This window comes from Ceratotherium simum, chromosome 33, assembly GCF_057802395.1.
Source record: "Ceratotherium simum simum isolate JZ-2026a chromosome 33, ASM5780239v1, whole genome shotgun sequence".
Lineage (NCBI taxonomy): Eukaryota > Metazoa > Chordata > Mammalia > Perissodactyla > Rhinocerotidae > Ceratotherium > Ceratotherium simum.
Window position 1 is genome coordinate 8,982,705 of NC_141932.1, and position 64,456 is coordinate 9,047,160.

Here is a 64,456-nt window from a genome sequence, read left to right on the forward strand (position 1 = left end):
CTGGAGTAATGATTGCTCAGAGACTTGAGATGGTCTACTGACCTTATAACCCTGGACAAATTTCCCTTTCTGATAAGGACTATGCCTAAGAACTCACTTTAAACTAATCTTTTCAAATATATTGAATTTTTGTCATTGTTCCTGTACCGTTCTGTAATTATAAACAATGTAAACGTAAGGAGCCATAGAAAAGCACATATACAATGTTTATACAACAACCTAAAATTAATCTAAAAATCTATGAAATTCTTCCTCTGTTAATATATACCTCTATGCTTGTCCCCTGTATCTGATTATTTCCCCCTAATGTGGACAACTGGGCAAATAAATGAGATAAAATCCTGGCACCAAGGGGCATGATGGATCCAGAGCAGGCAGCAATACCCCTAGCACCAAGGGCCAATGTTTTGATCATCAATGATTTCAACTGAAAGATTATAGATCAAAAGGGGGAAAATGATAAATAAATGGTAAGCAATAGGATATATTGGAGTATAAAAGGAAGCCATTTTGTGTAAAACTAATTCAGCCTGACCCTGTTTTTTCCAACAGGGCCTGATGTGGCCACGGAGTATGCATTGTATACCTGCTTTAAGTACTTAATATATCAAAGACAAGAACAAATGCCCTTAAGATAAAGTAACTTCCCCCACATCAGCATTTCCTTAAAGATAAGCATCTCTCCCTAGGCTAGGGATTGATTGTTGACCTGCTGTGATGACCCAGCTGGAGACTACAGACCTGCTACCGGCTGCATTCATCAATTGCTGTGTGAATCACTGTGCCTGCTAGGCAGGCTAGGCCATCTTGTGACTGTTTAAAAGGGACATTCCAATCATATGTGATACAGACTCTTTGATGTTATATATCCACTCTATTCACCCTCACTTCCTTGGTGCCCATCCTTCTCTAGGGAAGGAAGGCCCCAGGGTATATAGTCCTCAAATCTGACTCATAATAAACTCACTCCAATTTTTCTTTATAGATTGATTTTGGATTATTTGCATCAACACAACATTGGATATGAAACAAACCTTTTATCTCTGTTACAAAATTTGTCAGTCAAAAATATCTTAGAATAATAGCTGGTTATGTCTAATGTCTCAAGAGGTTTTTGTAGGCAATCTAAATATAATTATTGGGAAGCAGTGAACTAAGTGGATATGAAAAGCATAATTTTGGGGGGTAAACTTTTTAAGAATAATTACGTGTTATGGTGTGTGTACTTAAAATACCTTCAAATCATTTTGGACTTGAAACCTTAGATTTTGCTAAATTAATTTAAATGGTAATAAGTCATTGAGTATCTAGGTCATTTACACACAAGATAAAGTATTAAAATTAATTACTAGGCATAGATTTATCTGCCTTTGGCTTCTTATTTCAGAGGACCTGGAAGATGCTTGAATTTATTGATGAACATGTTTTCTACCACACTTGGAAATTTTCTGTTAGAAAGTACATGTTTCTAGAAAGTCTGAATACAGGAAAAGTAAGATATATATTTTCAGTAAATAAAGTATAAATAATGGAGATATTTTTGTTTTTGTTTTTCTTTTTGTTAAGAAAGATAAATTTGTCCTACATACTAGGAAAGAAAGAAGGGAAAGAAGGCATGGGACCAATTCTGAGTGTAAAAAGCAAGTGACAAAAGGTTTGTGGAAGCAAAACCCTGAAGAAAGAGTTTTGTGAATGGTCAAGTTGACTAAGATTGAAATGAATTAAATTATGTAAGTAAGTTTTAATATCAAAAGTAAGCTGGTGAAAAATTAGAATTTGGCTTTCTCTGTCTTAAAAGAATAATCTTGAACTTTTGGTCTGCTCTTGATAAAAAGGTTATAAAAGTTTTTTCCTTACCTTTGAGTAAGTCTACCTAAAAGATAGAAAATCAACATTTTGTTAAAATAATTTCCTATGTTCAAAGAGACTGAGGACTCTCTATTAAGGTTTTTTTCTACCTTTTACATCTTCTGTTGTCACCTTGATTGAATGGATAACTAAGCATTGTTTCCTATGTGACCAAGTGTTTTAAAACCTTTTGATATTTCTGACAAACTTCCCCCAAACTCAAGTCTTTCTTTTGACTTAAAAAGAAATTTAAAAATTTCCAATTGGCCCTGGGACTTCTCAAAAAATTTGTTCTCTCTTTCTATAAAGAGGAAAATATTAAACTAATTAGATTCATTTGGTATGTTAAATTACATGGGAGGCATTGTCAAATAAGTGATGACAAACCCTCTTAGGTTATATTGCATAAGTAAATGCTATTAATATAAATGTTTTAAAAATTATATAACATTCCTAAAATCTTGATCTCTCCTAGTTATCTGTCATAGTTCTAGTTATTATCATAAAATGTTATATGTCACAGATATAGCCAAGTTTCTAAGTCAATTGCCATTTTTAACTCTTTTCTCATTTACAAACATTTGTTGTTTTGCACTGTTGCTTTTACAACTTTTTCATCTTCAGAGACATTCATGGAAAGGAGTCTGACACTTACTCTAAAATACAGGCTTCTGATAAACTTTCAAATCATAAATCTAAACTAAGGTTTAAAAATTTCAGAACCTTAGAGAAACTGATGGCTTCATAAAATGCTACCAAAAAACAATTGATGGGAAATTTTTTTTAGAATTGACTAGATATCTCGTCAATTAGGCACAGGAACTAGGTGCCTAATTTTTCACTCATTGTCAACCTTTACATATATATATATATATGTATATGTATATGTATATGTATATGTATATACATATATATATATTACTTAAGTCTAACCAGTCTGGTTTGATTAAATGAACACTAGAAGGAGAAAAAGCCATAAACACCTTAAAGTCCATCTTGGCTCAGGCACCAACTTTAGGTCACCCTAATTTCAACTTGCCATTTTCTCTCTTTGTACAAAAAGATAAAGAAAATGCTTTAGGTTTATTAACTCAAGAACATGATGATCACTATTGACCTGTAAGATATTATACTCAGCAATTAACTTCAGTAGCAAAAGGAGTTCCTCTGTGTAACAGATATTTCAGCAGCAGCTTTCTTGTGCAAAGCTGTTAAAGAAATGATGATGTGGTCTCCTTTAATTATGTTCCTCATTCAGTAAAAGCCTTGTTAAATTCTCATCACATTAAACATTACTCTGCGAGTCGATTAATTTCTTATGAAATTGTCTAGTTTCTTCCAATATAACTTTACTTAGATGTAACAGGTTAAATCTCACCACCTCGCCCTCAGATGATGCCGAATCAATGAAATTTGATCATGACTACATAAAATTAACTGACCAGCTTTTGACCCCTAGGGATGATTTGCGTGAAAGTCCTATAACTAATACTGACCTTAAATTATTCACAGATGTCTCATACTTGTGAGGACACACTGGGAAATATCAAGACGGGTAAGCTGTGGGTTCTCCAGTCTCCATTCTGGAGAGTGTGACCTTGCTAATTCTCGTTCAGCACAACAAGCTGAACTTGTTGCATTGACTAGAGCCTGTCATTTGGCTAAAGGAAACTGTAAATATTTTTGCTGACAATAGCTATACGTTTGGATTTGCCCATGATTTTGTGTCACTCTAAAAACAAGGATTTTTTAACCTATATTGGACAACATATTTAAAAGGGGGGGCTAAGTGGCTGCTTTGTTAAAAGCCATTTTACTCCCTAAGACAATGGCAATAATTAAAGTACAAGGCCACTCCAAGATGGAGACTTTAGAAACTAAAAAAACAAACAACAAATTAAAAAAACAACAAATCAGGCAGCTACGGAAGCTGCCTCAAAAATGCTGATTCCACAAACTTTGATATGTTTCTTGTCCCTCTCTAACTTTACTGAGTCTCTGATTTTCAGAAAATGGCTAGAGAAAAAGAAAAACAATTATAGATCCAAAAGGGCGGGGGGGGGGCGGTGCTTTTGTTTGTCACAGCATTGTGGATTAGACAGAAACCTGTGGATTAGATTTATCAACACCCAATACTTCCTTTAGGAGCTCAACTTCCATTTCTACAGTCTATTTATGCTTTGTCTCCTTTGACCCCAGAGAAAATTATCTCTTGAAAACAATACTTTTGAAAACCATCTTTTACTATAGCACAGAAAATATATTCTAAATGTTTAGTCTGCCCTAAACACAGCACTGGGAGGCCCATGCATAGTTCAAAGGGAGTTTTCCCTTTGCCAGTGAGACCATTTGAAATTTTGTGGATAGGTTTTATCCAAATGCCTCTCTCTCAAGCTTACCAATATGTACCTGTTATGATATACGTGTTCTCTCATTGAGTTGAAACATTTCTATGTTGAAGGGCTATGGCTCAATCAGTAAATAAACTACCAGAAGAATGTGTTATTCCAATATGAGGAGTCCCAGTGGAACTACACAGTGAACTGAGACTCATTTCACCAGACAAATTATGAAGGAAATTTGTAAAATCTGGCCTATTTTACAGCATCTTCACTGCAGTTACTGCCCCCAATCATCAGACCACATGAAATCGCATAATTAAGACCCAATAGGCTAAGCTCAAAGAAGCATTTTCTTTACGATGGTCTAAAGCCCTTACACTGGTATTGTGTAACCTAAGATCAACACACTTTAGCAAACATCAATTGTCTCCATTTGAAATTATTACTGGGAGACATATGAGTCTAGATGAAGGAGTGTATGAACCATCAATACTAAAAGGTAACATATTTAACTGTTGCAAAATCTTAACCAAACTATTAGAGGAACACTTAAAATTCATTGCTGAGTTATATGATGCAAACTTACCCATAGAGGAAAATATACAGACTGATGATTTATAGCTTGGCGACTATGTTTATTAGAAAGTCCACATTTAAAAAAACGCTTTACAGCCTAGGTAGAAAGGACCTTATCCAGTCCCTCTGACTAATTCCTACACAGCTAAATTACAGGGAATGGACTCTTGGATCCATATTTCTCATTTAAAAAGTCTGCCTACTATAGAGTGCTATGCAGAAAGTGTTTCAGATATATGACTAAAACTATGTTGATGAGACCAGGATGAAAAGCAGCTGACAGCTGATATGGACAGCTCTCCCAAGAATCTGGAGCAGGCCAGTAATTAAGGGACAATATACATTATTTTGTTTCTTACCAGACTCACTTACTCTTGTCATAACATTTGTCTTTCCAAGCCACCCCAATTCTTAGATACTAACTATTGGTCTTAGAGAAAGGTTACCACATTGAGTCCAATGAATGGTGAGCCCATAAATGAAATACTCATGTATAACTCTAAAACCCAGGGTCTATGATCTATCTTACACAGACCTGTTGTAAATATTCCTATTAATTCTGACTTCATAGGATACATCTATTATGTAGTACACACCTTGTGTGAAAAACCTCCAAGGAAATTCTGCCAGGGGAAATATTTGGGAAAAAAATTATAAAAAGTGTATTCACAATTGTAATTTTGATTATACTAATTACCATATTATTCTGATGTTATGCTAAGTGTTGAAGGAGACAACAACAGGACAAGGCCCAGATCATGTTAGCTAGGAAGGTAGAAGTGATCCAGAATGCTTTTTAATAAATGACATAAAAGATAGGTAAGGAAATGAGAGGTACCCCACCATGTTGGAGAAAAAACAAAGGAACACCTCGTTGGTCATGAATGCAACTATGGGTTGATAATGACCAGAAAGGGGCGTTGTGGACAGATTTTTGGGACCCCTCTCCCTCGTCTAACAGGCAAATCTAGCAAGCAAACTGCATAGCCTTTAAGTCAGTACAAGGAAATCCACGCTGTACTCTGAAGCAGCTTTACTGTGAAGCAGCCGTGCAGGCCACCTTCAGCCTGTGTCAAATGACTTTGCAACTCCACACCTCATGACTGAAGATGCCAGCTGGATAGATCCACAACTGGAAGAGATAAAGGGGTACCTCACTCTCACATTTCCCAACTGCACTTCTTAGAGATTGAGGGACTAATTAATGATCCTAGTCCTTGCCTCCCTCCACACATAGATAATGTCAGCATCTCTGAACTTGTTTGATGTGTAACCAGGAAATTCTTGTTTGTGTTACCTTCAATGTATAATGTAGAGAAAAGCCCAGATGTACTCTATCCATTTTTTTAACACACATGAACTCTAAAGTGTTTTTTTTCATTTCCTCTTCCCTGCACAAGTACTGTTTTGTGAAAGAGATATAAGCTGCACTTCAACTCTGACACTTTGGAGCAGTTCCATTAGAGCGCTCTGCTGAACTGTTTTCCCGGGGTTCAAACACCTCATGCTGATTATTGAATAAACTCCTTCATTATCAGCTAGATTCTTTATTTCAGTCGAAAAAAGAGAAATTCATATTTTTATCTCACATCAGAAACTTAAATATTTACTATATTAAATCACAAAGAAAGAAGTAACATACATATATATATATATATACACACAAGCACACTTACATTTGTGTGTGTGTACATATATGTGTGTGTGTCTGTGTGTATATATGGATTTGTACATATACTTATAAAGTCAATCACATTGTAATCCCTCAATCATTATGTCGGAAAATTGTTCATTAAGAAAATTTTTAAATAATTCTAATTACAAGAATGACAAACCTTAAAGTGTATATTATCTAATATGTATATTGCCATTCCAAATTGTTTAGTTGTTTAAAATTCCATAAAATATAGTTTGCACTCTTATCCATTAATTCTTGTATTTTGCCTATATCTCATGGAAAAAACATCCAGTGACTTTAGTCAAAAACATTTGGTTTTAAAAGGAACAGTAGTCTATATCTGTTCATCTAATAATTGATGTATTTGACTTTGAATTTATCAAGTTTTTGCATTCTCTCCGATAGACTGGATTTATTTTCTGACTCTATCTATATTAACTTCTTTTCCATTCACTTTTTAAAAGAAGTACACATTTGACCACATTTCACTGGAAGTTGTATACTTAATATTTGTAAGGTTTTAACCTAAAAATTTCATAGAGTCATTTTATTTAATATCTTTAAACTCCACCTTGGCAATGTAAGGAGATTACACAAATTTTACCTTTTTTATTGGTGATATGTATTTAAAAATTTAAATCTACATGTACAGGTCATGAGTGCACAGATCAATGAAGTTGTGCAAACTGAAAACATTTCTGTATGCAGCACCTATATCAGTAAACAGAATATTGTCAGGCCCCTGGAAGCCCCTTGGTGCTCCTTCCCAGTCACCACTCCTCGGAACACCACCAGTGTGACAGGTAACAGCACAGATTCCTTTTGCCTCTTTTGTCTTTTCTATAAAGGGAATAGTAGAGCATTAACTCCTTTGTATTTGACTTATTTCACTTCTTATGTTGTTCTTGAATTTATGGTTGCATATTGTTTTGGACCATTCGTTGGCTTTGCTGTATAAGATTCCATTTTATGAATCTCAAACCATTAATTTAATCATTCCACTGTTACCAAGAGTGGTTCTAGAGAAAAAATTTAAGGATGAGTTTTCTGAATTAGTTCTTGGGTTTCTGCAATTATTTTTCTCAGCTGACTAGATTTAAAGATGGTAATGATTTCATTCCAGTATTAAAGAGAGCACTGATAGTCCATGGTGTGGTCTGGCAATAGAGATCTTCAAAATATCTGCCTTGGACTCTCCTAATCAACCACTTGTAAGAAGTAAGTATCTGGATGACTGTGTATGTGATAGTTTCAAACATTTTTGGAAAACTAATGATTATGGTAACATTGGCTGGTTGCTCCTAATGTTTCTGGACAAAGAGGTGAAAGAAAAGATTGAGATCAAGGCTTCAAATTCCCAGTTCAAACACCATATACATGACCTGAAGGCTTCTGTATGTCCCCTGAAGGAGACCTTTATCTCCTTTAGCCACGCCACAGAGATTGCTGAAAATCAAACGCAGAATCTCATCCTGGGACTGTCTGGATTATAACTGCAAATTGCACTCCCAGCCTCACAGGGTGTCTACTGTTGAAGTGAGGGCATTGACTGAGAAAGAGTGGGATCCAGTTAAGTTGGGATGGGGAGGGTGTGAGAAGACACTGATGAAGCTGGGTACACTGAGCCCCTAAATCTGAAAAGTCTTCTTTGCCAATGGAAGAGATCTCTCCACCCCCCAGTGGAACTGGTCTCCCCACCCCCAGTGCAAGCAGCCTCATAACCACCAGTGGAAGTGGCCACCCTACTCCTGACAGTGGTACATCTCCCCCCCAGTGGTATTGGCCTTCCAACTTTGTCCAAAGGGATTAACCATGCATTGCCTGAGGAAACTTTAATGGCCTCCCCTGAAGCTGTTGCCACACAAGACAATGTTGATTCCCCTCAGGACCCTCTCCCACTACTCCTTCTTGCTTCTAGAACTAGAACTACACCTGAGTCCCAGTAAGGTCCTAAAAGTGAGGTACCAATTGTGACCCATGAGAAGTTGCACTATACTCTAAAAGAACTACTTGAGTTTTCTAATTTACACAAGCAGAAATCCTGGGAACATGTGTGGGAATGGATAGTAGGGTGTGGGATAATGGTGGAAGGAAGATAAAGTTGGATTAGATGAACATACTGATGTGGCCCACTAAAGAGAGATTCTGCTTTTAATGTTGCAGCTCATGGAGTTAGGAAGGGCCATAAGTGATTGATCAGTTAAAACATGGATCAAAAGATGTTTCTACGTGAGCAAATTGTAAATGCCTGACCTCCTTTAAACGTGGAGGAATGGATTCGAAGCCTTAGGGAGATTGGAATGTTAGAGTGGATTTGTCATTTAAGACCTGCTGACCATACTGGGAGGTTCCACAAGACGTGCTTTTCACTAATACTTTGAGAAATATACTTATGAGTGGAGCTTCAGCATTCTTGAAGAGCACCTTAACTGCTCTTCTCTCTGGAACAGAGCTTACTTATAATGGGAACTGCCAGCACTGTGCTGGGAAACCTAAATACAATGGGAGTGATTTGGTTCCTGAGTGGCAGAGGCCAAGTAGTGGCACTCATTTCACTGTTAACGGGCATGTGGGTGGTTTTCAGTTTGCGACTATTTGGAATAATGCTGGTATGTAAGTTCTAGAACATGTTTTGATGACACATGTACAAATTTCTGCTGGCTATATAGAGAGTAGAGGAATTGTTGGGTCATAGGCTTACATGTCTTCAGGTTTAGGAGATAGTTCCCAGTAGGCTTGGGAAATGGTTGCACCAATTTTCCCACCCACCAGCAGCATAGGAGATTCTTGGTTTGTCCACATCCTTGTGAACACTTGTAATTTTGTTTCATTTTCATTTTAGCCTGCTGGATGGTGTGTCATGATACCAACTAATGATTTTATTTCCATTTCTCTGATCACTGAAGAACTTGGGCTTATGTTCCCACGTTTATTAGACTTTGGGCAACCTCTCTTTGAAGCATAAGTTAGTTTCCTTTGTCCATTTTTCCTACTCTGTGATCTGTCTTTTCTTTTTCTTATGGATTTGTAGGAGGTCTCTATATCTGCTGGATGTTATTCTTTTCTTGAATCTCTCTCTCTCCCTCCTTCCGTTCCTCTTTTTTTTTTGGGCGTGTATATTTTTGTAAAAAGAAGTTCTTAATTTTAATTTAACTGATTTGACGTTTCTCTGTTGTAGATAATGATGGTTGTTCTGTTTGAGAAGTACTTTCCAATTCTAAGACCACAGAGAAGTTCTCTTTTGTTTCACTATAAAACATTATTTAACTTTAAAATTTAGATCAGCAAACCTTTCAGAATTTATTTCTCCTAATGGGGGTAGTAAATTATCTATTTCACCATTAAACTAACAAAGTTCAATTTATTCTGAAAATATGATATTATTCCCTCTTTTCATCTGCTTTCACCTCTCATTGATCACCCAGATAAACATTCCCTCTCCCTAAGCTCTGTCTTTTCTGTGAAGTCTGCAGGTAATTCTGTGTCTCTTCCTGCCTTCTACAGCCTTTAACATCCCCACCACACCACACAACCAACATCAGTCTTGGTATCAAAAATTTTCAATAGAGGGGGCCGGCCCCATGGTGTAGCGGTTAAGTGCACACTCTCCACTGCTGGCTGACAGGGATTTGGACCCCGGGTGCGCACCAATGCAGCACTTGTCAAGCCATGCTGTGGCGGCATCCCATATAAGGTGGAGGAAGATGGGCACAGATGTTAGCCCAGGGCCAGTCTTCCTTGGCAAAAAGAGGAGAATTGGCATGGTTGTTAGCTCAGGGCTGATCTTCCTCACAAAAAAAATAAATAAAAATAGGCTTTAAAAAATTTTTTTCAATAGATCTTTTTATATAATAAATTATTCCCATATTTTAAAGGGAAAGGTGCACCCTATATGGAGACAGTTCTCCATGTGCCTCTCGAATACTTTTTTTAACATCTTGTATCAACTCATGTTCTGGACTACCTTTCATGGATTTTTTTTTTTTTGAGGCTTAAAATATTATTTTATTGACTGTCTAGTTGTAACAACATGTTGGAGAAAATAATGGTTAGGTTAAAATTAAAAGTATGTTTGTGTCTGTAGCTCTTACATTGTGAATAACACAGGAAATTGAGAAAATATTCTTAAAAAAACAAAAATGATTATCTAATTCATCAGAAAAATTGCTTACATCATTGACAAATGAGTGACATTCTGACATATGTCTCTGTGGTTTTACTTTTGTCTTAGTCTTTAAAATAAATGAAAATATCAACCAACATTCATGTCAGAACTATACTTGTTCATCAATTGCAACCATTATTGGCTATGGGTATAAAAGTTTGCACAGGTCAATGAAATCATTCTGTGAAAATCAGTTGCCCATGTGGAATTTCAAGTAAAGAGTGTTATATATTTTATTATTATTGTAAATTGTGTGACTCACATCCTTTATTTCAGTAAAGTTTAATAACTTTATGTAAAATATTTGCATACAATATTTTTTGTGCTAGTTGGAGAGCCTGTTCTTAATCATTTATTGGAAAACCACTGCGTAGCTTTGTCACTAACCATTACGTCACATAGCAATGATGACACCTAGAAGCCTCCTTTTAGAAAAGGACCGGGGCAGTGAAAAGCACAAACGTACTTTCCTTCCTTTTTTTAAAAAAATTATTTTATTGAGGACATATTGGCTTATAACATTGTGTAAATTTCAGGTGTAGCTTGTTATATATCAGTTTCTGTAGTGACTATATTGTGTTTACCAATTGTCTAATTTTTATCCCTCACCAAGCATATGTGCCCCTTTACCCCTTTTTCCCTCCCTCAACCCCCTTCTCCTCTGCTAAACACTAATCTGTTCTATTTATCCACGATTTGTTTATCTTCTACATATGAGCGACATCATATGGTGTTTGTCTTTCTCTGTCTGGCTTATTTTGATTAACATAATACCTTCGAGGTCCATCCACGTTTTAGCATATTGCACAATTTTGTCTATTTTATGGCTGAGTTGTCTTCCATTGTATATATACGTCACAACTTCTTTATCCATTCATCTGCAGATAGCCACTTGGGTTGCTTCGACATCTTGGCTATGTGGATAATGCTGCGAAGAACACAGAGATGCATAAATCTTTTTGTCTTGTTAATTTCATGTTCTTTGGATAAATACTCAGTAGTGGGATAGCTGAATCATATGGTATTCGTATTTTTATTTTTTGATAAATCTCCATGCTGTTTTCCATAGGGGCTGCACCTGTTTGCATTTGCAACAGCAGTGTATGAGGGTAGCCATTTCTCAATTATAACCATTCTGACAGGTGTAAAGTGAAATCTCACTGTAGATTTGATTTGCATTTCCCTAATAATTAGTGATGTTAAACATCTTTTCATGTGCCTGTTGGCCATTTTTATATCCTGTTTGGAAAAATGTCTGTTCATATCCTCTGCTCATTTTTTGATCAGGTTGTTTGTTTTTTGTTGTTGTTGAGTCATATGACTTCTTTAGATATTGTGGGAAGTATTTATTCTGTTTCCATGAGGACTGTCATTGAGATTCTGATTTGGATTGCATTGAATCTGTAGGTTGCTTTAGGTAATATGGAAATTTTATCAATGTTTATTCTTGCAATCCATGAGTATGGAATATTTTTCCATTTATTTACATCTTCTTTGATTTCTTTCAATAATGTCTTATAGTTTTAAGTGTATAGGTCTTTCATTTCCTTCATTAAATTTATTCCTAGTTATTTTATTCTTTTTGTTGTAATTGTAAATGGCATTGTATTCCTGACTTCTCTTTCTGCTACTTCATTACTAGCATATAGAAATGCAACTGACAGAGGAGTGAAGATGGCAGTGTAGGCGGACTCTGAACTCACCTCCTCCCACAGACACAGCCGACCTACAACTAATTTTGAACAGTTAAGCATAATAGAGAACTGAAAACTGGATAAGAGGAACCCCTGCAGCAAACGACAATCCTGACTGAGGTGGAAAAGGCAGAAATTCCCTTCTGGAGAAAAAAAACACCACCTTCGCAAGCCAGAGTGCTTCACAGCTGCCTGGGAGCAATCCAAAGGTACGTACCCTTCCCTGGAGGAGTGGGGGACCTGAGCTTGGGAGCGTTGCCAGTATAAGTATTTTTTGGACCCAGCACAACCAAGATGAATGTCATAATATCTGGCTTTGCTGGCTACTAACAAAAACAGGGAATAACCCCAGGAAAGCTGGGGCATAAACAAATTAAAGTCAGCTCTTAGAAGGCCCGTGTGCAAATTCACCCATTTCAGAAAGCTACCTAAAGTCACAAGAAAGAAAGGTGCATAGTCCTTTGCTGAAAAGAGATGCACCTCATTGGTTGTGGGTGCATTTTTGTGAAAGGTGAGACATCTCCAGGGACTGGGACATTGCTGGTCGCCATTGTTGTGACCTGGTGTGGGTGTGCTGACACAAATGCTGGCAGACACCATTGGAGTTCTACCTGTGGACTGCTAGCCCAGGGTCTGCCCTACCCACTAGAGCACTGATTTAATCTAGCTCAGCAAAGGAAAGCATTCCACCATAGGGACTGGTACCAACCAACAAGCCCTTGGGCAACTTGTGGTGCCTGGACTCTCTGCAGCCTGGCGAGTGGGTCCACCTCTGTGGGGCAGGATGTGCATGACAAGCAGGTGGACTGTGTGGGGCCTCTGCCCTGGGGTGAGTGGGTCCACTTCAGTGGGTTGGGATGTGTGCACAGGGTAGGACTGTGTTGACTGTGTGTGTGGCCCTGTGGGCAGTGGGGCTTGTTAGCTGCAGAGGATTTGTGCTTCTTAAACAACCACATAGGGATTGGACCCTCCTTCCAAAGCCTGAAAGAATAGGGTGCTCCTGTGTCTGAGGCCAGCCCAACTCAGCTGCAACACTCAGAGGGCTGCAAATAGCCTTATAGGCCAGTGGTCTACAGCAATTGTAAGCCACTGAGCCTAAAAACCAGCCACACTGAAGACCTACTCACCCAATAGAAAAATAGCAACAGGAAGGTGATATTATACCTTGCAGTCAACTGTGCTGAGGCTTGCCACACCCAGTAAAGATACTGAAGGGTCCACACAAACCACACACAGCTGAGCATTACCACCAGCCAGCCAGGGGGACAGCTCAGACTCCCAGGGCATCTATGCAAGAGCAACCCTGCCACAACAGAAGGGCACATGTAGCCCACACAAGGGTCACTCCTGGAACTTTTGGAACTGGTGACAAGAGGGAAGCACACTGCTGGGTCTCATAAGGCATCACTTACTTAAGGTCACCTCTCCAAGATCAGGAGACATATCAGACCTACCTAATACATAGATACAAGCACAGAGAAAGAGGCAAAATGAGGAGGGAAAAGAATACATTCCAAGTATGGGAACAGGACAAAACCCCAGAAAAGGAACTAAATGAAACAGAAATGGGTGATCTACCTGACAGAGAGTTCAAAAAAAAGAGTCATAAGGATGCTCACTGATATTGAGAGAAGAATGGATGAACTCAGTGAGAACATCAACAAAGAAATGGAAGATATAGAAAAGAACCAGTCAGAAATGAAGAATAAATACTGGAAATGAAAGACTCACTAGAGGCACTAAAAAACAGAGTAGAGGATACAAAAGAACGGATTAATGAGCTGGATGAAAGATTAGAGGAAATCACCCAGGCTGAACAGATAAAAGAAAAAAGAATTAAAAAGAGTGAGGGCAGTCTATGGGACCTCTGGGACAACATCAAGCACACTAACGTCCGTGTTATATGTGTTCCAGAAGGAGAAGAGCGAGACAAAGGGGCAGAGAATCTCCAATATACAAAAATAGGAAATAATAGCTGAAAACTTCCCTAACCTAAGGAAGGAAACAGACATCCAGGTACAGGAAGTACAGAGAGCACCAAAAAATATATAAATCGAAAGCGGCCCACAACAAGACACATCATAATTAAAATGTCCAGAATTAAAGATAAAGAGAGAGTCCTAAAAGCAACAAGAGAAAGTTACATACAAAGGAAACCCCATAAGACTATCAGCTGACTTCTCAGCAGAAACTTTACAGGCTACAAGAGAGTGGCACAATATATTGAAAGTGCTAAATGGAAAAAACCTACAGTCAAGAATACTTTACCCAGCAAGGTTATCATTCATAATGGAAGGAGAGACAAAGAGTTTCCCAGACAAGCAAAAATGAAAGGAGTTTATCACGAAGAAATAGGTCCTAAGAGAAATGCTAAAGGGACTTATTTAAGAGGGAAAGAGAAGACCACAAATAGGATAAAATTATCTGTTTCCATGATAAGAGGGTAACATACAAAAACATACACAAAACAATAGACATGATATGAGAAACATAAAATGTGGGAGGAGGGGAGTAAAAGAGTAGAGCTTATAGAAATAAGTCAAGTTAAAGAGAACATCAACTTAATATAGATTGCTAAAAACGCAGGTTATTATATATGAACCTCATGGTAATCACAAACCAGAAACCTATAATAAATACACAAAATACTAAGAGAGAGGAACCCAAACATAATACTAAAGAAAGCCGTCAAACCGCAAAGAAAGAGAGGAAGAGAAGAAGAAAGGGACAGAAAAGAACTACTACAAACTCAGATAAAAAGTTAAAAAATGGTAGTAAGTGCATACTTATTAAGATCTACTTTAAATGTCAATGGACTAAATGTTCCAATTAAAAGGCATAGGGTGGCTGATTGGATAAGAAAACAAGACCCATATACATGCTGCATACAAGAGACACTCTTCAGACCTAAAGACACTCACAAGCTGAAAGTGAAGGGATGGAAAAAGATACTCTATGCAAATGGCAATGAAAAGAAAGCTGGAGTAGCAATACTCATATTAGGCAGACTTTAAAACAAAAACTGTAACAAAAGACAAAGAAGGGCACTACATAACGATCAAGGGAGCCATCCAACAAGAGGATATAACACTCGTAAATATCTATACAGTCAACATAGGAGCACCTAAATATATAAGGCAATTATTAACAGACATAAAAGGAGAAATAGATAGTAACACCGTAACAGTAGGGGACTTGAACACTCCACTAACACCAATGGACAAGCCATCCCAACAGAAGATCTATATGGAAACATTGGCCTTAAACAACACAATAGGCCAGATGGACTTTGTAGACATATACAGAACATTCCATCCAAAAACTGCAGAATACACATTCTTTTCAAATGCACATGGAACATTCTCCAGGACTGATCACACATTAGGCCACAAAACAAGTCTCCATAAATATAACAAGATTGAAATAATACCAAGCATCTTTTCTGACCATAACAGTATGAAACTAGAAATCAACTAAGTGAAAAAAATCATAAAAGCCACAAATATGTGGAGATTAAACAAAATGCTACTGAACAACAATTGGGTCAATAAAGAAATCAAAGGAGAAATGAAAAATACCTGGACACAAATGAAAATGAAAATACGACATGCCAGAATTTACGAGATAAGCAAAAGCAGTTCTAAGAGGAAGTTTACAGCACTACAGGCCTATTTCAACAAAGAAGAAAAATCTCAAATAAACAATCTAAGAGTGCACCTAAAGGAACTGGAAAAAGAACAAAAAATGCCAAATCAGTAGAAGAAACGAAATAATAAAAATCAGATCAGAAATAAACAAAATAGAGACTAAAAAATAAAAAAAAAATCAGTGAAACCAAGAGCTGGTTCTTTGAAAAGATAAACAAAATTGACAAACCTTTAGCTAGACTCACCAAGGAAAAAGGAGAGAAGGCTCAAATAAGTAAAATCAGAAATAAAAGAGGAGAAATTAAAACGGACTTCTGAGAAATACAAAAGATTAGAAGAGAATACTATGAAAACCATATGCCAACAAACTGGATAATCTAGAAGAAATGGATAAACTCTTAGAGTCATGCTACCTTCCAAAACTGAATCAATAAGAAACAGAGAATATGAATAGACCAATCACCAGTAGGACATGAAACAGTAATCAAGAACCTCCCCAAAAATAAAAGTCCAGGACCAGATGGCCTCCCTGGTGAATTCTACCAAACATTCAAAGACTTAATACCTATCTTTCTCAAACTCTTCCAAAAATTGAAGAGAAGGGGAAGCTTCCTAACTCATTCTATGAAGCCAACATTACCCTGATGCCAAACCAGGCAAGGACAAGACAAAAAAGAAACTTACAGGCCAACATCACTGATGAAAATCAATGCAAAAATCCTCAACAAAATACTAGTAAATCGCATACAACACTAAATTTAAAAGATCATACATCATGATCAAGTGGGAATTATTCCAGGGATGAAAGGATGGTTTAACATTGCCAAATCAATCAACGTGATACACCACATTAACAAAATGAAGAATAAAAATCACATGATCTTCTCCATAGATGCAGACAAATCGTTTGGAAAGATACAGCATCCGTTTATGATAAAAAATCTGAATAAAATGGGTATAGAAGGAAAGTACCTCAAAATAATAAAGGCCGTATATGATCAACACACAGCTAATATCATCCTCAGTGGTGAAACACTGAAAGCTCTCCCCCTAAGAACAGGAACCAGACAAGGACGCCCACTTTCACCACTCCTATTTAACATGGAATTGGAAGACCTAGCCAGAGCAATCAGGCAAGAAAACGAAATAAATGGGATCTAAATTTGAAAGGAAGAAGTGAAACTGTCACTACTTGCAGACGACATGATTTTATATATAGAAAACCCTAAAGAATCCACCAAAACCTTTTAGAAATAATAAATGAATATGGGCTAGTTGTAGGATACAAAATCAACGTACAAAAGTCAATTGCATTTCTATACACTAAGAAGGAAGTAGTAGAAAGAGAAATTAAGAATATAATCCTGTTTACAGTTGCAACAACAAGAATAAAATACCTAGGAATTAACTTAACCAAAGACGTGAAAGACCCATACACTGAAAACTATAAAACATTTTTGAGGGAAATTAAGGAAGACAAAAAGAAATGGAAAGATATCCCATGCACTTGGAGTGGAAGGATTAACATAGTTAAAATATCCATACTTCCTAAAGCAATCTAGAGATTCAACACAATCCCTATCAAAGTTCCAACAACATTTTTCAGAGAAACAGAACAAAGAATCCTAAAATTTATATGGAACAAAAAAAGAGCCCAAATAGACAAGGAATCCTGAAAAAAAACAAAGCTGCAGGTATCACACTTCCTGATTTCCAAATATGCTACAAAGCTATAGTAACAAAAGCAGCATGTTCCTAGCACAAAAACATACACATAGATCATGGAACAGAATCAAGAGCCCAGAAATAAACCCACACATCTATGGACAGCTAATTTACAACAAGGGAGCCAAGAACATACAATGGCGAAAGGAAAGTCTCTTCAACAAAGGGTGTTGAGAAAACTGGACAGCCACTTGCAAAAAAATGAAAGTAGACCATGATCTTACAGCATACACAGATATTAACTCAAAATAAATTAAAGACTTGAATGTAAGACCTGACACTTCTAGAAGAGAACATAGGCAGCAGCATCTTCAACATCAGTCTTAGCAACATAATTTCAAGTACCCTGTCTGACCGGGCAAGGGAAACAATAGGAAAAATAAACAAATGGGACTACATCAAACTAAAAAGCTTCTACACTGCAAAGGAACCACCAACAAAACAAAAAGACAACCTAACTATTGGGAGAAGATATTTGCAAATCATATATCTGATAAGGGTTAATCTCCAAAATATATAAAGAACTCATACATCTCAACAACAAAATAGCTAACAAGTCAAATAAAAAATGAGCAAAAGATTGAACAGAGATTTCTCCAAAGAAGATATACAGATGGCAAACAGACATGTGAAAATATGTTCAACATCATTAACTATCAGGGAAATGCAAATCAAAACTACCATGAGATATCACCTCACTCCCATCTGAATGGCTATAATTAACAAGACAGGAAAAAACAAGTGTTGGAGAGGATATGGAGAGAAGGAAACTCTCATACAAAGCTGATGAGAGTGCAAACTGGTGCAGCCACTGTGGAAAACAGTATGAAGATTCCTCAAAAAATTAAGAATAGAACTATCACATGATCCAGCTATTCCACTGCAGGGTATTTATCCAAAGAATATGAAAACACAAATGCATAAAGATACATGCATCCCTGTGTTCATTGAATCATTATTCACAATAGCCAAGCCTTGGAAGCAACCTAAGTGCCCATCAAGGGACAAATGGATAAAGAAGATGTGGTATATATACACAATGGAATACTATTCAGCCATAAGAAACAATGACATCCATCCATTTGATTCAACATGGATGAACATTGAGGGTATTATGCTAAGCAAAATAAGTGAGAGCTAGAAGGTCAAATACTGTACGATCTCACGCATAAGTAGAAGAAAAAATCAACAATAAACAAACACATAGAGACAGAGATTGGATTGGTGGTTACCAGAGGGGAAGGGGGTAAAGAGGAGGGCGAAAGGGATGATTAGGACCATGTGTATGGTGATGGATTGTAATTAGTCTTTAAGCAGTGAACATGATGGTGAACATGATGTACTCTATGCAGTGAACATGATGGCGGTGAACATGATGCTATCTATGCAGAAACAGAAGTATAAGGATGTAGACCTGAAATTTATATAATGTTGTAAACCAATGTTACCACAATAAAATAAATAAACAAATAAAGAGATATATAGAAACACAAAACAAAACAAAACAGTTCATATAGCTGAAAATAAAGTGGTATCCATTGGAAATACCACAACACTTAAAGGTATTTTCATCTGATCTGTGTTGGAGCATAAAATGTATTTGGGTGGTAACAGTTCTTCAGTAACAATGAAGAGCTTGGGATCGATGCACTGGCCCCTCTTCCAGACGATTGCAACACTAGATACCAGTAAACAGCTTCTCCTGCCTGACCCATCAAGGTCACATCCTATACCCGATATCCTGAGGGAAGAGTGACAATGTTGTGTTGTGTACTAAAAGTTTTACCTTCCCTCCTATGCTGCATGTTCTACTTAAGTGGTTTTGAAGGGTATTTTATATAAGCAAGATTTTTGCTGCCTGAGCTGAAATTAGAAACGAACCGCGACTGTTGTAATTTCTCCATAAATTAAGGAATTAATGAATAGGGAATAAAATAGTGGCCTCCAATCTTCCCACTGGCACCACCATCATTCCCAGCTCCATCCCTCTTCTCCTCCAACCTGTGTCCCCCCTCATCCAGCTACATCCTCCATGCCTCCACCCTGTGAGCTGTAGCCATCTACTAAACCTCCACTCAACACTCACCTCTGCGCAATCCACTTAGATTCTTATATTTCACCCCCAACCTGCCTCATGTCACCATTTAGACGTCCATCGCTACGTGAGCACTATTCCAGAGACTCTAGTCTGACCCTCCTCACCTTCCGTCATCCCTGCAAAACACACCGAGTCCTTCATCTTGCCCTATGTTCACTCCACTTCAAATATCTCAGCCATTCCCCAGTCCTCTATGCCCCAAACCACTGAATACCCCAGGATCAACTCTCAGGCATTCTCAACTCCTCCAGAAACCCAACCCATTCCCTGCACCTATTACACCAAACCCTATGGTCCCTTTCTCCTGGGCTCCTCGGTTCACTCATGCCCACTACCCTCCCCAGATCCATCATATCTGGGGCTATTTTGCCTCCCATCTCATATACATTATCACCTCCAGGTTCCATCTCCTCTTCCCACACTCTACATCTGCCTTGGACCACACTATGTACTTCCCAGATCAGCTACCCCACCCATATTCCCATCCCCCTCTCTCATCGTATTTTTAACCCAAAAACATTTTAATCAAAGACATTGTCTCCTCAGAGTTTTACCAGCCACTGACCACTAATATTATTGCCCCAAACTCCCCATCCCCATTGTCTTCTTTATTTCTATGAAACCCTTACTCTTATTTCCCCAGAGCCCCATATCCCATGACCTTAACACCCTGCACTTTGTCCCCTTGTACCCTCACACTCAGCAATGCCTGTTAAACCTGCTGTGACATTGGAGACTCTTGTTTTTTATCCCTCTGCCTTCTCTCTTCCCCTTGCTCTCCGTTCTCCCATACCCCAGGCTTTCTTCTCCATGGTCTTTTCCATATACCGCTTTCCTTGTGCCCTCTCTTCTCTTACCCTGCACTATCACACACCCAAGCAAAAATAGCCTAGTGAACCTGCATCAAATGTGGATTTGCTTTTAGGGAAAATCAAAGGATCAATTTCAACTCCTAATTTATGTTTCTTAATTACCAAAGCAACAAATGCTCATTACTTAAAATTCAGCAACAAAACGCAACAAAGCAAAAAAAAAAAAAAAAAAAGAAGTGTAGAGTACTGTGGTAACCATTTAATCCTCTTGAATTAAGCACTTGAGCATTGGCTCATCTGAAAGTTACAAGAATGGTAGAATCTGCTTGTTGAGCCATCTGATCTGAGTCCTTTTATTTGTGATAGACTCTTTTGAACCTTCTCTCTTGCTTCTATATATAGTGTTCTGTCTCTAATTCTTATTTATACGGGTCCATAATTGTAAAGTTTATTTTTCTACAAACTTTCCATATTAATTGCTGTTGAATTATGCAAATGAGTCAAAATTAATTAACTTTGATTTGTGCAGGTGATTTATATGGTGAGTAATTGACCTCAAGTTCTTCTTTTGCTTTTATCTCTTTGACAATCCTTCCAGGTATCCTGTGTCATTCCATTTCTCTGCTAATAACTTAAATGATGGTTCAGCTCAGAAGAATGAAGATAAGACAATAACTAGACATTGGGTAGAAGAATTTTTCAGGGAAGTGAAGAATCCAGTGAGACACACAACCTTGCAGCCAGTCCCTCATATGTCAGACCTCAGCAATTCCTGCAGGCTCTATTTGAGACTTTGTCTGCCTTCATGGATATTGGAAAAGAAAGAGTCTCTCAAAAGCACTCCAATAGTCTCCTAATTGGTGCTAACTAAAAACTTGTAATTGTTTTTGGTAATTAACAAGTTGGAGAATAGTTTTCAGTAATGTTCTCAGCTCCTAAGCTTGCACTCCACTGCTGCTACAGATGAAATAATTGCAGTTCCGAGGGGAGGTGAGGTCACAGAATCACAAACTTATATATCAGGGTCTGGCTGCCTCCCTCCCACACATGTTCTGACCATAGTGACCATCAACCTGAACCCATGGTCCTGGTAGCTGGAAGGTGTTGGGTGAGTAATTTCTATTTCAGTCTGGGAGGCAGAGTGTAAGATTAAGATATGTCAAGTGTTTGAGTAAGTGATCTTATCAGAAAAAGGCAATCTTCTGTGTATTAACTTGAGTCTGTGCCAAGGCATGCAGGGAGGTAGAATAATTCTGAGGCATGCATGAGCTCGTACAGAGAGACGAGGGTCTTAAACCCTACACCAATCCCCGATGGCTCCTAATGTAATTTAATGTCATGCTCACTAACAGGGATTGTTGTGGTTTAATCTGAGTGATAACCAAACCTGATTTTTAAGGTTCATAAGGATGTAGTTATAAAATTAATCTGCTGTTCAGTCTACCTTATAGGAATCATAGACTAAATTTTCAGTTTTTTAGGAGAGTACCTATAATACCCCCATGTTTGTAATAAAGAGTAGGATGAATTTACAGGAGTCATGTGATCCTGGGCAGAAAGTATATCCAAATTGTAATTGCTTGAATAGAAGTGATTGCTCTAACCTAGGTGTTTAAGTAATTAATTGAGACATTAATAGTGACTCTACTGAAAACTTCCATAGTCTGTTGATTATGGTGAGGCTATTTACCCTCTTAAAGTGAGGAAGTGAACATCTGAGGAACAGTTAACATAATAATTATGAGTTTCAGACAGCAGCTGTCAGTCTCATGTTGTTTCCACCCACTTAAAAAATGCCCTAATGTCAATCCAAAAATCATATATTTCAATGCATAAAATGCACAAGAATGCATGCCTTGCACATGCCATTTTTCATGTATGTCATGTATGTTAATATCATTTGCAAAACTTAGTTCATTGCCAATAGTTTTACATAACTCAGGTATTAATAAATATATAAGAATATCATCTGAAGTTAATAATCATTTAGTGTCTGGCTTTCACTATTTTATCATGTATTAGTGTTTTATGTCCCAAAGTTTATGAAGTTATGCGTGATTATTTAAAAGTTCCTATGTCTTGTGCCATTATACTTGTCTTCTTGATATAAAAGCCAAATGAGTATTTCTGTGGCTGTTCTAATATCAAGACATTCTTATATTTATTACATGTAACTTGTCATCGGGCAGGGTTCCTGCAGCATTCTGCTGCCATCAGTGCATCAATGGTTACTAAGATATCCAAAACTTCACTCGTAATTAATATTGGCCTATAGAATAAATCTTTACAAATAAATGGAATCTTGTTATAATGAAATTGTAAAATTCCATCAGTCTAAAATCAAATGACAAAGTGTCAAACCAAAACTAAATAGAGATCTGGATTATTTGATGAACACAGCTAACTGGCTTTTTAGCAGAGCATGGTGGTTCGATGCACTATCACTGTTACCAGCCCAACCAGTTTTAAGTGCCACTTTTGCCCTAAGCAGCATATTTTGACAAATACTTAACCTCTTTGTGTTTACCTTCTCCTCATCTTTGTAATTAAAATCACAGAAGTGCCTGCCTCATAGATTTGTGAAGAATGAAGAAGTTACAATGTGTACTGCACTCCCAGGAGTGATTTCACATTACAAGTGCTCTTTAACAGCTATACATTTAACCATTCAAAACCTCTTAGTAGAGGAAGAACATTAAGTCAGAGTTTCATCTTAGTGGAACTAATGTACGTGGAGACTATTGGATTTCAGTCGACATGATCCATGTAGCCATGCCTCATATTCCCATGCAGGAAACTCTAGCTCGGAAGACAAACATCAGCGACCAGGAACTGAAAGGATGGCCAACAGTCATTTGGCAATAGGAATGATCTTCTTAACACAGACTGTGGTAGGAATCCTGGGAAATTTGTCTCTTCTTTGCCATTATATCATCCTTTACTTCACTGAGTACAGGTTAAGGTGCACAGATTTGATTCTTAAGCATCTGATTGTAGCCAACTTCTTAGCCCTCTTCTGTAAAGGAGTCCCTCAGACAATGGCAGCATTTGGGTGGAAACTTTCCCTCGGTAATTTTGGATGCAAACTTGTTTTCTGTCTTCACAGAGTGGGGAGGGGTGTGTCCATTGGTAGCATCTGTATCTTGAGCGTCTTCCTGGTGATCACGATCAGTCACAGGAACTCCAGGTGGGCAGAGCTTAAAGTAAAAGCTCCAGACTACATTGTTCCCTCTATTTTCTCGTGTTGGATCCTACAAGTGCTGGTAAATATCAGTTTTCCTATCTTTATAACTGAAAAATCGAGCAACAAAAACATCACAAGCAAAAAAGATTACCTATACTGTTCTGCGGTTCGTCATGACAAAATCACAGACGTGTTATATGCAGCATTGCTATCAGTCCCTGATGTTTTCTGTTTGGGGCTTATGCTCTGGGCCAGCAGCACCATGGTTTTAACTCTGTATAGGCACAAGCAGAGGGTTCAACACCTTCGTAGGGCCAACATTTCCCCCAGACACTCCCCTGAGTCCAGAGCTACCAAAATCATCCTTCTCCTGATGAGCACCTTTGCTTATTTTTATGCCCTTGCTTCCATCTTTCAAGTTGTTTTGGCTCTTTTAGATAATCCTGACTGGTTCCTGGTGAACATCACTGCAATCATGACTATGTGTTTCCCAATGGTCAGCCCCTTTCTGCTCAAGATTGGTGACTCTAATGTATCCAGACTCTGCTTTGCCTGGATAAGAAATATAAAATCCTCTAATCTTATGAAAAATATATAAATTGTATATATTTCCACAGGGTATAGCTTCCAATTAAATCGTTCCTCCTCAAAGTCTTAAATAAAATGATCAATCACAAGCGAATGGTAAATAGAATATGCTGAGCATCTTCTTGAAAACAATAAATCATAGTAGCATTGCGATGAAATATAATGATCATTTAAGTACTTATGTGATTGAAGTTTTACTAATGCTTGCAGTGGAGAAGTACAGAATTTATACAATAATAAGTACCAGGTCTTGAAACTATCAGGATATTACGGAGAAGGCTTCGAGTGTATAGCTGTCAATCTATCACGATAAATTTCCCAGAAATACACCGAGCATAGAATTTTAGGAAAATGTACATGAAAACGGGTCAGCACGGGGCAGGTCATTACTGAAACTGAAGAAAAGTAATATTCTTAGGGAATAAAGAATAGCCTGGGATAGAGTTGGAGGGTAAAGCCATTCACAGTGATTAGATTTTTTGATGGCCAGTTAAGAGTTTTATAGGTAACATCCTTAGAGAGATAGTAATCATCTATTTGAAATATAATATTTTGAGGGGGGATTAGCATGATGAATTCGTTTTCATGGAGAAATAGTGAGATTAAAGTAGAATGAGGCAAAGGAGAGCACAAAATAAAAATATGCTTCAGCTGATATTTAAAAATGATCAAGTGGGTGTTGACAATTAAAAAGACTGTATTGGGATGTATAGAAGGCTGATTTTCCTATATTATGTTAAGATGACTTGGGCATGTTGGCAAGAAAGGGGTTTGGAGGTGCACGCTAATGTCTCTGCAGTAACGAAAATAGTTTATGGTGGAAAGTTTCATTAAATTTGGAGCACGGTAGGGAGAGCCCTTGAAAGGGAAAAATATGTGTATGTAGAGTCTGTGGCTTTTGGATTTCCAAAGAGCAAAGTATATATTTCCTCAGTATTAGGAATGATTTTAATATAGCTCTCTCTGTATTTACATTACGAAGCTGATGCAAAGTATTAAGAAATCAGCAATGTGAAAATCAAAAGAATTATTTGACTGATTGGACATATATATATTGAATCTTGCACTACAACAAAATGTGGACAGATTTTTGGGACCTCTTTCCCTGGTCTAACAGGCAAATCCAGCAAGCAAACTGCATAGGCTTTAAGTCAGTACAATAAAATCCATGCTTTACTGTGAAGCAGCCATGCAGGCCATCTTCAGCCTGTGTCAAATGACCTTGCAACCTCACATCTCATGACTGAATATTCCAGGTGGACAGATCTACAACAGGAAGAGATAAAGTGGTACCTCACTCTCACATTTCCCAGCTGCATTTCTTAGAGATTTAGGGACAAATTAATGATCCTGGTTCTTGCCTTCCTCCGCACATATATAACATCAGCATCTCTGAACTTGTTTGATGTATAACAAGAAATTCTTGTTTTTCTTACCTTCAATGTATAAGGTAGAGAAAAGCCCAGATTTAATCCATCTTTTTAACATATATGAATTCTAATTGTAAGTTATTTTTTCTCTTCTCTTCTCCCCTCTTGTGCACTGTTGTGTGAAAGAGACATAAGCTGCACTTAAACTCACTCACATCAGAGCAGTTCCATCAGAGTGCTCTCTTGAACTGTTTTCCCAGGGTTCAAGCACCTCATGGTAATTATTGAATAAACTCCTTCATTAATATCACTTAGACTCTTTGTTTCAGTCAACAGATTGGTGAACATGAAGGGACCCAGTGAGACTCCTAAGACTACCTGGAGCATTGAGAGGACCCGGCACTATAGTACCAGCAGGGCCCTTTGTGCCCAACCGGCTCCCCAGAGCTCCAGCTAAGGGTAAGTCTTTCCTGGGTCTTGGATCTTCCAATTAATGGTTGAAGGTCTTTGAGTCTATTCAATAATTGTTTATAATTTCTGGATGGGACAAGTTATCCTCTTCCTTCACGGGGAAGGGAATTCCAAACTTGGTGCTTGGGTTTTCTGGCCTTTCGAGCCAAGGGAAATAAAAAAGAGCATTGTTTGTGGCTAATGTCACAGTTTGCCCCTGTTGGCTCTCTTGACAATCAGAACCTGGGTCAGCTTGCCAAAATCAAACTATTCAAGAATGAAGGCCAGCTTTTTCAGCTGATTCTGAAGAATTTTCCTCACATGAGTGTTAGTTTCAGCTAATTCCAAAGAAAAGGGACACTTGCTCCCTCCGGCTGGCATTGCCAGTGACTCTGAGTGAGCAAAGGCCAAGAAGAGGTGGCTGAGATCAACTCTCAAGACATGTAGTCATCCCACAGGGAACTCCAAATAATGGAATTAAATTATTTAGCATATGCAGGGATGCTCTAAAAGGTTGATCCCCAGTGCTCTGAACCCATATGATTGTGTTAGACAACCAGTAGGAGAAACTGAGGCACATAAAAGAGTGGAACAGACTCATAAGTGACACTTTGAGGAGCTACACCCATAAGTAGCATACTTCTGATCCACCACACTAAATCACTAGTTTGACTTGCTGAACCAGAATGGGAAACAAAACATCAAAACCTGGTGGCTGTGAGACATCTGACTGGCAGCCACTAACTAGTACTCCAGCCAATTTTATGGTCAATACTTATGGAGCACAAACTTGCAAATGGCTCCCCAAATGGGAGGATAATACTAAAGGAGATCTCACTTTATAATGGCCATTCTTGGGAACTTTTGTTTCAGGACAGTCTACCCTAAGGGTCACCCAAGAGAAGAATCAACACTTCTCAGAAACAATGAAATGTATTCTTTGACTGATATGTAGAAACTTTTAAAAGACAAAATGACTTCAAAAAACTGGTCTGAAAAGGATCTCTACAAAAAAAGAATCTTTAGTAAAAATTTTTAGCCATCTGAGCAAATTTGCCAGAAAAACAATTTGGATGCAACTATTCTTTTGAGTTTTGTACCTGAGACGTGGCTAAAATTTTAAAGGTCTCTGTTTGTGTCTGTCTGTAAGTTTATGTATGTAGGTCTCTCTATATATCTCTCTGCCTCCAGATGATATAATTTCTAATGGAGCTCTATTTAATTGGCTTGAAGTAAGAACCTATGTAAATTATTTCTAAATGTAATAGCAATTAACCCAAATGTCTTTCAAGTTAACATGATATAAAATGATCTTTGGTAAATGAAAGCTTGTTTAAGTTGTTGGTTTGATTGAAATAGACATGTTCTCAGAGTTATCAACATTGGATATGAAAGAAACATGTTGTCTCCATTACAAAATTTATCAGTAAAAAATAACTTAGAAGAATAGCTGATTTTGTCTAATGTCTCATGAGGTTTTCATAGCCAACCTAAATATAATTTTTGGGAACCAGTAAACTAAATGGATACGAAAAGCATAAGTTTTGGGGGCAAACTTTTTAACAACAGCTTTGTGTTATGGTAAACGTACTTAAAATACATCCAAAGCATTTTGGTGACTTGAAATCTTAGAGTTTGTTAAGTTAAGTGATAAAAATTTATTGAGTATCTAGGTCATTTTCACATAGGATAAAACGTTAAAATTAATTACTAGCATAGATTTATCTGCCTTGGCTTCTTATTTCAGAGGAACTGGAACATGCTTGGGTTTATTGAGGAACGTGTTTTGTGACACACTGGGAAATTTTCTATTAGAGGCTACATGTTTCTAGAAAGTCTGTATACAAGAAAAGTAAGGTGTTTGTTTTCAGTAAAGAAGGTATAATGAATGGAGATATTTTTGTTTGTTTTGATAAGAAAGATAAATTTGTCCTAAATACTAAGAAAGAAAAAAAGGAAAGATGGCATGGGACAAATTTTGAATGTAAAAAGCAAATGACAGAAGTTTTGTGGAAGCAAAACCCTGAAGAAAGAGTTTTGTGCATGGTCAAGTTGACTAAGATTAAAATGAATTCAATTATGTAAACATTTCAATATCAAAAGTAAGCTGGTACAAAATTAGAATGTGGCTTTCTCTCTCTGAAAAGGATAACCTTTTTGCACTTTCCGTCTGCTCTTGATAAAGAGGTTATAAAAGTTTTTTCTTTACCTTTAAGTAAGTCTACTTAAAAGACAGAAAATCAATATTTTGTTAAAATAATTTCCTATGTTCCGAAAGACTAAGGTCTCCCTATTAAGGTTTTTTCTGCCTATGACATCTTTTGTCACCTTGATTGAATGGAAAACTAAGCATTGTTTGCTATTTTACCAAGTGTTTTAAAACTTTTTGATATTTCTGACAAACTTCCCCCAAACTCAAGTCTTTCTTTTGACTTAAAAAGGAACTTTACAAGTTTACAATGGGCCTTGGGACTTCTCAAAATGTTTGTTCTCTCTATAAAGAGGAAAATATTAAAATAATTAGGTTCATTTGGTATGTTAAATTACATAGGAAGCATCATCAAATAAGTGAAGACAAACCCTCTTAGGTTATATTGCATAAGTAAATGTTATTAATATAAATGTTTTAAACATTATATAACATTCTATAAATCTTGATCTCTTCTAGTTGTCAGTCATAGTTCTAGTTATTATCATAAAATGTTATATGTCACAGAAATAATCAAGTTTCTAAGTCAATTGCCAGTTTTAAGTCTTTTGTCATTTACAGACATTTATTGTTTTACTCTGATGCTTTTACAAATATGTTTTATCTTCAGAGAGATTCATGGAAAGGACTTTGATACTTACTCTAAAATACAGGTTTCTGATAAACTTTCAAATCATAAAACTAAACTAAATAAAAAATTTCAGAACCACAACAGAAAAACTGCTGGCTTCATAAACTGGTAACAAAAAACAATTGAGGGTGTTTTTGTTTTTGTTTTTTGTTTGTTAGAACTGACTAGATACTGCAGGAACTAGACGTCTAATTTTTTGCTCATTGCTCAACCTTATATATATATATGTATATATATTACTTAAGCCTGACTAGTCTGATTGATTAAATGAACACCAGAATGATAAAAAGCCATAAACACCTTAAAGTCCATCTTGGCTCAAGCATCAACTATAGGTCACCCTAATTTCAACTTGCCATTTTCTCTCTTTGAACACAAAGATTAAAAGAAAATGCTTTCAGTATATTAACTCAAGAACATGATGATCACCATCGACCTATAAGATCTTATAGTCAGCAATTAACCTTGGTAGCAAAAGGACTTCCACTGTATAAGAGAGATATTTCAGCAGCAGCTTTGTTGTGCAAGGCTACTGAAGAAATGATGATGGGGTCTCCTTTAACTATTTATGCTCCTCATTCCATTAAAGCCTTGTTCAATTCTCATCATACTCAACATTATTCTGTGAGTCGATTAACTTCTTATGAAATTGTTTTGTTTTTTCCTAATATAACTTTACTTAGATGTAACAGGTAAAATCCCACCACCTTACTCTCAGATGATGCTGAATAAATGAAATTTGATTATGACTACACAAACTTAACCGACCAGCTTTCGACCCCTAAGGAAGATTTACATGAAAGTCCTATAACTAATGTTGACCTCGTTATTCACAGATGGCTCATACTTGCAAGGACCTACCAAGAAATATCAAGCTGGATATTCTGTGGTTTCTCCAGTCTCCATTCTTGAGAGCGCTCCCTTGCCTGACACTCATTCAGCACAACAAGCTGAACTTGTTGCACTGACTAGAGCCTGTCACTTGGCTAAAGGAAACTGCAGATATTTTTACTGACAATAGATATACATGCTGAGTAGCCCATGATTTTGGGATGCTCTAAAAACAAAGTTTTTAACCTCTACTGGACAACATATTAAAAAATTGGGGGAAACCTGGCTGCTTGTTAAAAGCCATTTTACTCCCTAAGAAATTGGCAATAAGTAAAGTACAAGGCCACTCAAAGGTGGACACTTTAGAAACCAAACAACAACAACAACAAAACAAGTTAACAGATCAGGCAGCTAAGAGAGCTGTCTCAGAAATGGTATTTCCACAAAATTTGATATGTTCCTTGTCCTTCTCTAACTTAACTGAGCCTCTGTTTGATTTTCAGAAAACCGCTAGAGAACAGAAAAACAATTATACATCCAAAAAGACGTGGCTTTTGATTCTCACAGAAACCTGTGGATTAGACTTAATCAACATCCAATACATCCTTTAAAAGCTCAATTTCCCATTTGTATAATATATTCATAATTTACCTCCTTGGGCCCCAGAGAAAATGATTTCTTGAAGAAAACAATACTTTTGGAAACTATCTTTTACTACAGCACAGAAAATATATTCTAAATGTTTAGTCTGCCCTAACCCTAACACAGGGAGGCCCCTGCATAGTTCAAAGGGAGTTTTCCCTTTGCCAGTGAGACCATTTGAAATTTGGCAGATGGATTTTACCAGAATGTCTCCCTCTCAAGATTACCCATATGTACTTCTTATGATTTACGTGTTCTCTCATTGTGTTGAAGCATTTCTATGCAGAAGAGCTATGGCTCAATTGGTAAGAAAACTACTTCCAGAATGTATTATTCCAGTATGGTTAGTCCCAGCAGAACTACACAGAGATCTGGGACTCATTTCACCAGACAATTATGAAGGAAATTGTAAAATCTGGCCTATTTTACACATCATCACTGCAGTAACAACTCCCAATCTTCAGGACTAGTGAAATGAGCAAATGGCATAATTAAGACCCAATTGGCTAAACTCACAGATACATTTTCTTTACCATGGTCTAAAGCCCTTCCACTGGCATTGTGTAACCTAACACCATATCCCTTTAAAAAACATCGATTGTCTCCATTTGAAGTTATTACTAGGAGACCAATGTGTCTAGAAGAAGGATTCTATAAACCTTCAATACTAAAACGTAACATAACTATTGTTAAATCTTAACTGAAGTATTAAAGGAACATTCAAAATTGGTTGTTGATGCATGTCATGCAAACTTGCCTATGGAGGAAAGTATACAGATTCATGATTTATAGCCTGGTGACTATATTTATTGGAAAGTCTCCATTTAAAAGAACTCTTTACAGCCTAAGCAGAAAGGACCCTATCAAGTCCCTCTGACTAATACCTGCACAGCTAAATTACAAGGAATTGCCTCTTGGATCCACGTTTCCCACTTAAAAAGTATGCCTACTCTAGAGTGGTCCTCAGAGCATGTGTCAGATTTATGACTAAAACTATGCTGATAAGACCAGGAAGAAGAGCAGCTGACAGCTGATAGGGACAGATCCCCCAAGAGTCCGGAGCAAGCCAGTAATTAAGGGACAATATATACATTATTTTTGTTTCTGATCAGACTCACCTACTCTTCTCACAACATTTGCCTTTCCAAGCCACCCCAATTCTTAGATACTAACTATTGGTCTTGGAAAAAGTTTACCACTTCAAGTCTAATGAATGGTGAGCCCATAAATTAAATACTCACATATAACTCTAAAACCCTGAGTCTATAATCTATCTTACACAGACCTGTTCTAAATATTCCTATTAATTCTGACTTCACAGGATACATCTATTATATAGGGCACACCTTGGGGAAAACCTCCAAGGAAATGCTGCCAGGGGAAATATTTGGGGAAAAAACTATTTCAAAAAATGTATTCACAATTGTAATTTTGATTGTACTAACTATTATATTATTCCGATGTTATGGTAAGTGTCAAAGGAGGCAACAACAGGATAAGGCCCAGATCATGTTAGCTAGGAAGGTAGAAGCCATCCAGAATGCTTTTTAATAAATCAGTATAAGATAATTAAGGAAATGAGAGATACCACACAATGTTGGAGAAAAACCAAAGGAACACCTTGTTGGTCATGAATGCAGCTGTGGGTTGATAATGACCAAAGTGGGGTGGTGGATAGATTTTTGGGACCCCTTTCTCTCGTCTAACAGGCAAATCTAGCAAGCAAACTGCATAGCCTTTAAGTCAGTACTATTAAGTCAGTACTATGAAATCCATGCTGTACTATGAAGCAGCTATACTGTGAAGCAGCCGTGCAGGCCATCTTCAGCCTGTGTCAAATGACCTTGCAACCCCAAATCTCATGACTGAAGACACTAGTTGGACAGATGCACAACAGGAAGAGATAAAGAAGTACCTTGCTCTCACATTTCCCAGCTGCATTTCCTAGAGATTGAGGGACTAATTAGTGATCCTAGTCCTTACCTACCTCCACACATAGATAACGTCAGCATCTCTGAACTTGTTCTGATGTATAACCAAGAAATTCTTGTTTATGTTACCTTCAATGTATAATGTAGAGAAAAGGCCAGATGTACTCCATCCTTTTTTTAAACATGTATCAATTCTAATTTTTTTTTTTCTTTTGCTCTTCCCTACACATGTACTGTTTTGTGAAAGAGCTATAAGCTGTACTTAAACTCTCACACTTTGGACCATTTCCATCAGAGCTCTCTGTTGAACTGATTTCCCGGGGTTCAAATGCTTCACACTAATTATTGAATAAACTCCTTCACTATTACCATCTAGAATCTTTAATTCAGTTGATAAAAGAGAAATTCATATTTTTAGCCCACATCAGAAAATTAAATATTTACTATATTAAATCACAAAGAAAGAAGTAACAAATATATATATACACAAACACAACTACATGTGTGTGTACATATATGTGTGCATCTACCTGTGTTTATATATGCGTGTGTACATATACATATAAAGTCAATCACGTTGTTATCCCTCAGTCAATATGTTGGAAAATTGTTCATTAAGAAATTTTTAAATAATTTAATTACAATAATGACAAAACTTAAAGTGTATGTTATCTGATATGTGTGTTGCTATGCTAAATTGTTTAGTTGTTTAAAATTCCATAAAATATAGTTTTCACTTTTCTCCATTAATTTTTGTATTTTGGCTATATCTCTTGGAAAAAATATCCAGTGACTATAGTCAAAAATATTTGGTTTTAAAAGAAACAAGTAGTCTATTTATGTTATTATAATAATTGATATATTTGAGTTTGAATTTATTAAGTTTTTGCATTCTCTCTGATCGACTGGATTTATTTTTTTGTTCTATCTCTGTTAACTTCTTTTCAATTAACTTTTAAAAATAAGTACACATTTGACCACATTTCTTTGGATCTTGTATATTTAATATTTGTTAGTTTTTAAGCTAGAAATTTTAAAAACTAATCACAGAGTCATTTTATTTAATACCGTTAAACTCCACCTGGCAATGTAAGGACATTACACAAATTCTTACTTTTTTATTGATGATATGTATTTAAAAATTTAAATATACATGCACAGCTCATGAGTGCACAGATCAGTGAAGTTGTATAAACTGAACACATTTCTGTATGCAGCACCTATGTCAATAAACAGAATATTGTCAGAACCCTGGAAGTCCCAATGTACTCCTTCCTGGTCACTGCTCCTAGGATCACCACTGCTGTAACATGTAACAGTATATATTCCTTTTGCCTGTTTTCTCTTTTCTATAAAGGGAATAATAGAGTATGAATTCTTTTGTATTTGAGATTTCACTTCCTACGTTGTTTTTGAATTTATGGCTGCATATTGTTGTGGATCAATCATTGGCTTTGCTGTATAGAATTCCATTTTGTGAATCTCAAATCATTAATTTAATCATTCCACTGTTAGCAACAGTGGTTCTAGAGAAACAGAATTTTAAGGATGAGTTTTCTGAATTTGTTCTTGGGTTTCTGCAATTATCTTTCTAATCTGACTACTTTAAAGATGGTAATGAGTTTAATTCCAGTGTTAAAGAGAGCACTGATAGTCCATGATGTGATCTAGCAATAGATATATTCAAAATAGCTGCATTGGATACTCCTAATCAACCACTTATAAGAAGTAAGTATCTGGGTGACTGTGTATGTGACACTTTCAAACATTTTTGGAAAACAAATGAATATGATAACATTGGCTGATTGTTCCTAATGGTGCTGGACAAAGAGGTGAAAGAAAAGATTGAGCTCAGGGCTTCAAATTCCCAGTTCAAACACCATATACATGACCTGAAGTCTTCTGTGTGTGCCCTGAAAGAGACTTTTATCTCCTATAGCCACTGGGCTGAGATTGCTGAAAAGCAAATGCAGAATCTCATGCTGGGACTGGCTGAATTATAATTGCAAATTGAACTCCCAGCCTCACAGGGTTTCTACTGTTAAAGTGAGGGCATGGATTGAGAAAGAACAGGATCCAGTGATGTTGGGATGGGGATGTGTGGGAAGACACTATTAAAGTTAGGGACACTGACCCCTAAATTATGATGAGTCTTCTTTGCCTTTGGAAAAAGTCTCGCCATACCCAGTGGAACTGGTCTCCCCATCCCCAGTGCAAGTGGCCTCCCCACCACCAGTGGAAGTAGCAGCCCTACGCCTGGCAGTAGGACATCTCCGCCACAGTGGTATTGGCAATCCAACTTTGTCCAATGGGATTAACCCTACATTTCCTGAGGAAACTTTAATGGCCTCCCCTGAAGCTGTTGCTACACAAACAATGCTGATTCTCCTAAGGACCCACTCCCACTACCCCTTCTTGCTTGTAGAACTAGAACTACACCTGAGTCCCAGCAAGGCCCTAAAAGTGAGGTACAAATTGTGACCTATGAGAAGTTGCAGTACACTGTAAAAGAACTACCTGAGTTTTCTAATTTACATAAGCAGAAATCCTGGGAACATGTGTGGGAATGGCTATTAGGTGTGGGATAATGGTGGAAGGAACATAAAGTTGGATTAGGAGGAACTTACTGATATGGGCTCACTAAGCAGAGATTCTGCTTTTAATGTTGCACCTCATGGAGTTAGAAAGGGCCCTAACTGATTGATCAGTTAAAACATGGATCAAAAGATGGTTCTATGTGAGCAAATTGTAAATGCCTGACCTCCTTTAAATGTGGAGGAATGGATTTGAAGTCTTAAGGAGATTGGAATGTGAGAGTGGATTTGTCATTTAAGACCTGCTGACCATACTGGGAGGTTACACAAGACTTACTTTTCACTAATACTTTGAGAAATATACTTATGAGTGGAGCTTCAGCATTCTTGAAGAGCACCTTAACTGCTCTTCTCTCTGGAACAGAGCTTACTTATAGTGGGAACTGCCACCGCTGAGCTAGGCAACCTAAATACAATGGGAGTGATTGGGTCTCGAAGTGGCAGGAGCCAAGTGGTGGCACTCATTTCACTGTTAATGGGCATCTGGGTGTGAGAGTTTTCAGTTTGTGACTATTAGGAATAATGCTGGTATATAAGTTCTAGAACACGTTTTGATGACACACACACAAATTTCTCCTGGCTATATATAGAGTAGAAGAATTGTTGGGTCATAGGCTTACATGTCTTCAGTTTTAGGAGATAGTGCCAAGTAGGCTTGGGAAATGGTTGCACCAATTTTCCCACCCACAAGCAGCACAGGAGATTCTTGGTTCATCCACATCCTTGTGAACACTTGTAATTTTATTTCATTTTCCTTTTAGCCTGCTGGTTGGTGTGTTATGATACCAAGTAGTGACTTTATTTCCATTTCTCTGATTACTGAGGAACTTGGGCGTTTGTTCACATGTTTATTAGACATTGGGCAATCTCTCTTTGAAGCACATGTTAGTTTCCTTTGTCCATTTTTCCTACTCTGTGGTCTGTCTTTTCCTTTTCTTATGGATTTGTAAGAGGTCTCTACATCTACTGGAAATTATTCTTTTCTTGATTCTCTCTCTCTCCTCTTCTTCCATTCCTCTTTTATTGTGCATGTATATTTTTGTAAAAAGAAGTTCTTAATTTTAATTTAACTGATTTGACATTTCCCTGTTGTAGGTAATGAGTATTGTTCTGTTTGAGAAGTAGTTTTTAATTCTAAGACCACAGAGAAGTACTCTTTTGTTTTATTATAAAACACTATTTAGCTTTAAAATTTAGATCAGCAAGCCATCATAATTTATTTTTTCTGTTATGGGTAGTAAATTATATATTTTTCCATTAAATTAACAATTTCAATTTATTCTGAAAATATGATATTATTCTTTCTTTTCATTTGCTCTCACCTCTCATTGCTCACATAGATAAACATTCCCTCTCCCTTGGATCTGTCTTTTCCGTGAAGTCTCCAGGTAAATCTGTGTCTCTTTCTGCCTTCTACTGCCTTTAACATTCCCAACACACCACACAACAAAGGTCAGTCTTGGTATCAAAAATTTTGAATAGATCTTTTTTACAATCAATTCTTCTCATATTTTGAAGGGAAAGGTGCACCTTATAGGGAGACAATTCTCCATGTGCCTCTCATATACTCCTTTTATATCTTGTATCAACTTATGTTCTGGACTTTTTTTTTTGGGGATTTTTTTTTTGAGGCTTGAAATATTGTTTTATTGATTGTCTAGTTGTAACGACATGGTGGATAAAATAATATTGTAGGGTAAACTTAAAGTTATGTTGTGTCTGTAGCTCTTACATTGTGAATAACACAGGAAACTGAGGAAATATTCTTACAAAAAACAAAAACTATTATCCAGTTCCTCAAAAATATTGCTTACATCATTGACAAATGAGTGACATTCTGGCATATGTCTTTGTGGTTTTACTTGTGTCTTAGTCTTTAAAATAAATGAAAATATCAACCAACATTCATGTCAGAACTATACTTCTTCATCAATTGCAACCATTATTGGCTGTGGGTTAAGAGTTTGCACAAATCCATGAAATCATTCTGTGAAAATCAATTGCCCACGTGGAATTTCAAATAAAGAGTGTTATATATTTTATTATTATTTGTAAATTGTGTGACTCACATCCTTTATTTCGGTAAAGTTTAATAACCTTACATAAGATATTTGCATACAATATTTTTTGTACTTGTTGGAGAGCCTGTTCTTAATCATTTATGGGAAAACCACTGGGTAGCTTGGTCACTAACCATTACGTCACATAGCAATGATGACACTTAGAAGCTTCCCTTTAGAAAAGGACTTGGGGGTAGTGAAAAGCACAAACATACTTCCCTTCCTCTTTACAAAAAATTATTTTATTGAGGTCATATTGGCTTATAACATTGTGTAAATTTCAGGTGTACATTATTATATATCAGTTTCTGTAGAGAATGTATTGTGTTCACCACCAATTGTCTAATTTTTATCCCTCACCATACTTATGTGCCCATTTACCCCTTTTGTCCTCCTCCCACCCCTTTCTCCTGGGTATACACTAATCTGTTCTATTTATTCATGTTTTTGTTTATCTTCCACATGTGAGTGAAATCATATGGTGTTTGTCCTTGTCTGGCTTATTTTGATTAACATAATACCTTCAAGCTCCATCCACGTTGTCGAAAATGGCACAAATTTTTGTCTGTTTATGGCTGAGTGGTATTCCATTGTATATATACACCACCTCTTCTCTATCCATTCATCTATAGATAGGCACTGGGTTGCTTCTACATCTTGGCTATGTGAATAATGCTACGATGAACAAAGAGATTCACAAGTCTCTTTGAATTGTTAATTTCATGTTCTTTGGATAAATACCCAGTAGTGGGATAGCTGGATCATAAAGTATTCATATTTTTAATTTTTTGAGAAATCTCCATACCATTTTCCATAGTGGCTGCAGCCGTTTGCATTCCCACCAGCAGTTCATGAGTGTTCCCTTCTCTCCACATTCTCTCCAAAATTTGTTGTTTTTCATCGTTCTAAATATAGTTATTTTGACCAGTGTAAGGTGATATCTCATTGTTGTTTTGATTTGCATTTCCCAAATAATTAGTGATGTTGAACATCTTTTCATGTGCATGTCGGCCATCTGTATATCTTCTTTGGAAAAATGACAGTTCAAATCCTCTGCCCATTTTTTGGTCAGGTTGTTTTTGTTGTTGTTGAGTCGTATGAGTTCTTTATATAGTGGAAATTAACCCCTTGTCAGATATATGATTTGCAAATATTTTCTCCCCATTGGTGGGTGGTCTTTTTATTTTGTTCATGGTTTCCTTTTCTGTCTAGGAGCTTTATAGTCTGATGTAGTCCCATTTGTTTATTTTTTATTTTTTTCCCTGCCTGAGTAGACATGATGTTCCAAAAGATACTGCTAAGACTGATGTCAAAGAGTGTACAGCCTATATTTTCTTCTAAAGTTTTATGGTTTCAGGTCTTACATTCAAGTCTTTAATGCATTTTGTGTTAATTTTTGTGTATTGAGTAAGATAATGGTCTATTTTCATTCTTTTGCTGTGGCGGCCCAGTTTTCCCAACTGCATTTATTAAAGAGACTTTCCTTTACCCATTGTCTGTTCTTGGTTCCTTTGTCAAAGATCAGCTGTCCATAGATGTGTGATTTTATTTCTGGGCTTTCAATCTGTTCCATTGATCTGTGTGTCTGTTTTTGTGTCATTACCATGCTATTTTGGTTACTATAGTTTTGTGATATATTTTTAAGTCAGGGATTATGATACTTTTAGCTTTGTTCTTTTTTTCTCAGGATTGCTTTGGCTATTTGGGGTCTGTTATTGTCATATATAAGTTTTAGGATTCTTTACTCTATTTCTATGAAGACTGTCATTGAGATTCTGATTTGGATTTCATTGAATCTGTAGGTTGCTTTAGGTAATTTGGACATTTTTTTCTATGTTTATTCTTGCAATCCATGAGCATGGAATATTTTTCCACTTCGTTCTATCTTCTTTGATTTCTTTCAATAATATCTTATAGTTTTCAGTGTATAGGTCTTTCACCTCCTTGGTTAAATTAGTTCCTAGATATTTTATTCTTTTTGTTGTGATTGCAAATGGCATTGTATTCCTGATCTCTCATTCTGCTACTTCATTACTAGCATATAGAAATGCAACTGGCAGAGAAGTCTAGATGGTGACATAGGTAGACTCTGATCTCACCTCCTCCTACAGACACAGCAGACCTACAACTAATCTTGGAATATTTACCCTTGAAAGAGAACTGAAAACTGGATAAGAGGAACCACTACAACAAATGAGAATCCTGACTGTGGTGGAAGAGGCAGAAATTCCCCTCTGGAGAGAAAAAACACCACCTTCACAGTCCACAACACTTCACAGCTGCCCAGGAGCAACCCAAAGGTATGCACGCTGCCCGGGAGGAGTGGGGGACCTGAGCCAGGGAACATTGCCACTATAAGCATTTTTGGGATGCAGCACAACTGAGACAAGTGTCATAATATCTGGCTTTTCTGGCTACTAACAACAATGGGGAATACCCCCAGAAAATCTGGGACATAAAGAAACTAAAGCCGGCTCTTAAAGGGCCCATGCACAAATTCACTTGTTTTGGAAAGCAAACTAAAGCCACCAGAAAGGAAGGTGCACAGCCCTTTGGTGCAAAGAGACTCGCCTGATAGGCTCTAGGTCATCTTGGTGAGAGGTGAGATCTCTCCAGTGACTGGGACATTGGTGGTGACCATTGTTGTGACCCGGTGTGGGTGTGCTGACACAGATGCTGGCAGACACCATTGGAGTTCTACATGTGGCTTGCTAGCCCAGAGTCTGCCCTACCCACTAGAGCACTGATTTAATCCAGCTCAGCCAAGGAAAGCAGCCTGCCCAGGGACTAGCACCACCCAACAATAAGCCCTTGGGCAACTTGTAGTGCCAGGACTCTCTGCAGCATGGTCAGTGGGTCCACTTCTGTGGGGAAGGATGTGTGTGAGGAGTGGATGAAGCATGTGGGCCTCTGCCATGGCATGAGTAGGTCCCCTTCAGTGGGTTAGGGTGCATGCATGGGGTAGGACTGTGTTGACTCTGTGTGTGGCCCTGTGGGCAGTGGGGCTTGTCAGCTGCAGAAGACTTGTGCTTCTCAAAAATCCACATAGGAGATTGGTCCCACTTTCCAAAGCCTGAAACAACTGGGTGCTCCCATGTCTGGAGCCAGCCCCACTCAGCTGAAATACTCAGAGGGCTGACAAGAGGTTTATAGGCCAGTGGCCTATAGCAATTGTAAGCCTCTGAGCCTAACAAACAGCCATACTGTGGGCCTACTCACCTAATAGAAAAACTGCAACAGGAAGGTGATATCACTCCTTGCAGCCAACTGTACTGGGGCTCCCCACACCCGGTAAAGAGACTGAAGCATCCACAACAACCACAGACAGCTGAGCATTACAACCAGCCAGCCAGGGGGACAGCTCAGACTCCCTGGGAACCTACAGCAAGAGGAAACCTGCCACAACAGAAGGGTACACGTAGCCCACACAGGGGTCACTCTTGGAACATTTGGAACTGGTGATGAGGAGGAAGCATACTGCTGGGCCTTATAAGGCATCAGTTACATAAGGTCATCTCTCCAAGATCAGGAGCTGTAGCTGACCTACATAATACAGATACTCCCTGCAAATGGCAATGAAAAGAGGAGCTGGAGCAGCAATACTTATATCAGACAAAATAGACTTTAAAACAAAATCTGTAAAGAGAGACAAAGAAGGGTACTACATAATGATCAAGGGAGCAATCCAACAAGAGGATATAACACTCATAAATATCTATGCACCCAACATAGGAGCACCTAAATGTATAAAGCAATTATTAACAGACACAAAAGGAGAAACAAACAGTAACACAATAATAGTAGGGGACTTTAATGCTCCACTTACACCAATGGATAGATCATCCAAATAGAAGATCAATACGGAAACATTGGCCTTAAATGACACAATAGACCAGATGGACTTAGTAGGTATATACAGAACATTCCAACCAAAAACTGAAGAATACACATTCTTTTCATATTCACAAGGAACATTCTCTGGGACTGATCACATATTAGGCCACAAAACAAGTCTCCCTAAATATAAGAAGATTCAAATAATACCAAGCCACTTTTCTGACCACAACAGTATGAAACTAGAGATCAACTATAGGAAGAAAGTCAGAAAAGCCACAAATATTTGGAAATTAAACAAAATACTACTGAACATCAATTGGGTCGACAAAGAAATCAAAAGAGAAATCAAAAAATATCTGGAGACAAACGAAAATTAAAATACAACATGCCAGGATTTATGGGATACTGCAAAAGCAGTTCTAAGAGGGAAGTTTATAGAAATACAGGCCTACCTCAACAGAAAAGAAAAATCGCAAATAAACAATCCAACAGTGCACCTAAAGGAACTAGAAAAAGAACAAACAAAACAAAACCCCAAATCAGTAGAAGGAGGGAAATAATAAAAATCAGAACAGAAATAAATGAAATAGAGACTAAAGAAACAATGGAAAAAAATCTATAAAACCAGGACCTGGTTCTTTGAAAAGATAAACCAGAACTGACAAACCTTTAGCTAGACTCACCAAGAAAAAGAAGACAGAAAGCTCAAATAAGTAAAATCAGAAATGAAAGAGGAGAAATTACAATGGACAGCTCAGAAATACAAAAGATTGTAAGAGAATACTACTAAAAGCTATATGACAACATATTGGATAATCTAGAAGAAATGGATAAATTCTTAGAGTCATACAACCTTCCAAAACTGAATCAAGAAGAAATAGAGAACTTGAATAGACCAATCACCAGTGAGGAGATCAAAAGAGTAATCAAGAACCTCCCAAAAAATAAAAGTCCAGGGGCCCGCTGGGTGGTGCTGCGGTTAAGTGTGCGTGCTCTGCTTCTTCGGCGGACCAGGGTTCACCGGTTCGGCTCCAGGACAAGCACCGATGCACAGCTTGTCAAGCCACGCTGTGGTGGCGTCCCACATAATGCAAAGGAAGATGGGCATGGGTGTTAGCCCAGGGCCAATCTTCCTCAGCTAAAAAGAGGAGGGTTGGGGGCCGGCCTGGTGGCGCAAGCAGTTAAGTGCACGTGCTCTGCTGCAGCAGCCTGGGGTTCGCCGGTTGGGATCCCGGGTGCGCACCGACACACTGCTTGGCAAACTATGCTGTGGCGGCATCCCATATAAAGTGGAGGAAGGTGGGCACGGATGTTAGCCCAGGGTCAGTCTTCCTCAGCAAAAAAAGAGGAGGATTGGCAGATGTTAGCACAGGGCTGATCACCCTCACACACACAAAAAAAAAAAAAAAAAAAAAAGAAAGAATTACTTTTGGGCCAGCCCTGTGGCTTAGTGGTTAAGTGCGCATGCTCCGCTGCTGGCGGCCCGGGTTCGGATCCCGGGCCTGCACCGACACACCACTTCTCTGGCTATGCTGAGGCCGCGTCCCATATACAGCAACTAGAAGGATGTGCAGCTATGACATAAAACTATCTACTGGGGCATTGGAGGAAAAAAAAAAAAAAAAAAAAGAAGAGGGTTGGCCTCGCATGTTAGCTCAAGGCTGATCTTCCTCACAAACTAACTAACTAAATAAATAAATAAATATACAAACAAACAAACAAACAAACAAATAAATAAATAAATAAAAATCCAGGGTCAGATGGCTTCCCTGGTGATTTCTACCAAATATTAATAGAAGATTAATACCTGTCCTTCTCAAACTACTCCAAAAAATTGAAGAGGAGGAGAAGCTTCCTAACTCATTCTATGAGGCCAACATTACCCTGATACCAAACCCAGCTAAGGACAACACACAAAAAAGAAAATTACAGGACAATGTCACTGATGAATATCGATGCAAAAATCCTCAACAAAATACTAGCAAATCAAATACAATAATACGTCAAAAAGATCATACATCATGATCAAGTGGGATTTATTCCAGGGATGCAGGGATGGTTCAGCATCCACAAATCAATCAATGTGATACACCACACTAAAAAAATGAAGACTAAAAATCACATGATCTTCTCAATAGATGCAGAGAAATCATTTGCAAAGATACAGCATCCATTTATGATAAAAACTGTGAATAAAATGGGTATAGAAGGAAAGTACCTCAACATAATAAAGGCAATATATGACAAACCCACAGCTAATATCATCCTCAATGGTGTAAAACTGAAAGTTAAACCTCTAAGAACAGGAACCAGACAAGGATGCCCACTTTTACCACTCTTATTTAACATAATATTGGAAGTCCTAGCCAGAGCAATCAGGCAATAAAAAGAAATAAAACGGTTCCAATTTGGAAAGGAAGAAGTGAAACTGTCACTATTTGCAGATGACATAATTTTATATATAAAAAACTCCAAAGAATCCACCAAAAAACTTTTAGAAATAGTAAATGAATACAGTCAAGTTGGAGGATACAAAACCAACATACAAAACTCAGTTGCGTTTCTATAAACTAATAACAAAGTAGCAGAGAGAAATTAAGAATACAATTCCATTTACAATTGCAACAACAAGAATAAAATACCTAGGAATAAACTTAACCAAAGAGGTGAAAGACCCGTACAAGAAAACTATACAACATTGTTGAAAGAAATTGAAGAAGACACAAAGAAATGGAAAGATATTCCATGCTCTTTGATTGTAAGAATTAACATAGTTAAAATGTTCATACTTCCTAAAGCAATCTATAGATTCAAGGTAATCCCTATCAAATTTCCAACAACAATTTTCACACAAATAGAACAAAGAATCCTAAAATTTATACGGAAGAACAAAAGACCCCGAACAGCCAAAGGAATCCTGAGAAAAAAGAATAAAGCTGGAGGTACCACACTCCCTGATTTCAAAATATACTGCAAACCTATAGTAACCCAAACAGCGTGGTACTGGCACAAAAACAGACACACAGATCAATGGAACAGAATTGAAACCCAGAAATAAACCCGCACATCTAGGGACAGCTGATTTTCAACAAGGGAGCCAAGAACATAGAATGGAGAAAGGAAAGTCTCTTCAACAAATGATGTTGGGAAAACTGGACAGCCACGTGCAAAAAAAGAGAAGGGATACCATTATCTTACACCATACACAAAAAATAACTCAAAATGGATGGAAGACATGAATGTAAGACCTAAAACCATGAAACTTCTAGAAGAGAACATAGGCAGTACATTCTTTAACATCAGTCTTAGCAACATATTTTCAAGTACCGTGTCTGACTGGGCAAGGTAAACAATAGAAAAAATAAACAAAAGGGACTACATCAAACTAAAAAGCTTCTGCAAGCAAAGGAAATCATCAACAAAACAAAAACACAACTTAACCACTGAGAGAAGATATTTGCAAACCACATACATCTCAACAAAACAAAAACTAACAACCGAATTTTAAAATGGGCAAAAGAGCTGAACAGACATTTCTCCAAAGAAGATATACAGATGGCTAACTGGCAAATAAAAAGATATTCAACATCATTAACTATCAGGGAAATGCAAATCAAAACTACAATGAGCTATCACCTCATGCCCCTCAGAAGGGCTGCAATTAACAACACAGGAAACAAGTGCTGGAGAGGATGTGGACAGAAGGGAACTCTCATACGCTGCTGGTGGGAGTGCAAACTGGTCCAGCCACTATGGAAAACAGTATGGAGATGCCTCAAAAAATTAATAGAACTACCACATGATCCAGATATTCCACTGCTGGGTATTTATCCAAAGAAAATGAAACCACAAATGCATAAAGATTCATGCACCCCTGTGTTCATTGAATCATTATTCACAATAAAAGAGACTTAGAAGCAACCTAAGTGCCCATCAAGGGACTAACGGATAAAGAAGATGTGGTATATATACACAATGGAATACTACTCAGCCATAAGAAACATCGAAATCCAGCTATTTGTGACAACATGGGTGGACCTTGAGGGTACTGTGTTAAGCAAAATAAGTCAGACGGAGAAGGTCAAATACTGTATGATCTCACTCATAAGTAGAAGGTAAAAACAACAAAGACATAGAGACAGAGATTGGATTGGTGGTTACCAGAGCGGAAAGGGGGAGGGAGGAGGGTGAAAGGGATGATTAGGCATATGTGTGTGGTGATGGATTGTAATTAGTCTTTGGGTGGTGAACGTGATGTAATGTATGCATAAATAGAAGTATAATGATATACACCTGAAATTTGTATAGTGTTATAAACCAATGTTATCCCAACAAAAAATTAAAAAAAAAAAAAAAACATTATGCCAAGTCAGGTACAAAAGACCATTTGATCCACTTATATGAAATATTGAGAACAGGCAAATGTATAGAGACAGCAGATTGGTGCTTGCTTAGATCTGGGGAGGGAATATGGGGGTAAATGAGGAATAACTGCTAACGGACACAGAGTTTCCTTTAGGGGTGATGAAAATACCCTAATACTCTAAAATTGATTGTGGTGATGGATGCAGAACTCTGTGAATATACTAAAAAACATTAAATTTTGCACTTTAATCAATTAAGTGAATTGTAAAAAAACATTGTGCAAATGTCCACTTTTCTAAGTGATTAGACATTTTCTTAATTGAGAAATGATTTTATAAATATAGTTACACTATTGTTTTGTAAATAAAGTACTTCTATTATTAAAAAAAAAGAAATGCAACTAATTTTTGTATGTTGCTTTTGTACCATGCAACTTTGCTGTAGTTGTTAATTATTTCTAATAGTTTTCTGATGGAGTCTTTAAGGTTTTCTACATATAGAATCATGACATCCAGAAACAGCAAGAGTTTTACTTCTTTCTTTCCAATTTGGATCCCTTTTATTTCTTTTTCTTGCCTATTGCTCTGGCTAATACTTCCAGTGCTATGTTGAGTAAGAGTGGCAAGAGTGGTCACCCTTGTCCTGTTCCTGTTCTCAGAAGAAGGGCTTTCAGTTTTTCACCATTAAATATGATGTTGGCTGTGGGTTTGTCCTATATGGCCTTTATTATGTTGAGATACTTTCCTTCTATACCCATTTGGTTGTGAGTTTTCATCATCAACGGATGTTGGATCTTGTCAAATGATTTCTCTGCATCTATTGAAATGATCATGTGAATTTTATTCCTCATTTTGGTAATGTGGTGTATCACATAGATTGATTTGCAGATGTTGAACCATCCTTGCATCCCCGGAATAAATCCCACTTCATCATAGTTAATGATCCTTTTAATGTACTGTTATGTTCGATTTCCTAAGATTTTGTTGAGGACTTTTGCATCTATGTTCATTAGTGATATTGGCCTGTAATTTTCCTTTTTCACGTTGTCCTTGTCTGGTTTTGTTATCAGGGTACTGTTGGCCTTATAGAATGAGTTAGGAAACATCCTGTCTTCTTCAGTATTTCAGAATAGTTTGAGAAGGATAGATATTAAATCTTTTTTGAATGTTTGGTGGAATTCACCAGAGAGGCCATCTGGTCCTGGACTTTTGTTTTTTGGGAGGTTTTTGATCACTATTTCAATCTCTTTGCTTGTGATTGGTCTATTCAGATTCTCTCTCTCTCTCTTATTATTATTTTTTTTTTCTGGATTTACTTTGGGGAGGTGTATGAGCCTAAGAATTTATCCATTTCTTCTAGGTTATCAAATTTGTTGGCATATACCTTCTCACGTTATTCTCTTATTATCCTTTATATTTCTGTTGTATCCATCATAATTTCTCCTCTTTCATTTCTAATTTTATATATTTGAGTCTTCCCTCATTTTTCTTAGTGAGTCTGGCTAAGAGTTTGTCAATTTTGTGTATCTTCTCAAAGAACTAGCTCTTAGTTTCATTGATCCTATCTAGATTTTTTTAGTCTCTACTTCATTTATTTCTGCTCTGACTTTTATTATTTCCCTCCTTCTACTGACTTTGGGCTTTGTTTGTTCTTCTTTTTCTAGTTCTTTCAGGTGTTTTAAGTGTGGTTTAAGATTACTTATTTGAGATTTTCCTTCTTTGTTAAGGTAAGCCTCTATTGCTATAAATTTCCCTCCTAGTACCACTTTTACTGCATCCCATAAGAGTTGGTATGTTGTGTTTTCATTTACTTTTGTCTCCAGATATTTTTTGATTTCTTCTTTGATTTCTTCATTGATCCAATGGCTATTCAGTAGCACGTTGTTTAGTCTCCACATATTTGTGACTTTCCCAGCTTTTTTTCGTAGTTGACTTCTAGTTTCATAGCTTTGTGGTCAGAAAAGGTGCTTGATATGACATCAATCTTCTTAAATTTATTGAAGCTTGCCTTGTTTCCCAACATACGATTTATCTTTGAGAATGTTCCATGTGCACTTGAGAAGAAATGTATTCTGCTGTTTTCAGATGGAATGTTCTGTATATATCTGTTAAGTCTATCTGGTCCAGTGTATCATTTAAGGCCACTGTTTCCTTATTGACTTTCTGTCTGGATGATCTGTTCATTGACATATGTGGGGTGTTGAGGTCCCCTACTGTTATTGTATTGTTATCAATTTCTCCCTGTAGGTCTCTTAGTAGTTGCCTTATATACTTTGGTGCTACTGTGTTATGTGCATGTATATTAATAAGTGTTATGCTTTCTTGGTAGAATTTCCACTTTATCATTATATAATGCTAATCTTTGTCCCTCGTTATCTTTTATATGTTGATATATGCTTTGTCTGATAAAATTATGACTACACCTGCTTTCTTTTGCATGGAGTATCATCTTCCATCCTTTCACTCTGAGCTTGCATTTGTCTTTACAGCTGTGATGTGTTTCCTAGAGGCAGCATATTGTTGGGTCTTGTTTTTTAATCCATCCAGGCACTCTGTGTCTTTTTATTGGTGAATTCAGTCCATTTATATTTAAAGTGTAATTGATATGTGTGAGCTTAATACTTCATTTTATCTCATTTTCTGGTTGTTCTATGTTTCCATTGTTTCTTTTCCCTTGTATTTCTGACTGCCATTTCAATTTGGTTGTTTTCTGCGACAGTTTTCTCAATATTTATGATTTGTGACTCTGCTCTGATTTTTTGTTTTGTGGTTACCATGCGGTTTGTATAAACGATCTCATAGATGAGGTAGTCCATTTTCTGATAGCACTGTATCTCCATTAGCCTATGCCGGTTCTATCCCTTTAAACATCCCCTTCTATATTTTTATTGTCACAAATTAGTCTTTTTTTGTGTTGTGAGTTTGTGACTAAATTGAAATGTTTACAGTTATTTTTGATGCTTTCTTTCTATCTTTTATATTATAATTAATTGTTTGCTAACCTATTCTGATAGAGAGCTGCCATTTTCTGATTTTTTTCCATTTATCTCCTTGCTCAAAGCTTTGTACACCTTTTTGTTTCAGGTAGGAGGGCTCCCTTCATCATTTCTTGTAACGCAAGTCTAGTGGTGATGAACTCCCTTTAGCTTTTGTTTATCTGGGAAAACTTTTCTTTCTCCATCATACCTGAAGGATAATTTCACTGGATAGAATATTCTTGGATGATCGTTTTTGTCTTTCAGTATTTTGAATATTTCATTCCATTCTTTCCTAACCTGTAAGACTTCTGCTGAGAAACCTGCTGAAAGCCTGATGGATGTTCCTTTGTAGGTTATCCTCTCCCTTGCTGCCCTTAATATTATTTTTGTCTTTGATTTTTGACTATTTTAATATTATATGCCTTGGAGAAGGTCTTTTTGCATTGATGTAATTAAGAATTCTATTCTGAGATTTCTTGTAACTCCTTGAGTTTCTTTATGATAGCTATTTTGAATTCTCTGTCAGTTAAATTGTAGTATTCTGTGACTTCAAGTTTGGTTTCTGAAGAGTTGTCATTTTCCTTCTCTTGTGCAGTGTTACTTTAGGTCTTCATGATGTTTGATGAATTAATCCACCGCCAGCACATTTGTGGTAGTAATCAGGTTTTCTTCTTTGGGTACAGCTTTGGTTACTTTGGTTCTTGTCACCTAGGTCTTAGGTTCCTACACTGGCACTCCTTGTGCTTGGACAGTGCTGTCCCGTGCACCACCTTTGCTGTTGTTCCCAAGTTTTCTTGGGGTCCTGGTTGCAGTGCTGCTAGGGGTGCTGACTTCATGGTGTCACTGTTGCTAGTGGGGGCCTGGGGATCTGGGAACTTGTATACAGCCCCTGCTGCTGGTGAAACTGTTGTTTTGGTTGCTGCCACTGGGGGCTGGGTCACCAGATCTGCTGTGATTCCTGTTGCTTCTGGTTGCTGATTTCCTCTGCCACCATCAGGGGAGGCAGAGGATATTTGTTCTGTTTCCACCCCCTCTGCTCTTAGTTGTGCTGGTCAACCACTCTGTGTTCATGCAGGCTGGGCTGCAGCTGCTCAGAGGGATGCCTTCACTCAGGCTGGGCTGCCATGCTTGGCAGGGAGTGTTCACATGGGCAGGCAGGGCTGCCATGGCATGGTGGGTGCTCCCACAGGCCAGCCTACTGACACTCCACAAGCATTTTGCATGAGCCAGGCTTCCCCTACCTCTACTCACAGTCGCACTGGCTGCTGTGTGAGGATCCGAGACCTGGAAGGCTGCCTCTGGAGAGGAAGAAGGGGCCACTTCTCTCATTCCACTGCTTCCTGGGAATCCAGTCCACCCACTTTCGGATGTATAGCTACATGGATCTCTCAGGTGCTCTATTGTGCTGTGTAGGAATCATCTGTTGGTTAATGGATGTCTATTTGGTTGTAACTTAGAGGGGAGAGACAAAGGGAACAACTCACTCCACCATGATGAAGATGTCATTCTCAGACTTTTATATTTCATCCACAACCTCCCTCCTGTCACCTTCTTGACATCCTTCCCTGTATGACCACTATTGCAGAGATTCCAATCTGACCCTCCTTCACCCCTGCAAACCACATCCTCTGAGCCCTTCTTTTTCTTGCCCTATGTCCATTCCAATTCAAATATCTCAGCCCATTTTCAGGGTCCTCTATCCCCCACAACAACACATGAGCCAGCCTCAACTCTCAGGCATCCTCGACTCCTCCATGAACCCAATTCACATCCTTCACCCTTTACACCCAACCCTATAGTCCCTATCTCCTGGACTCTTTGGCTCACTCATATCCACTATCTTCCCCAGCTCCCTCATGTCTAGCACCTATTTTGCTGTTGTCCTCATACTCATTGTCTCCTCCAAGTTCCTCTCCTCTTCCCACACTCTAGATCTGCCTTGGACCACACTATACTTTCAAAATCAGCCTACCCCACACATATTCCCCTTACTTTTCTCTCACCATGTTTTTAACTCATCAAAGACATTGTCTTCTGTAAATTTCACCAACCACAGACCATTAATATTTTTCCCAATAAATAACCATTCCCATTATCTCCTTGATTCCCATGAAACCTATACCCCTATTTTCCCAGAATGCAATATGCCTGTACCCTTAATTTCCCTGCGCGTGTTATCCCCTTGTGGCCTAAAAATTGGCAATGCAAACTGCAACGTTTGACACCCTTTTGTCTTTTATCCTTCTGCCTGCTTTCTTCTCCTGCATTCTCTAGACCCCTTTACTCCAGGATCTCTGCACTACCATCTTGTCTGTATGCCCCCCTTCCCCTGTACCCTCTCTTGCTCACCCTACTCTATCACACACCCATGCACGGCCACTCCCCCAAACACTCCAACTTTCCCACCACATGTATCAACTTAAGGTGGCAATGCTTACAGCACTTTTTAAATGATGCATATTATAAATATTGCTTTTGCAGGTTGTTGCAGGTTTAGAAGGATTATAAAGGGTGAAAAGGGAAGGCATCCCTTTTAGGCATCCAGAGGTGTGGAGATATAACAATTTTGTGTAAGAACATGTTATTGAGATTCACACATGCTTGGTGACTGCATGAGTGTGATCGTATGAAAAGGTGCAACTGTGATTTTGTGTGAATGTGTGTCATTGTGCGTGTCTATGAATATGATTGTGAATTTGTGTATGGCGAGTGTGTTCGTGAATGCTTATGAGTGTGCAACTAAAATGGTGTCAGTATGTGCATAAGTATGTGAATGTGTATGAGTGTGTATTTCATTGTGTGTGCATGCACATGTGTATTTGCATCTGTGTGTAAATGGGTTTGTGTGTCTGAGTAGTTTGGATTGCCCACAGTTGTTGCTCTAAACACCGACTTGAAACTTGGGGGTGATTGGATAGCAAATCTTGATTAAATTGTGGATTTGGGATGGGAAAAATTAAAGAATCAATTTGAGTTCTGAGTTTGTTTCTTAATTACCAAAGCAACAAGTGCTCATGCTGCAAATTCAGCTAAAATAAGTATAGAGAAGTGTGGTAACCATATAATGTTCTTGAATTAAGTAACTAGCATTGGCTTATCAGACAGTTACAAGAATGGTAGAATTGGCTTGTTAAAGGATCTGATCCTGGTGCTTTTATGTGTGAGGGACTCTTTTAGAACCTTCTCTATGTCTTCTGTGTGTATTGTTCTGTGTCTACTTCTTATCGCTAGTGGAGGTCAGCAAAGGTAAAGTAGATTTTCCTACAAAATTTCCATATTAACTGGCATTGAATTGCACACATAAGTCCAAATTAATTGACTCTGATTTGTGCAAGTGAGTTCAATGATTTCCAATGTAAATTATTGGCATCAAATTCTTCCTTCTACTAGTATCTCTTTGAAAATCCTTCCCAGGTATTTTGTCTCATTCCATTTCTCTGCTAATAACTTAAATGATGGTTCAGCTCAGTGGAATGAAGATTAGGCCCGAACTAGACATTGGGTAGAAGAACTTCTCAGGGAAGTGAAGAATCCAGTGAGGCACACAGACTTGACGCCAGTCTCTCACGTGTCAGACCTCAACATTTCCTGCTGCCTCCATGTGAGACCTTGTCTGCCTTCACGGATCATGGAAAAGAAAGAGCCTCTCAAAAACACTCCAACAGTCTCGTACGGGATGCTAACTAGAAACTTGTAATTGTTTTTGGTAATTAACAAGTTGGAGAAAAGTTTTCAGTAATGTTCTCAGCTCCCAAGCCTGCATTCCCAGTGCTGCTACAGATGAAATAATTGCAGTTCTGAGGGGAGGTGAGGTCACAGAATCACAAACTCATGTATCAGGGTCTGGCTGCCTCCCTCCCACACACATTCTGGCCATAGTGACCATCACACTGAGCCCACTGTCTGAGCAGTAGAAGGGAGTTGGGTAAGAATTTTCTATTTCAGTCTGAGAGGCAGAGTCTGTAAGGGAAGGAGGCATATCAGGATTCTGCATAAATGATCCTGTCAGAAAAAGAGATTCTCTGAGTTTGAACCGGATCCTGTGCCAAAGTACACAGGAAGGAGAAATAAATCCTGGGGAATGGGCTAAGCTAGTAAAGAGGGTTGAGGTCTCCTACACCCTACACCTATCCCTGATGCCTCCTAATGCAACGTAATATAATCCTCACTGACAGTGATTGCTGGTATTCAATGCAAGTAATAATGAAATCTAATTTTTAAGGTACTTAAGGATGTAGTTCTGTAATCAATCTGCTGTTCTGCCTACTTCACAGGAATCATAGACTAAATTTTCAGGATTACTAGACGTACGTCTGTAATACCTCCATGCTTATAATGAAGTGTATGATAAATCTACAGGAATCATCTGATTCTGTGCAGGAAGTATAGCCAAATGGCAATTGCTTGAATAAAAATATTTTCTCCAACTCTGAGTGTATGATGCAATTAATGGAGGCTGTTTGTGTCTCTTGAAAACAATGTAGTCTGTTGATTATGGTGAGGCTATTTATTTTCCCTCTTAAATTTAGAGAAAGAACATTAAAGGATAAGTTGATATAATAATTACGTGTTTCACAAAGCAACTGTCTGGCCCATAATATCTTCTTTTCACCTGTTTAAAAAATATTCTCATCGATTATAACAAATGTACCACTGTGGATTTTCATAGTTGGGGAGACCGTGAGCATGTGTGTAGAGGCAGGGAGTATATGTGAAATCTCTGTAACTTCCACTCAATTTTGCTGTGAACCTAAAACTGGTCTAAAAAATAAAGCCTATTAAAATATATATATTCTCATAACAATCCCCAAATCTACGATATCAATTTATAAAATACCCAAGATTTCATGCTTTACAAATGCTATTTTGTGTATGTCATATTTTAATTTCATTCACATATATTGCATCATTGTGAATAATTTTACTTAACTCAGGTATTAACAAATATGTAAATGGCCTAAATTAATAATAATTTAGTTTCTACCCTACACTATTTTATCTTGTATTGGTGTGTTATGTCCAAAATTTAAGGCATGATGTGATTACTCCAAAATTCCTGTGACTTATGCCATTATACTTGTGTTCTCGACATAAACACAAATGAGTCTTTCTGTGGCCATCTTAATGTCAAGCCATTCTTATATTTATTACAGTACCTTGTCATGGGGCAGGTTCCTGCAGCATTCTACTGCCAGCTGTGCATCAACTATTACTAAGATATCTAAAGCTTTACTCATAATTGATATTGGTCTATAGAATAAAGGTTTACAAATAAATGGAATCTTGTTATAATGAAATTGTAAAATACTACCAGTCTAACATCAAATGATAAGGTGTCAAATCAAAACTAAATATAGATCTGGGTTATTTCATGAACATAGCTAACTAGCTTTTTAGTACAGCATGGTAGTTCAATGCTCTGTTTTTGTTACCAGCTGTTAAAATTAAATATAAAACAGAGACCAGACTTGAAAATTCCCTGAGCAGATAAAACTATTTAAGCCATGTAAACAAAAGCAAATCTAGCTTATTTCATATACATAAGCCAAACTTAGGTTATTTCTTGTAAATGCCTCTGATAGTCATAAAAGAAACTTGTCATCTTCCTAAAAATAGTATAAGGTAAACACTTTTAAGCAGTCCCCTGCTGTCTGGAAACCCCCATTGTAATAAGGTTAAACAACTCACTCAATTCCACTTTGTTAGCCATCCTGCACCATGGTCATGTCCCTGAGCTTCATATCAGTCTTTGAATTTAAAAACTCCCAGGTTGTAATCTGATCTTATAGGCACAATAAACTCTTACTAAACATTATTTATTGATTTGGTGGTTTAAAGTTTGCTATTTCTGGACTTTTGACACAGCCCAACTGGTTTCAAGTCCCCACTCTGCCCTAAGCAGATTTTGACAAATACTTTCCCTCTCTGTGTGTACCTTGTCCTCATCTTTATAATTAAAACCACAGAAGTGCCTGCCTCATAGATTTGTGGAGAATGAAGAAGTTACCATGTGTACTGCCTTCCCAGGAGTGATTTCACATGATAAGTGCTCTTTAAAACTTACACATTCAACCCTTGGAAACCTCTTAGTACAGGAAAAACATTAACTAAGTATTTCTTAGTGGAACTAATGCTAAGTGGAGAATACTGGATTTCAGTTGACGTTATACACATAACCTGTGCCCATTCAGGATCCTCTAGTTCAGAAGACAAATATCAGTGACTGGAAGCTGACAAGATGGCCACCAGGGGCCTGGCAATGGGAATGACCATCTTCACACAGACTGTAGTTGGAATCCTGGGCAATTTCTCTCTTCTTTACCATTATATTGCCCTTTACTTCAGTGTGTGCAGGTCAAGGTCCATAGATTTGATTCTTGAGCACCTGAGTGTAGCTAACTCTTTGCTTATTCTCTCTAAAGGAGTCCCCCAGACAATGGCAGCTTTTGGGTTGAGACGTCTCTTCAGTGGTTTTGGATGTAAACTTCTTTTCTATGTCCACAGAGTGGGCAGAGGGGTGTCCATCGGTAGCACCTGCCTCTTGAGTATCTTCCAGGCCATCACAATCAGCCCCAGAAATTCCAGGTGAGCAGAGCTAAAAGGAAAAGCTCCCAAGTATATGAGCACCTCTATAATCCTGTGCTGGATCCTCCACATACTGGTAACCACAATTTTTCTTACGTATGTGACTGGTAAGTGGAGCAACAAAAGCATCACAAACAAAAAAGATTTTGGATACTTCTGTTTGTCATGACAAAACCAGAGACTCCTTATATGTAGCATTGCTGTCATTCCCTGATGATTTCTGTTTGGGGCTCATGGTCTGGGCCAGCGGCTCCATGGTTTTCATCCTGCACAGGCAGAAGCAGAGGGTCCAACACATTCGTAAGGCTAGTGTCTACTCCAGATCCTCCCGAGTCCAGAGCTACCAAAACCATGCTTCTCCTCGTGAGCACCTTTGTCTACTTTTACACTCTTTCCTCCATCTTTCAAGTGTGTTTGGCTCTTTTTAACAACTCTAATTTGTTCCTTGTGAATACTTCTGCAATAATCACTCTGTGTTTCCCAACTGTCAGCCCCTTTCTGCTCATGAGCCATGACTCCAGTGTATCCAGGCTCTGCTTTGCCTGAATAAGGAATACAAAATTTTCTCATCTAGGAGAAAAATGTAGATTGTATGGTTTTGCACAATGTTCAGTTATTTATTCACTCATCCCCCACAGAATCATCTGAAGCAGTCATATTAGAAGAGAGTGATGGTACACACACACACACACACACACGTATATTATAAACATGTGTGTGTGTGCATGTTCATGTGTGTATGCACATCAATCAAATTATGATTATTAATCACAGGCAATAATATTGGAAAATTGTACATAAATAATGAAATATTTAGAATTTAAAATACTACTTATTACAACAATAACAAATTGCTATAACCTGAAATCTGTTTTATCTAATATATATCCTGCCATTCTAGTTGATTATCTCCTTAAAGTACATGGAATGTATTCTTCATTTATCTACTTTAGTTCTTTTATCTTAGCTATATCGCTTGATAAAAATATCCAAGTGAATATAGTTAAACAATATTTGACTTTAACAGGATTAGTCTTTTATTTTTAATATAATAAAAGATAAATTTGGGAAACATTTACCAACTTATTGTGCGTTCTTCATGACACTTGTTCTATTTTCTTATTCTTTCTATGTCGATTTCTTCTTTGTTAATTTATTTTAAAATTCTGCATTTTACCCCTTTTCTTTGAGTGCTATAGATTTAGTATCTCTTAGATTCAACCCAGAATTTGCAGAATGGTTTTAAAAATTGATCATGATTAAAGTTATTTAAAACTTTTAACTTCCACCTTCACAATATAGGTCATTGCATACTAACCTACTTACCTTCTTACAACTTATTTTTTTAATTGCTGATATGTATTTAAAAAATGTTTATGCACAGGTCATGAGTGCACTGCTCAATGAAATTTCACAGACTGAACACATCTCTGTGTGCAGCTCCTATATCAAAAAAGAAAACGTTGACAGGCTCACAGATGCCGCCTCGTGCCCCAGTCACTATCCCCAAGAATGACCACTATTGTGACATCTAACTGCGTACATCAATTTCACCTCTTTGTAATTTGCATGAATGGAATCATGCAGCATGAACTCTTTTGTACTTAGCCTTCAAAATTCTGTATGTTTGTTAAGTTATCTATATTTTTTCATGCTATCGGTGATAGAATTCCATTGTGTATCAAAAAATTAATTTAATCATTCTTCTGGATGCACGTGTGAGTGCATTTCAGTTGGGGCTGTCATGAATAGCACTGGTATATAAATTCTACAGTGTGGTTTGCTGATAGATGTATGATTTTCTGTTTGGTACATATGTGGTAGAGGAATTGTTGGGTCACAGGTTTATATCTACTCAGCTTTTGGAGATACTCTGAAACAGTTTTCCATAATGTTTGTACGAATTTCACACCCACTAACGGTGTATGAGACGGCTGGTTTATACATATCTTTATGCACACATAGTACTTTCTGTCAGTTTCATTTTAGCCTTGTGGTTGGTGTGTGATGGTAACCAGGTAGTGGCTTTATTTGCAGTTCCATTATTAATTAGGAAGTTGACCATTTTTTGTATGTTTATTAGACATTGGATACTTTTTTCTTGAATTGTCGCTTTATTTTGTTCATTTTTTCCTGTAGTGTTTTCTGTCCTTTTCTTATTGAATTTAAAAAATTTTTTTTCACATACTGGACAGGAGTCCTTTCTTGGCTCTCTCTATCTATATCTTTAATTCTATCTTGGTGTCCTTTGATGAGCAGGAGCTCTTAATTTTAATGCAATATCATTTGTCATGTCCTCTTTTATAGTTAATATTTTTGTTCTGTTTAAGTAGTTTTTTCTTATGATGAGATCTCAAAGATGGCCTCCTTTGTTTTCTTCTAAAAACATTGTTTTATACCTTTAAAATTTACATCAGGGATCCATTCAGAATCAATTTATTATAGGTATAGGTAATGATTTAGGTCCTTTTTTTTTTCCATTGAGATAACACATTTCAATTTATTCTGAAATGTCGTATTTGGCTTTCTTTTCATTTGCTGTCACCTATCACTGCGTCACCTGGTTTAACATTGTCTTCTCTTGGAACTGACTTTCTGTCAAGTCTCCTGGTATTTCTGTCTCTTCTTGTCTCTTTCAATCTTTACAACCCCTGTGTGCTACACAATCAAGGTTAGTCTTGGTGTCAAAAATCTTCAGTGGTCCTTCTTTAGAGAACTGATTATTCTCATGCTCTAAAGGGAAAGTGCACCATATTGAGAGACAATTCTTCATTAGTCTCAAGTTTTTTCACAGCTTATATCTGCTTCTGTCTTGAATTATCTTTTCAAGGATTTTTGAATAACAATAAGCCATAGGACATGTTGGTAGTGTCTCTCTCTAGGGAAAAGGGTGGATTAATTTTAACCAATATAATAAAGACAATGCCTCCCCGTGAGGCAAAATTTGGGCAGGTTTGTTTGTGACCAATAAAAGATTGGGATTCCTTAGTTGTGACACAAACCTTCTACGTGTGTAGCATCCACTTGGGTCTCTTTGTATCACTTCTGAGGGACTTGAGGTGGACGAGGGGAACAAATGCAAACAGGAAGCTCTTGCTGTTTATTGTGTCATGAATAATAAAATCTTTTATCTTAGACTCAGGAGTCTCATGCTTTCTGCCAGCATCCATGAAACTGACAAGATTAATTTGTTATCTTGCAAATAGGGTAAAATCTAAGACATTTCTTCACATTTCTTGACAGTCTTGATGATGAGAATGGGATGCTGAGAGAGACATGACTTTCTCAAGGAGGAAATTACAAAGACTCTTCACGGTCCTGGTTAGGGGATATGAGAAGTCTTCCTGGGACAAGTAGAAAATTCTGTCACCCAAGTGCTGGGCAAAGTGGGATTAAGGGTCCTGCACTGTCCTACCTGTTAATGAGACGGATTATGAGAGGTAGGACCGAAACAAGCAAATCGATTGTGCTTTGTTTGTTATTCATTCTCCTTCTGGCAAGAGGAGGGTCAAGGTGTTACCAAGGCTGATATAGAACTTTAGGTGAATCAAAACCATTATATATTCATGTCATTGGGCTGCAAACATCTGAAGGCTGCTAGAAACAAAAAGGATATCTGCCTGAGAGGTTAACGTCAGCCACATGGCAGAGTAGGGAGCCCAGAACCCTCCTTTTTCCTCACAGACACATTGATTCAACAATACACAGTTGAATTCCTTTTGTGAGAAATTCAGAAACTAGTTAAGAGGTTCCTGCACGCTGGGTGAGTGTGAAATAAGCCACATCAAAGCCGCCAGGAAAACTCGTGATACCCTCTTGCCATAATCCCTACCCCCAACCCAGCCAAATTTGATCAGAAGGAACCCCCAGCTCCCAGCTTCTCCCTGAGGAGAGAAAGAGCTGGATTACGGATTCAAAGTTCTAACTTTTCTGGGGGCTGCCCAAGGGATTGGTTTGTCCTGCCTGTCTTAGAGTGCTGATGGAACCTGGTACACTCTAGACACCTGCAGGCTGGCGAGAACAGAGGTTTTGAACAAGCACACACACAGCTGCCATAACCCCTACTCCAGCTAAGTACAGTGTGAGCAGGAAAAAAAACCTAGATCCCAGCTTCTCCCTGGGGACAGAAAGAGTTGACCACATGTCCAAAGTCCCAACTTCTCTGGGAGATGCCTGAAGGACTGTCTCCTGTCTCATTGCAGTGCAAAGGAATCCTCCAGTAATGGTGGGAATGTTCATGAGGTAACCACATGCTGCCTTAGAATAACGAGGCAGAGAGTGAGAGAGAGGTGGGGGTAGAATGAGTGAGAAATGAATGAAGGGGGGAAACATAGCCAGCTGGTGGGAACGAATGGAAATCCTCTTATCATCTTCATCTTGACTACCCACCCATACATACAAAAACTGATCCAGGTCCCACATCCTTGTGGCTGAGCAGGGAACTCTAGACCACGTCGGTGCATCTCTGTAGAAGTGTGCATGCAACTCGTCTTTGATCAGAGAGATAATATCTGAGGGATGTTTTCAGGGCCGTCATCATTCATTTGGGGAAATTAACCTGGTGTCTTCTTTCCATCCATACTTGATGACACCATGCAGGATACTGTCCTCAGTGTGAACAGTTTGGCAATTGGGGATGAGGTGCCACCTTGTAATCCTTATCTGCTCAGGGAGCCATGGTAAATCTAGTCCAGGGACACCTGCAGTTCATGCACCACAGGTGGATCCTGTTACTTGCATTGAGGGCATAGCGATTCTAGGACTTTGCTTGAACCTCTACTCAGACCATTGAAGTTAAAGCAGCCAAAGGCACCAAATGGCTCCTCAAACTCATCCACATCCAGGTCTTCTAGGTCGAATCAGTTGAAGGGCTGAGTGGAGAAGCAACTTGTACAAAAAATAAATTCAGCCAAAGAAGTGGAGTCATCAAAAAGGAGACAATATTAGTGTGTGAGTTCTCATGAACGATGCCATGAAAGAAGCCATGAGAGACAACCAGTGCATCACTGCTGGTTTAGGCATGCAGGGGAAGAGAAAGTAGGGCAGCATAGCTCATCCTGGCCCCACCTGTCTCTTCACCCTGACCTAGCCCCAGGATCAAAGGCCTGGAACAGCAAACTTCAGCTCTTATAGAAAGGATCAGGCTTATAGAGCAAGTAAAGCCTGCAGCCTGGGGTGATTAGTAACTGCTCCTAACCATAAACGTAATAATATCACACAATCATTATTTTATTTTATTTTATTTTTGTGAGGAAGATTGGCCCTAGGCTAACATCAGTGCCCATCTTCCTCCACTTTATATGGGATGCTGCCACAGCATGACTTGACAAGCGGTGCACTGGTTTGCGCCCAGGATCCGAACCTGCGAACCCCAGGCCACCAAAGCAGAGCATGCAAACTTAACCACCATACCACGGGGCCGGCCCCACACAATCATTATTTTATTTGATTCTCCCGACTGAAAGGTCACAGAAGCTGCTACCCTCTAGCTGGAAAAGCCAGGAAGGGAGATCTCAGAGGGTGGGACCCAAAAGCCAGTGATCCTTCCCATGTACCCATGGCTGAAGCACTTCTCAACAAGGAAGAGCTGGTGGTTGAAAAGGGCTATGTGACTGATCTCAGGTCCCATAAGCAGCAACTTTCTTCAAAACAAAAACAGCCATAAAGAAACATTAAGCTATACTCAGTAGACTGATTATTAGTAAATCTGTAGTCATTTTGGAACTATTACCAATGTTTTCATGTTTTCCTAATACATAGAATGTGTAGTTATATAACATATAGTCTATTTATATGATACATTATATGTTTTATAGAATTTATTTAATAGGTAAGTTTCCAAATATGCTAAAATTATAGATATTATATAATTATATACATATCCTTAAATGTGGATAAAACAAATAAACAATTATGTCAATCTCACTAAAAACTAAGACTTTCAGCATAAAAGACAAAAGAAGTATAAATATAAAATCAAACAGGTCTATGTGGGGTCAGAACATTCTGCATTTCTAACAAGCTCCCAGGGGCTGCTGAGGCTGCTGGTCCATTAATTGTATTCTGAGTATCAAGATTCTAAGGTCCTTACATTAAACACGAGGATGGTAAAGGTTTTGATTACTGTTAGACTTTGATGCATTGGTTATGCATGTTGTAATTTCTAGGGCAGTGTCTCTCAGCTGGGATGGACTTTGCCTCCAGTGCATATATGCAATGTCTGAAGACATTTCTGGCCATGGATGGTGTGGGGAGGTGTTACTGCCATCTAGTGAGCAGAGGATAGGGGTGTGATAAACTTCCTACAGCACGGTCCCGCCAAGGAATTATCCAGCAAAACATACCAACAGTGCCAAGGTTCAGAAGCACTGCTCTAGGCGAACCACTAAAAGAATAAAAACAGAGTCTGTGGATTCCAAACCAGGAAGAGAGGAGAAATGGATTGATAATGAGAAAAGAAACGCAGAAGGATAGAAAAAATTGAAAGCATAATGGGAGGTGGCAGATTTTAGCCCACGTCTATTGGTAAGTACGTTAAATATAATTGGAACTAAATATTGGTTAAAAGCAAGGATTGTCAGACTGGATTTTCTAAAATACTCCTTTTACAAATAAAACTTCAGGATGCAGAAAGTTTGACAGTAATAGGGTGGGAAAAGTATACCACGCAAATACTTATCAAAAGACAGCTGATGCATCTATATTGATATCGGAGAAATAAGCCTTGAGGGAAAAAAGGTCTTGCTCGATGAAAAGAAGGTGATCAATTTCATAATGATAAAAGACTGAATTCATCAAGATATAAAAAAGTCTTCATTTGATACCTCCATAAACGAATTCAAAATATATAAAGCAAAAATTTACACAACTAAAAGTAAAAGCAGGCAATTTTATAATTAAAGTGTGGGTTTAGCACATTTTCCTTACTACTAATTTTTAAAAAGCAGAATTAATTTAGAAACAAATAGGTCTGCCTACAAAAATAATAAACTCCATCTTTGGACATATGTAGAATGTTGCTCACAAGATCTGCAGAGTACACATTGTACTCAGTGACACACACAGGGATTCACAACATGTGACCATATACCGGGTTCATAGGTAAGTCTCAGCTGTTCTCAAAGGACTTTAAAAATACCAAATATATTCTCTAACTATAATTCAACGAAGCTAGAAATCAATGGCAAACATGAGTTAGAAAATTCTTTTCTAAACAGCACTTGAAACAAAAAGTATATATAACTTTGTGGACAGGAGAGAAGAAAATTCTGCTTTTCTCTTACAAACCTACTTACCTAGATCAGGGGTTGGCAAACTACAGCCAGTGGGCAAGCTCTGGCCGCTGCATGTTTTTGAGGGGTGGGATGGGGCTTCGTGGTAATTGTTTTTCACTGAGATGTAACTCATATACCATAAAATTCACCCTTTTATAGTGTACAATTCAGCATTTTTTAGTATATTTACAAAGTTGTGCAATCATCTAATTCTAGGACATTTCATCATCCCAAAAGGAAACCCCATGCCCATTAAGCAATCACTTTCCACTGCCCTCCCAGCTCCTCCCCACCCCCACCTTCAACCCTAGCCACTAATCTACTTTGTCTCTATCGATTTGCCTATTCTAGACGTTTCTTATAAATGGAATCATACAATATGCAGCCTTTTGTGTCTGGCTTCTTTCACTTAGTATGTTTTCCATGTTCATCCATGTTGTAGCATGTATCAATACTTCACTCATTTTTATTGCTGAGTAATATTCATTATATGGATACATTATTATTTTATTTGTCATCAGTTGATGGACATTTGAGTGGTTTCCACATGGTAGCCATTGTGAACAATGCTGTTACAAATATTTGTGTACAGGTTCTTGTGTGGTCATGTGTTTTCAACTCTCTTGGGTATATACTTAGGGTGGAATTTCTGGGTAAAATGGTAACTCAGTGGGACTGAGAGAATGTTTTCCAAAGTGGCTACACCATTTACATTCCCACCAGCAGTGTGTGAACCTTCCATTATCTCCACATCCTCACCAACACTTGTTACTACCTGCAATAATACAAATGATTTTTGCATGTTGATCGTGTATCCTGCAATCTTGCTGAACTTATTAGCTCAAAATATTTCTAGTGGATTCCTTAGGATTTCGTATATACAGTCGTGTCATCTGCAGAGGTAGTTTTACTTCTTCCTTTCCAATCTGCATGCCTTTTATTTTTTTCTTGCCTAATTACTCTGGCTAGAACTTCCAGTACAATGCTGAGTAGAAGTGGTGAGAGCGGACATTGTCTTGTTCCTCATCTTACATGGAAAGCACTCAGTCTTTCACCTCTAAATATTAGGTCAGCTGTGTGTCTTTTGTAGATGTCTTTTATCAGGTTAAGGAAGTTCCTTTCTATTCCTAGTTTGTTGAATGTTTTTTAATCACAAAAAGGTGTTAGATCTTGTCAAATCCTTTTTCATTGAGATGATCATGTGGTTTTGTTGTTTATTCTGTTGATATGGAGCATTTCTTTGATTTTTCTGATGTTAAACTAACCTTGAAGGCTTGGGATAAATTCTACTTGGTCACGGTGTATAATTCTCTTTCTGTGTTGTTGGATTCGGGTTGTTAGAATTTTGTTGAGCATTTTTGCATCTATGTTCCTAAGAGACAATGGTCTGTAGATTTCTTTCATTTGGTGTCTTTGTCTGGTTTTAGTTATCAGGGTAAAGCTGGCCTCAGGATGAGCCGAGAAATGTTCCCTCCCTTTCTAATTTTTGGAAGAGTGTGTGAAAAATTGGTATTAATTCTTTAAATATTTTGGTAGAATTCAGTGAAGTCCTCTGGGCTTGGGCTTTTCTTTGTGGATAGTTTTTTAATTACTAATTCAATATATTCTGTATATTCCTAACACATGGACATTTCTGATGCATTTTATATTCCATATGGGAGGGATAAAACTCTAAACAGCAGTCTAAGTGAGGTTTGTCACTACAGCAGTTCAGGTCAGACCAGGTTTCGGCCCTCAAGACTTATTAAAAAGCCTACCAGGGATTTCTACATTTTGCATCATGGCTAAGAGATCAGGAGCCATATTTCCTACAGTGCTAAGGCAGCCATGCCCTGCTTTTCCTCGCCTAGCTTGTAAGGCCAGCTTCCCTCTTTGGCTGGGCGCTAACAGTATCTTAAGCGACCAGAGGAAATTAAGGCATTTTTTTCTTATGGGAGAGATTTGTGACATTCTGGTCTGATCAGTCCATAAGAGCCTACATCACAGATATAAAACACTTTGGGTCTGTTCCCCCATCTGGACAACACAACTCAACAGGGAAGGGCTAAAGGGAGCAGGGATTCGGGCTGATGACAAGACATGTGTTTTGACTCCCGATGTTTTGATAACAACTGAGGACAGGCAAGGGAAAGGGCCTTCCTTCCGGCTGCTCCTTATGTAACTTCTCAGGGTTTGAAAAGGAGAAGTGGCATCAAGTCCACTTCTTCAATCTCTCTGCCCTCTTTCCTGAGCCAAAGCCCCAGCTGAGGCCTTGTCCCACCCTCCAGGACCATCATCCCAGCCTCCTCCCTGGTCTCCCGGATTTGTTTGACCCCGGAAGGATCTTCCCAAGTCTTACTGGAC

The 64,456-nt window shown here is 37.8% G+C and overlaps 1 protein-coding gene and 1 pseudogene across 1 annotated transcript; both read left to right on the forward strand.

Moving 5' to 3' along the window:
- The first annotated feature begins 23,323 nt into the window (after positions 1-23,323).
- Positions 23,324-24,367, forward strand: LOC101399072 (vomeronasal type-1 receptor 4-like). Its single transcript, XM_004439030.3, has one exon. It carries the CDS (start codon positions 23,426-23,428, stop codon positions 24,365-24,367), a length of 942 nt encoding a protein of 313 aa, XP_004439087.1. The 5' UTR covers positions 23,324-23,425.
- Positions 24,368-54,492: 30,125 nt separating this feature from the next.
- On the forward strand, positions 54,493-55,385 carry LOC101394174 (vomeronasal type-1 receptor 4-like; annotated as a pseudogene).
- The last annotated feature ends 9,071 nt before the right edge of the window (positions 55,386-64,456 follow it).

Bases quoted from the DNA above. Each gene is read 5' to 3' on its own strand.
- LOC101399072 (XM_004439030.3), top strand. From the start codon at position 23,426: ATGGCCAACAGTCATTTGGCAATAGGAATGATCTTCTTAACACAGACT.